The sequence below is a fragment of the Oncorhynchus kisutch genome, linkage group LG30 (genome assembly GCF_002021735.2).
Source record: "Oncorhynchus kisutch isolate 150728-3 linkage group LG30, Okis_V2, whole genome shotgun sequence".
NCBI classification, from domain to species: domain Eukaryota; kingdom Metazoa; phylum Chordata; class Actinopteri; order Salmoniformes; family Salmonidae; genus Oncorhynchus; species Oncorhynchus kisutch.
In genome coordinates, this window is record NC_034203.2 from 35,249,797 (window position 1) to 35,321,885 (window position 72,089).

General features: G+C 44.1%; 3 protein-coding genes across 7 annotated transcripts; 2 read left to right on the forward strand and 1 right to left on the reverse strand.

The window, feature by feature from the left end:
* The first annotated feature begins 5,366 nt into the window (after nt 1-5,366).
* Nucleotides 5,367-17,771, forward strand: sema4e (semaphorin 4e). 3 transcript variants are annotated; one of them, XM_020467076.2, is made up of 15 exons: nt 5,367-5,834; nt 7,732-8,112; nt 8,388-8,533; nt 12,699-12,758; nt 12,884-12,982; nt 13,084-13,183; nt 13,543-13,653; nt 13,852-14,003; nt 14,133-14,308; nt 15,043-15,199; nt 15,411-15,633; nt 15,719-15,834; nt 15,943-16,106; nt 16,227-16,279; nt 16,353-17,771. In XM_020467076.2, the coding sequence occupies exons 2-15, from the start codon at nt 8,004-8,006 to the stop codon at nt 17,021-17,023; spliced, it is 2,337 nt and encodes a 778-aa protein (XP_020322665.1). In that variant the 5' UTR covers nt 5,367-5,834; nt 7,732-8,003; the 3' UTR covers nt 17,024-17,771. The 3 variants fall into 3 exon arrangements, with proteins under 3 accessions (XP_020322665.1, XP_031665591.1, XP_020322666.1); XM_031809731.1 differs by having other exon boundaries at nt 5,383-5,834; nt 7,050-8,112; XM_020467077.2 differs by having other exon boundaries at nt 5,383-5,834; nt 7,652-8,112.
* A 422-nt stretch (nt 17,772-18,193) lies between these two features.
* On the reverse strand, nt 18,194-28,461 carry LOC109874556 (cactin-like). Its single transcript, XM_020466526.2, has 10 exons — nt 28,048-28,461; nt 26,580-27,246; nt 26,344-26,439; nt 26,080-26,225; nt 25,744-25,906; nt 21,903-22,017; nt 21,437-21,629; nt 21,177-21,296; nt 20,635-20,966; nt 18,194-20,539 (listed from the first exon to the last, which is right to left on the reverse strand). Exons 1-10 carry the CDS (start codon nt 28,335-28,337, stop codon nt 20,049-20,051), a joined length of 2,613 nt encoding a protein of 870 aa, XP_020322115.1. The 5' UTR covers nt 28,338-28,461; the 3' UTR covers nt 18,194-20,048.
* Nucleotides 28,462-28,633: 172 nt separating this feature from the next.
* On the forward strand, nt 28,634-36,184 carry LOC109874557 (ubiquitin-conjugating enzyme E2 R1-like). Of its 3 annotated transcripts, none has more exons than XM_031809734.1 (5): nt 28,634-29,746; nt 30,111-30,197; nt 30,387-30,499; nt 31,636-31,764; nt 33,377-36,184. In XM_031809734.1, exons 1-5 carry the CDS (start codon nt 29,561-29,563, stop codon nt 33,588-33,590), a joined length of 729 nt encoding a protein of 242 aa, XP_031665594.1. In that variant the 5' UTR covers nt 28,634-29,560; the 3' UTR covers nt 33,591-36,184. The 3 variants fall into 3 exon arrangements, with proteins under 3 accessions (XP_031665594.1, XP_020322117.1, XP_031665593.1); XM_020466528.2 differs by having other exon boundaries at nt 30,387-30,484; XM_031809733.1 differs by lacking the exons at nt 28,634-29,746; nt 30,111-30,197; nt 30,387-30,499; nt 31,636-31,764 and adding an exon at nt 31,791-33,026.
* The last annotated feature ends 35,905 nt before the right edge of the window (nt 36,185-72,089 follow it).

Genomic DNA, 72,089 nt, shown 5'->3' on the forward strand with positions numbered 1-72,089 from the left:
ACATTACACATACAGAAGTTTCAAAACAATAAAGACATTACAAATGTCATATTATATATATATACAGTGTTTTAACAATGTACAAATGGTATAACTAATAATGGCTGATTCGTGAGGCTACAGAGTGCTAGATAAAGGGGAAGTAATCAAGGTAGTGATGAAGTCCTGGTGAGCGTAATGATGGGTCACCAGGACAGGTGGTTAGTAAACCGGCAACGTCAAGCGCCGGAGCGGGAGAAGGCGTGACACACCTTAAGGCTACACAAGGGTGAACTCTATTTTCCTAATAAGTAATTGCTTATTGTGATAGTCACATTATGTGAGTTAGGATCTCTATTAGGACATATCTCTATTTCACTGCCATGGGTTTCCTTGCTGGCCTTACGACCCACCACATACAAATGGGTATGAGGAAAATATTTATATACATAATGTTTAAAAAAGCCATGTCTGTCCCATTAGGGTGATTTCTACCCTTCTCCGGGCTGCGTTCAGTACATTTTCACATTCTGGAACGTTCAATTAAATGGGAAGATTGTGCATGCATCAACAAACAAACAAAAAGTCCATCCTTTTGTAAGCTAAAGATTTATATACAACACCTATATAAACCCTTCAGTGGAAGTGTGTGTTTTAAAAAACAAACAAACATTTGACCAATTAGGGACATTTAGTTAGTCCCCATGAGGTCAAATGCTATTTCTAGGGGTTTTAGGGTTAAGGTTAGAATTAGGTTAAGGGTTCGTTTTAGGGTTAAAGTAAGGTTTTTGGGTTCGGGAAAATAGGATTTTGAATGGGACCGAATTGTGTCCCCCAACAAGGTTAGCTGTACAAGACTGTGTGTGTGAATACTTTAGTGTATGGTGATGATGAACATAAAAGTCCTGGACAGAAGATTGCACAATGTTCTTTTCAGACTGCCTGTGGTGAGTCAGAACGCTCAGACGAGCTCCAGCTAGCAGTTTTCGTCACGTAATAAATGTTACAAATGTTGTACCCTCATCTTGCTTCATTTGTTCTTATGTGTGGTTATGAAAATAATTGACTTTATTTATTTATTTGCAGTGGTGTGTGTATTCATAGATGCCAAGAGAAGCCTGGCTTCCACAAACATTTGACCAATAACAATTATATTGTTTATTTACAATTTCTTTTTCGTCTCTGTGTGTAAAAAAAGGCTGGCCTTCAATCAGGGTGCATGGGTGCATTCCAGAGCTCAGCCCACACACCTCCAATCAGAGCATGTTCATCTGCCACCTCGAGAAGATGCAAGTTGTGTAGTGACGGGCTCTCACATGCTGTTTTCTATCTTGAAGTGTTGTGTGTCCATCATACAGTAACTACAACACCTATATAAACCCTTCAATGGAAGCAGCTGTGTGTGTGTGTTTGGTAATGGTTACAATTAAGTGTGCCTCTACATGATGTTCTGACCGGACAGCAGAACCAAAACCAATCAGCATTAAGTACTAGCGGGTGAGGGAATTCACAACTGACTGCTCAGATGAGCTCCAGCTAGCAGTTTTTTTTTTACTGTGTTTTCATAATTTTCCTTAAATTCCCTGAATCTATCTCACCGGAGAAATCATCCAAGCGAGGGAAACAGTGCCCCTCTGTCTCAGTATGTGTAGCCCATGTATCTGATGCTGTCTGGACAGAAAGAGTATGACATGTTGCCGCTGTAGCATTTCATTGATTGATGCCAGCAAGCATTTGGCCACCCTTGAAAATAAAAAAATGTATAAAATAATTAGCCAATCCGCGTTGAGCTGAGCTCAACTGTACCTAGTCCTAGCGCAGCAAGACAGGGGTGCATTCATTTTGCTTGAACTCTTCCTACTTTGCAGAATGTCTTGTACTGAACAACATGTTTTCCAAGACATTCTTGTACATTCTTGAATTGACTTTGAGGTACGTTTTCTCCTGTTTGGTGGGTGTAGTGAGGTGTGACTTGCAGTGGCCATACTGACAGCTTTCCACAACACAACCCCTCACAGTTTATAACTGGTTGTTCAGTACAGCAACATTTACGTTCAATTGAATGTTCCAGAATGTAAAAACGTATGTTTGTTTTTTTCCATTGTACACACACACACAAAGCAGTACCATAGACATTTAGCAACATTGATTGGACTAAATTGTTTTTGGTATCTTTAAGTTTCTTTTCGGTGTAATAAACTAAGCATTAAGCCTTGTCAACTTGATGTTCAAATAAGTTGAAATTGTTCTGAAATAGTGGAGACAGTGCTCCTGTTGTCTTTGTACTGACTTGCGGTAACTCTGGGGTTCTAAGTCAGTAGTTGTTTAGTAAACTGTCAGAAACACTGACTTGCGTGATAGCTATAACTGTTTGCTACATGCAATATTTGCTTTGTGGACTTCACCTGACAGATGCTGCTCTCCAGTTTTGTGATGAAACAAACATTATGTGTAGTTGAATTTATTCTGCCACTGTGTGACTGTTGTGTTTTTGTTGTCACACCTTATTGTATATCACGGTGGCTTATCAACGAATGGGTCATAGAGCAAACAATGCAATTATTACAACAGGTTGTAATATGGCTTTTTTTACTGGCTTGGCTTCCCCAGTGACTTGACCCACACACTGCTACTGTTTATTTGTGGTAATAAAAATACTTCCTGTACGTTGCTCAGATGCATCATAATGTTCTTGCCCTCTCTCAGCTGTGGGTGTTCCAATGTATACCAGCAGCTAGAAGCAAAAGCAAACATGAATGGGAGAGTCATAATCTACTGGCTTCAAAACATATTGTCAGTCTGTTTTGTTTGTTGTGCCATAGTTGGGCTATAATATCACATTTCAAACAATAATGACTGCCATGTTACATTCCTTACCTGGGACTAACCAACTAAATTGACTAATCTTAAGTGTAACTTGAAGGGAAAATGTCACCTTTTATAGTGAAAAGAAGAGAATTAGGAAAATGGAGGAGGGAAATTGGTACCAGAATATGCACCATAATCAATGCACACTTCATCCAGTGGTGTGTACAATACAGACCACTGTGCATAGTGTTTCACCACTGCAATGGGATGAAATCCATTATAGGTACTGTATTAAGATCATGTTTGCGGTGATGGATTCCGTGATATTAGAGTAGGATGGTCATTCACTGTGTTAATAATTAATGGAACATTCTTCTGCGGAGGGAATGACTCCGTCTGGACTCTGGACTGCATCTTAAGCTGCCCTGGTTTTTGTAAGGGCCACAAGAACTTTATGGGAAAACAAGTTATGCACTCAAGCATGAGATAAGCAAACAGTTAGCAGGACAGATACGACTGTTAGTTGCTTCAAGATGTAGTTAGGCTAAATGTTTTGGATCAATGATGGAGCATTAAATTATTTCATATTTTCTTTCCAACGAGATAGGTCCCTAAAACCCGCTGTCCCCACTATTACAGTGCTGGAAAAAGTGTCCAATTGTCATACTTGAGTAAAAGTACAGATACCTTAATAGAAAGTTACTCAAGTAAAAGTGAAAGTCTAAGTCTTTGGTTCTAAATATACTTAAGTATCAAACGTAAATGGAATTGGTCAAATATACTTAAGTACCAAAAGTAAAAGTTTAAATCATTTCAAATTCCTTATATTAAGCAAAGCCGATGGCACCATTTTCTTGTTTTTTAAATGTACAAATAGCCAGGGGTACACTCCAACACTCAAACATCATTTACATGTGTGTTTAGTGAGTCTGCCAGATCAGAGGCAGTAGGGATGACCATGTGTTCACTTGATAAGTGCTTGAATTGGACCATGTCCCTCTCCTGCTAAGCACTCAACGTGCAAGGAGTACTTTTGGGTGTCAGGAAAAATATATGGAGTAAAAAGTACATTCTTTTCTTTAGGAATGTAGTGAAGTAAAAGTTGTTAAAATATAAATAGTAAAGTACAGCTACCACAAAAAAAACGAATTAAGTAGTACTTTAAAGTATTGTTACTTAAGTACTTTACCCAACTGCTGTACTGTCCACAGTTGACTTGAGCACCACACTAACCTACACGAAAAATAAGTATTGTTGTAGGAACTGTCTTCATTAGCATTTGTAGTATTGTGTTGTCAAAGGGAGCGTGATATTTCAGTCATTTTTATGTCAGACCTGTCGGGACTCGCCTGTTTTTCACGAGAGAGCGCGCTCATCTTTTCTACCTCACTCACAGCCTGGTCTCATAGACTAGACATAACATAGTAAATGTAAATCCGAGACGCTAAAATGTGTATGATATGTTACGTTTGTTATGGTTCCAAAAGACAGATGGTTACTTAAAACCTCTTAAGGATGGATCTGCCTCTTTTTTTTCCACCTGAAATGACATACTCAAATCTAACTGCCTGTAGCTCAGGCCCTGAAGCAAGGCTATACATATTCTTGGTGCCATTTGAAAGGAAACACTTTGAAGTTTGTACGTGAAAGGAATGTAGGAGAATATATCACAATAGATCTGGTAAAAGATAATACAAAGAAAAAAACAACCGTTCTTTTGTAATTTTTTTTGCACCATCATCTTTGAAATGCAAGAGAAAGGCCATAATGTATTATTTCAGGCCAGGTGCAATATAGATTTTGGCCACTAGGTGGCAGCAGTATATGTGCAAAGTTTTAGACTAATCCAATGAGCCATTGCATTTCTGTTCAAAATGTTGTATCAAGACTGCCCCAAAAATGCCTAAGTTTAAAAAAAACAAATATGTTCAAAATTGTGCACTCTCCTCAAACAATAGCATGTACTATTAGATTGCAGTTAGATTAACAAGAATTTAAGCTTTCTGCCAATATCAGATATGTCTATGTCCTGGGACATTTTCTTGTTACTTACAGCCTTATGCTAATCGCATTAGCCTATGTTAGCTCAACCGTCCTGTGGAAGCGACACCGATCCCGAAGTTAAGGCAAAAACGTAAGTAGGTTGGTTAGGGTTGATGGGTGGGCCCAAAGGTTGAGAGTTCAAATCTCATCATGGACAACCTTAGCATTTTAGCTAATTAGCAACTTTAACTACTTACTACTTTCTTGCTACTTTGCAACTACTTAACATGTTAGCTAACCCTTCCCCTAACTTTAACCCTTAACCTAACTCCTGAACTTTACCCTAACCCTAACCCCTAGCCAACATATCACATGTTTTGCACAGTGGAGGCTGGTGAGAGGAGCTATAGGAGGACGAGCTCATTGTAATGTTTCAAATGTAATAAATGGAACGGTATCTCAAATATCATACATATGGAATCCACCTTTGACTCCATTCAATGTCTTCTATTCCAGCCATTACAATGAGCCCATCCTCCTATAGCTCCTCCCACCAGTTTTAAAGCACGTTTTACAAATTTGCTACATATTGTACATTTTGCAAATAGTAACATATAAACGAAATTGTAATTCATAGCATAATATACAAAATGGGTGATGGACATCCACAAATTAATACATACCATATGAAATGTAACATATTATACTAAAAGGAATTGCTCGGAATATATGTACAGAATAATACGAAATGCTCAGAGACCAGGTTGCTCAATCAGAGGGAATAATCTGGCATGCTGACGGAGCCATAGCAGCAGCGGTATCTATTCAGGTCCTTCACCGCGGGATCTGAGCGCCTTAACTTTTCCCAACAATATATCCGACAACAACAGTCCCTTTCAACGGATCCGACAGAGACAGAAGGGGGAACAAGGACAGCCGTTTAGCCACTGCCTCTTTGTGGAAAGCGCTTGGCTGTGGGTTTGTACTGTGTTTGAACCAAAGAGCAACCAGACCTGGGCAGTTTCTTGTACACACTCGAGAAAGAACACCTTTCACCTTTAAAGGTAGGTTTAGTCTCTGATTAATATCTTTTTTAAGGTATATTTTTGTTACATTTGTTATAAATGTATAGTGGGCATAATGAATTTGAGCCTTGATACGTGTGAACAAATTATAAACTCTCACAAATGCTAAACTACTGCGTGCATTTATTTCTGCCCATATGCACCAGACAGGTGACTGATAGGGGACAGAAGTAGAGTAGCTGTTTCCTGTTTTGAGTTACGCAATAGTTTATTACTTTAACTTGTTTGCCAACAGCTGAGGTATTAGGTATGACATTTTATAATAATTAGTTTTTTAAATGTGTTTTAAATGCAACTTTTATTTAACTAGGCAAGCCAGTAAGAACAAATTATTATTTACAATCACGGCCAAACCCGGACGACGCTCGGGCCATTTGTGCTCGGCCCTATGGGACTCCCAATCACGGCCGGATGTGACACAGTCCACAACGTTACACCATTCACTGCTGAAGTTTGTCAATATGTCAGGGTATAAACTATTTGGACAAAGAAATGCATTAAACTACACAGGAAGGTTTTTTTCTGCAGTTGCACCACTCACAGACATGCAAACAGACATGTCTCTTATTAGAGATGTGTCTAAATATGAATGCCATTGGTGTAGCCGCAGCATGTGCAGATGTGTTAACCAATGGAGCCTCTTGCCTCAGGGGTAGATATGTGAAACATCTGTGACATGCATTATGTGACATGCTGTGAGTAATCTGCTACACAACCAGCACTCTGACTAATGACACTCCTGGACACACCCACCGTAGTGGGGAAATCCGATCCTCAAAAGGGTTGACTTGCAACATTTACAGAACAAGATTGTACAACTGCCAATGTTCTTGTGATGGTAGACCTGGGTTAGTTGTATTTGTGTGTGTGGACATGTTTAACTACACGTGTGGGGACCAGAAGTCCCCACAACAGTAGCACACAAACCAACATTTGACCAACGGTGGACATTTTTCCACCCTCTACAAGGAAAAAGGCTATTTCTAAGGGATTTAGGGTTAGAATTAGAGTTGAGGGTTAAAGATTATGTTCGGGTTAGGTTTAGAGGTTAGGGAAAATAGGATTTTGAATGGAATCAATTGTGTTAGTAAAACAAGACTGTGTGAATTGTTTTTCACAATTTGTACCGCTATTTCCCCTGTCCACACAGGATTTGGTATTCTGTGAGGATCTCTTTTTGTGTGGTTTTGTTAGGTCCAGACGAGTTGAAGTCGACACTCCTGCACCCTACTGAAAGCCTTTCATGCCCTCACATTACCATCACTATGGCTGTGACAGAGTTACTGCTGCGCAGACCGTAGCTCACATCACGCTCTTTAACCATACCTTTCTCTAGCTCTTCTCTTTCTTTCTCTCCCTCAAAATATGTCCCCCCTCTCCAGTGTTTCTCTCGCTTTCTCTCTTGCTCTCTCTCTCTCAGATGGGCCAAAGCAGTTAGCGGGCCAGTGCCTGTGCCTTTTCCCCATGCTTATCCATCTTACCATAGACCCCCCCCCCCCCCCCCCCCCCTCTCTCTCAGATGGGCCAAAGCAGCTAGCGGGCCAGTGCCTGTGCCTTTTCCCCATGCTATCCATCTTACCATAGACCCCCCCCCCCCTCTCTCTCAGATGGGCCAAAGCAGCTAGCGGGCCAGTGCCTGTGCCTTTTCCCCATGCTATCCATCTTACCATAGACCCCCCCCCCCCCCCCTCTCTCTCAGATGGGCCAAAGCAGCTAGCGGGCCAGTGCCTGTGCCTTTTCCCCATGCTATCCATCTTACCATAGACCCCCCCCCCCCCCCTCTCTCTCTCTCTCAGGTCCGTGCCATCCATCTTACCATAGACCCCCCTCCTCTCTCTCTCTCTTTCTCTCTCCTCCCTCTCTCTCTCTCTCTCAGGTCCGTGCCATCCATCTTACCATGGACTCCCTGCTGACAGAGGCCTGTAGAGAGATCAGAAGCCTGTGCTGGAGACTGGCTCAATCACACAGCCATCTATCCTCTGAGCACAAAGTAGGCCTAACACGTAGCCTGGGTCTATGAGTGCCTCCTGCCTTCTCTCTACCGGACTGGATTTAACACAAACTGGACTGGATTTAACACAGACTGGACTGGATTTCCTTTTAAGAGCCATTTGAGGAACTAAATTACATTTTGACAAGGAATAAGCCATGTATCCTCTAGTGGTCGTAAGTTTCTTTTGGCTTCTCCCTCTCGCTCTGACGCTGGACGCCCATTCGCCACTGGACTGCGTTCCGCGTAAAACTGTACCCTATCATAGTAAGTACTGCTCTTGCATTTAAGTGCGTCCATCAATATTTATTCACTGCTTCTGTCTATACTGTTTGTGAATATATGTACATATTATATTACTGGTACAGCCACAACCAGGTGTCATTTGGATTAGGGGAAGGTTTATGTAACTGTCATATGTGTCAAAAAATAGTTTACATAAATATCATCCGGTGTAACTGCAGGTGTCTTTGTGAGTAACTATTGGTGTCATTCTGTATGACTTCCTGTATCATTCAATGTCACTCATTCTGCTGTACTAGGAGAGAATGGTCGTATGTTCGGTGAAGAGGGTGTGTGGAACTACTCCACCATGCTGCTGAGAGAGGACCTGGGTCTTTTGCTGCTGGGAGCCAGGGAGAACATCTACGCCCTGGACATCAACAACATCTCCAACAAGAAGTCCTCTGTAAGAACACTGAAGTATTACAGTTTAACAGATTGCTTTGGCACTTACACTGACAGCTATGAAATTATGTCCTGGAAGACTCATGTCTCATGTTCAACATGCCTTTGCAGCAGCGACTCTTCCTGGTGTTGGGTTCTAAATGAAGAGTAAAAACTCTTGGACGATTAGAAAATCTCAAACCAAGTTTATTCACCCAATGGGTCACACAGCTGCATAAGACCAAGACATTCACACGAGCATTGGTATTTAACCCTTCCTCCTATGCTGAGTCTCCTGATAAACATCTGAACAGCCAATGCATCTCTGTTGCTAGACAGAACAGATATCTGTTCTTCCTCACTTCATCTGACCTGACCTCGACCCAAATTCCTCACTCCTCCCCAACTCACGGCTGTCCTTTTGACTTGTACCAGATTGTGGCCCTTCTCCTTTCCATAGGAGCCCCAGTGTCTAACAATAACATATTCTGACAGTTTAAACACTTTTAAAAACATTACAATACAGTCACAGATTTCACAACACGCTGTGTGCCCTCAGGCCCCTACTCCGCCACTACCATATATCTACAGTACAAAATCTGTGTGTGTGTGTGTGTATAAATGTGTCTGTGCCTATGTGTGTGTGTGTGTGTGTATAAATGTGTCTGTGCCTATGTGTGTGTGTGTGTGTGTATAAATGTGTCTGTGCCTATGTGTGTGTGTGTGTGTGTGTATAAATGTGTCTGTGCCTATGTGTGTGTGTGTGTGTGTATAAATGTGTCTGTGCCTATGTGTGTGTGTGTGTATAAATGTGTCTGTGCCTATGTGTGTGTGTGTGTGTGTGTGTGTATAAATGTGTCTGTGTGTGTGTGTGTATAAATGTGTCTGTGCCTATGTGTGTGTGTGTGTGTGTATAAATGTGTCTGTGCCTATGTGTGTGTGTGTGTATAAATGTGTCTGTGCCTATGTGTGTGTGTGTGTGTATAAATGTGTCTGTGCCTATGTGTGTGTGTGTGTGTATAAATGTGTCTGTGCCTATGTGTGTGTGTATAAATGTGTCTGTGCCTATGTGTGGTGTGTGTGTGTGTGTGTGTGTGTGTGTGTATAAATGTGTCTGTGCCTATGTGTGTGTGTGTGTGTATAAATGTGTCTGTGCCTATGTGTGTGTGTGTGTATAAATGTGTCTGTGCCTATGTGTGTGTGTGTGTATAAATGTGTCTGTGCCTATGTGTGTGTGTGTGTATAAATGTGTCTGTGCCTATGTGTGTGTGTGTGTGTGTGTATAAATGTGTCTGTGCCTATGTGTGTGTGTGTGTATAAATGTGTGTGTGTATAAATGTATCTGTGCCTATGTGTGTGTGTGTGTGTATAAATGTGTCTGTGCCTATGTGTGTGTGTGTGTGTGTATAAATGTGTCTGTGCCTATGTGTGTGTGTGTGTATAAATGTATCTGTGCCTATGTGTGTGTGTGTGTGTGTGTGTATAAATGTGTCTGTGCCTATGTGTGTGTGTGTGTTTATAAATGTGTCTGTGCCTATGTGTGTGTGTGTGTGTGTATAAATGTGTCTGTGCCTATGTGTGTGTGTGTGTATAAATGTGTCTGTGCCTATGTGTGTGTGTGTGTATAAATGTGTCTGTGCCTATGTGTGTGTGTGTGTGTGTGTGTATAAATGTGTCTGTGCCTATGTGTGTGTGTGTGTATAAATGTGTGTGTGTATAAATGTATCTGTGCCTATGTGTGTGTGTGTGTATAAATGTGTCTGTGCCTATGTGTGTGTGTGTGTGTGTATAAATGTGTCTGTGCCTATGTGTGTGTGTGTGTATAAATGTATCTGTGCCTATGTGTGTGTGTGTGTATAAATTTGTCTGTGCCTATGTGTGTGTGTGTGTGTATAAATGTGTCTGTGCCTATGTGTGTGTGTGTGTGTGTGTATAAATGTGTCTGTGCCTATGTGTGTGTGTGTGTGTGTATAAATGTGTCTGTGCCTATGTGTGTGTGTGTGTATAAATGTGTCTGTGCCTATGTGTGTGTGTGTGTGTGTTGTGTGTATAAATGTGTCTGTGTGTGTGTGTGTATAAATGTGTCTGTGCCTATGTGTGTGTGTGTGTGTGTATAAATGTGTCTGTGCCTATGTGTGTGTGTGTATAAATGTGTCTGTGCCTATGTGTGTGTGTGTGTATAAATGTGTCTGTGCCTATGTGTGTGTGTGTGTGTATAAATGTGTCTGTGCCTATGTGTGTGTGTATAAATGTGTCTGTGCCTATGTGTGTGTGTGTGTGTGTGTGTGTGTGTGTGTGTATAAATGTGTCTGTGCCTATGTGTGTGTGTGTGTATAAATGTGTCTGTGCCTATGTGTGTGTGTGTGTGTATAAATGTGTCTGTGCCTATGTGTGTGTGTGTGTGTGTGTGTATAAATGTGTCTGTGCCTATGTGTGTGTGTGTTTATAAATGTGTCTGTGCCTATGTGTGTGTGTGTGTGTGTATAAATGTGTCTGTGCCTATGTGTGTGTGTGTGTATAAATGTGTCTGTGCCTATGTGTGTGTGTGTGTATAAATGTGTCTGTGCCTATGTGTGTGTGTGTGTGTGTGTGTATAAATGTGTCTGTGCCTATGTGTGTGTGTGTGTATAAATGTGTGTGTGTATAAATGTATCTGTGCCTATGTGTGTGTGTGTGTATAAATGTGTCTGTGCCTATGTGTGTGTGTGTGTGTGTGTGTATAAATGTGTCTGTGCCTATGTGTGTGTGTGTGTATAAATGTATCTGTGCCTGTGTGTGTGTGTGTATAAATTTGTCTGTGCCTATGTGTGTGTGTGTGTGTATAAATGTGTCTGTGCCTATGTGTGTGTGTGTGTGTATAAATGTGTCTGTGCCTATGTGTGTGTGTGTGTATAAATGTGTCTGTGCCTGTGTGTGTGTGTGTGTATAAATGTATCTGTGCCTATGTGTGTGTGTGTGTGTGTATAAATGTGTCTGTGCCTATGTGTGTGTGTGTGTGTATAAATGTGTCTGTGCCTATGTGTGTGTGTGTGTGTGTGTGTGTATAAATGTATCTGTGCCTATGTGTGTGTGTGTGTTTGTGTGTGTATAAATGTGTCTGTGCCTATGTGTGTGTGTGTGTGTATAAATGTGTCTGTGCCTATGTGTGTGTGTGTGTGTGTGTGTATAAATGTATCTGTGCCTATGTGTGTGTGTGTGTGTGTGTGTGTGTGTGTGTGTGTGTATAAATGTATCTGTGCCTATGTGTGTGTGTGTGTGTATAAATGTGTCTGTGCCTGTGTGTGTGTGTGTATAAATGTGTCTGTGCCTATGTGTGTGTGTGTGTGTGTGTATAAATGTGTCTGTGCCTATGTGTGTGTGTGTATAAATGTGTCTGTGCCTATGTGTGTGTGTGTGTGTGTATAAATGTGTCTGTGCCTATGTGTGTGTGTGTGTGTGTGTATAAATGTGTCTGTGCCTATGTGTGTGTGTGTGTGTGTGTATAAATGTGTGTGTGTGTGTGTGTGTGTGTGTGTGTGTGTGTGTGTGTGTGTGTGTGTGTGTGTGTGTATAAATGTATGTGTGTGTGTGTGTGTGTGTGTGTGTGTGTGTGTATAAATGTATCTGTGTGTGTGTGTGTGTGTGTGTGTGTGTGTGTGTGTGTGTGTGTGTGTATAAATGTATCTGTGTGTGTGTGTGTGTGTGTGTGTGTGTGTGTGTGTGTGTGTGTGTGTATAAATGTATCTGTGCCTGTGTGTGTGTGTGTGTGTGTGTGTGTGTGTGTGTGTGTGTGTGTGTGTGTGTATAAATGTATCTGTGTGTGTGTGTGTGTGTGTGTGTGTGTGTGTGTGTGTGTGTGTGTGTGTGTGGCTTCACAGTCCCACTGTTCCATAAGGTGTATTTTTATCTGTTTTTTAAATCTGATTCTACTGCTGCGTCAGTTACTTGATGTGGAATAGAGTTCCATGTAGTCATGGCTCTATGTAGTACTGTGGAATAGAGTTCCATGTAGTCATGGCTCTATGTAGTACTGTGAGCCTCTCATAGTCTGTTCTGGACTTGGGGACTGTGAAGAGACTTCTTGTGGGGCATGCATGGGTGGCCGAGCTATGCACCAGTAGTTCAAACAGACTGCTCGGTGCATTCAACATGTCAATACCTCTCGTAAAGTGTTAATCTTCCAACTTTATCTTCCATGTCATTTTCAGGTAAGTTGGAAAGTGACAGAGAAGCAGCAGAAGGAGTGCAGCTCCAAGGGGAAAAATCAGGTCGGTCCAGACCAGTCAGTGAACTGATGCTTTCTCTGCACATTTCATGGTGCTTTCCCGTTTCATTTCTATATACATATGTGCATTCAATGCAGATAGCTAAATAAGTAGATACTGTGTTGCAGATAGAGTGTCAGAATTACATCAGGGTCCTGCATACGATGGAAGATGGTAGGATGTATGTGTGTGGGACCAAGGCCTTCAACCCAGAGTGTGACTACATGGTGAGTCAATGGAAACACAACAGTCCTTATGATCAACTCCGGTCATAACCTGTAATAGTAGATATAATTCACAAGTGTACCGCTCATCTCTGTCCTTTCAGTCGTACAAAGACGGAGAGTTGACTCTGGAAAACAAGGCAGAGGATGGCAAAGGGAAGTGTCCCTTCGATCCATTCCAGAGATTCTCTTCCATCATGATCGGTGAGTAACTACTCCGGAATTCTGTCAGGAATCCGGGAATATCAATCTCCTTAAAGCCCGAAAACGCTAGGTTAAGTGTTGCAGGTCTGATATTCCTGATCTGATGGCTTGTTTGAGTTGAACCCTCTAGACCCACAATGCGCTCAGGTGAGGACCTGTGCTCAGGTCATGTCTAGATGGGATACAGCTTTTGTCAATTTGACGTTAAAAGTGTTCTCACTTTGTTAGCTAACCCAAACCCTTTTCCTAAACTTAACCTTCTCCTCAAACCTGCTATGTGAATTCTTCTTACATGCTGCATAAGTTCTCCCAACCTGCTACAAAAAGTATGTTTTTGACAAAAGCTATATCTCTTCTAGACAAAACCCTCTATTCAGCCACATCAATGAACTTCCTGGGTTCTGAGCCTGTGGTGATGCGCAGCTCTCCCTCCTCCATACGCACTGAGTTCAAGAGCTCCTGGCTACACGGTAAGACAGTCTTCTTTCAACTCCCTTTTCTTTGTTTTTCAACAAGAGGTTAAGTCTTTATAGCCTGGTCCCCGATCTGTCTGTGCCGTCTTGCCAACTCTTATAATGGAAACATAAGGAGTTGGCAAGACAGCACAAACAGATCCTAGAACAGGCTGAAGTCTTTAGGTTGATGTCTACTACATTTGTCTTTGTCAGAGCCCAACTTCATCTCTATGGCCCAGATGCCAGAGAGTAGGAACAGCTTAACGGGTGATGATGACAAGGTCTACCTGTTCTTCACTGAGACCGCTGTGGAGTACGACTTCTACAGCAAACTGGTGGTGTCCCGCGTAGCACGTGTCTGCAAGGTGTGTGTCCCACGGTGGCATTGAGAATTACTTCTCTCCTTAAGGGGTCTTTGGGTGCTTGTATTCTATGAAGATATACCCTCATTGTCTAATGGCAGCTTCATGTAAATCTCTGTCTCTGTGTTTCAGGGGGACCTTGGGGGCCAGAGGACACTACAGAAGAAGTGGACGTCGTTTCTAAAGGCCCGTGTGGACTGTCCTGTTCTGGAATCCCAGCTACCCTACATCATACAGGACACCTACCGCTGGTGTGAGGAGGGAGACTGGAGAAGCTGTGTGTTCTATGCTGTATTCACATCACAGTCGTAAGTTGAACTCTGAAGTGTGTGTGTGTGTGTGTGTTTTGCTTATGTGAGCACCACGACAGATGGACCTGACTGTGTGTGAGTTTGTGTGTGTGGACCTCTCTGCAGTGTGTGTCTCTAATGCTCTGTGTGGTTGTATTCCAGGGACAGGGTGGACCTCTCTGCAGTGTGTGTCTCTAATGCTCTGTGTGGTTGTATTCCAGGGACAGGGTGGACCTCTCTGCAGTGTGTGTCTCTAATGCTCTGTGTGGTTGTATTCCAGGGACAGGGTGGACCTCTCTGCAGTGTGTGTCTCTAATGCTCTGTGTGGTTGTATTCCAGGGACAGGGTGGACCTCTCTGCAGTGTGTGTCTCTAATGCTCTGTGTGGTTGTATTCCAGGGACAGGGTGGACCTCTCTGCAGTGTGTGTCTCTAATGCTCTGTGTGGTTGTATTCCAGGGACAGGGTGGACCTCTCTGCAGTGTGTATCTCTAATGCTCTGTGTGGTTGTATTCCAGGGACAGGGTGGACCTCTCTGCAGTGTGTATCTCTAATGCTCTGTGTGGTTGTATTCCAGGGACAGGGTGGACCTCTCTGCAGTGTGTGTCTCTAATGCTCTGTGTGGTTGTATTCCAGGGACAGGGTGGACCTCTCTGCAGTGTGTATCTCTAATGCTCTGTGTGGTTGTATTCCAGGGACAGGGTGGACCTCTCTGCAGTGTGTATCTCTAATGCTCTGTGTGGTTGTATTCCAGGGACAGGGTGGACCTCTCTGCAGTGTGTGCATACAGGGTGTTGGACATCGGCAGGGTGTTCTCCGAGGGGAAGTACAAGACCCCGGTAACCGTGGAAACGTCCTTTGTGAAGTGGGTGATGTACAGTGGTGCTGTGCCCTCCCCCAGACCTGGAGCTGTGAGTTAGACTGAATCTTTTCATTTTGTCTTCTCTCTCTCTCTCTCTTCCTGTAACATTTCTTTCATTATGATTTTTATTCACAGTCTATCCCTTCAGATTATCTATAGATTTTCAACAGACCAACCTAACCTTGAAAGTTTCCTGATTAAAGTTGTACGTTCTTCCAGGATTGAATAAACCCTCCCTCCTCTCCCACTCCCCTTTCCAGTGTATAGATGACGAGGCTCGTAACCAGGGAATCAGTCAAAGTCTGGACCTGCCAGACCGGACCCTGCAGTTCATTAGAGACCGGCCCCTCATGGACCAGGCTGTTCTGCCCATCGGAGAGCGCCCCTTGCTGGTCATGAGAGGCACTGCCTTCACACGTATCATAGTACACAGAACACAGGCCCTGGACGGGAAGAAATACCATGTCATGTTCATAGGCACAGGTGTGTGTTTAATAACTCTGAACCGCTGTGTATGGCTTAGTTGCCCACATACAGTATCAGCACTGATGTGTGTTTCGTGTCTCAGAGGGTGGCAGCGTGTTGAAAGCGCTCAACTACGATAAGGAGATGTTCATCATCGAGGAAGTGCAGCTCTTCCAGCCCCGTGAGCCAATCAAAGTCCTCCGTTTCTCCAACACAACGGTAACGTAAAGCTCTATTTCTTGTCTGTCGGCAGCTGAAATCTGCTGTACAGTATGTATGGCAGTGTAACGTGTGTGTGTGTGTGTGTGTGTGTGTGTGTGTGTGTAGGGTCAGCTGTACGCAGGCTCTGAGTACGGTGCTGTTCAGATGCCGTTTAGTAGCTGTGGTCGCTCTCGCACCTGTGTGGACTGTGTCCTGGCCAGAGACCCTTACTGTGTCTGGGACAGAACTACAGCCCAGTGTATCTCCCTGTCTACAGCTAACACAGACAGGTATGGTGCTGCATAAACCAATTGTACTTTTTCCTTTGATTACTTTTAACCCATGTAGAAGAACAGAGATCTGATGTACTGTTGGTTAACTCCCTGAACACCTTCCCGTTTCTGTCTCAGTGAACTGATCCAAAGTTTATGGGTTGGAGACTTCTCTCTCTGCCCCGCCTCAGGTGAGTGTATCTGTGTCTATCTTTTCTGTGTGTGTCTGTCTGTGTGTTTTCTAACCAATACATTCTCTTCCAGACCCTGTGAAGATTGTTAATCAGACCATGTGGCTGGGTGGCAACGTGAAGCTCCAGTGCCCCCCCACTTCCAACCTGGCAGAGACCCACTGGGTGAAAGACTCTCTTCCCCTGCCCTCCTCGCCCCGCAACCAGATCCTCCGAGACAGCCTCCTTATCCTCAACGCCTCTGCCTCTGACACTGGCCGCTACTGCTGTCTGTCCTTGGAGCGTTCCCACAGCGGGAAGTACACCACCACCGTGGCTGAGTACCAGCTTAGAGTAGGTCTAGAAGGGCTCTCACTCAGACCTGAAGCCCGGACCGAGGGCCCTTCCTTGGCAGCGCTGCAGGTGTCAGTGGCCTTCCTAGCGATTCTGCTGGCTGTCCTGCTGGGGTGGAACCTGTACAAGGGACACCTGCCCCTGCCTGGGCCCTGTGGGAGAGTAATAGGAGCAGGGAGAGGGCAGAACCAAGGTGCCCCAGAGGAGGGGGCTGCTCACATTGCCGTGGCCCACCTAGAGGTCTCAGAGCCTGGGGAGGCGGAGAGCAAGGCCCTGGTGTCTGGAGAAGGAAACTGCACCAGTAATAACAACCACTCTACTGGGGAGGTGGCATTAGGAGGGGGTGAGGAGGGGGAAGCCGGAGTTACTTTCCCCTCATTGCAGTTCATTGATGATGAATCAGAGATATGATCTTACTGCCAATGGTATTTCAGTTTGCTTCATTTTTTGACTGTATGCAGTCAGAATTCAACGGGACTGAACAGTACGCAGCAGATAAACTGTGACTAGATCGGACCAACACACCTGTAATGTTTTGTACAAAGTGGTTGGAGGAGAACTGTATTGTTTGTGAAACTATGGTTGCGTTCTGCTGACGTGACATCATTGACTGTGTCATCGACTGACAGATTGCTATAACATATGTGGTTAGCTGATATGTTAAATACCTATCCGAGCGTTGTAAGATCTGGCAGGCGTCAGCAACGCGGGAGCAGAGGAACACACCCTATGATTCTGTTACCAGCCAATCAGACCCAGCTTTTCCTGCTCTAGTGCTGGATTGGTCAAGTTGAACTGTGGTGGAGGGGACTGGTTATCAAACTTTGCTTAGATTTACGAGCACCTAAAGCATTAGAAACTTGTGACCCACTCAAATGAACAACCATCTCTGCCGGTATCCAACACCCACCTCTAACAAGCATTGAGAGAGAACTACAAGGATAGGTAGGAATTATCCTAATTAAATTAATAGGATTGATATGACAATGTTTTACTATCTTATTTTTCTCAGTGAATCATCCACTTTATTCCAGAATGTTTTGTTAGGTGGTCCCTCTCTCTCGTGCCATTTCTAACCTGTCTAAGTACGTGCCTTCTCAGGATCCTGTTAACTGTATCGTGTCAGTGTTGTCTTTATTAAAACTCTTTCTACTTTCATTGTTTTTGGTGTCACCAATGTGTGTGTATATAGAATAGCCAATAGGCTTGACAGGTTTCCACCTGGGGCAGGAGTGGACTTGCTAACATTGGGGGTTAATTAGTCTTAAATGAAACAGCTGTGGATAGGTCAGCGTTACAGTTAGGGATGGATTCAATCTGTATCGCTGAAGTTCAGCGCTATAGTGGCCAAATCTTCAATTGTGAAAACATATGCAGAGTTTATGGTGAATGAGATTACAGATGGAATCCTGCCCTTAGCCAATGGTAAAGGAGATGCTTTACTCAGTGATGTTGACATCCTGACTGAGGCATACTTAATGCCACTGAGGAAAATGTAAGTTAAGATGTTTCTTTAATTTAATATGATTTATTAGACAGTTTTACCTCTAACAGCTCTGATTGCATCAAATGGAAGCCAGCGAGGAAAATAATCTTTAATATGTCATTTCAGAGACAGGTACAGTTGAAGTTCATATACACTTAGGTTGGAGTCATTAAAACTCAACAAATGTCTTGTTAACAAACTACAGTTTTGGGCAGTTAGGACATTACAAGTCATTTTTCCAATTGTTTAGACAGATTATTTCACTTATTCCACTGTATCACAATTCCAGTGGGTCAGAAGTTTACATACACTAAGTTGACTGCCTTTAAACAGGTAGGAAAATTCCAGAAAACGATGTCATGGCCTTAGAAGCTTCTGATAGGCTAATTGACATCATTTGAGTCAATTGGAGGTGTACCTGTGGATGTATTTCAAGGCCTACCTTCAAACTCAGTGCCTCTTTGCTTGACATCATGGGAAAATCAAAAGAAACCACACAAAAAAATAATTATAATAATTATAGACCTCCAAGTCTGATTCATCCTTAGGAGCAATTTCCAAACACCTGAAGGTACCACGTTCATCTGTACAAACAATAGTACGCAAGTATAAACACCATGGGACCATGCAGCCGTCATACCACTCAGGAAGGAGACGCGTTCAGTATCCTAGAGATGAACCTGTGTGTGTGTGTGTGTGTGTGTGTGTTCGCCCATGTACTCACATATCCTCTTCCTCAGGCTCCTCTTTGATAATGGGGAAGAGAGGCACACTTGCCCGTTAGGGGAAACAGGTACAAAAGTATCTATATCCTCATAACCTGAAAGGCCGCTCAGCAAGGAAGAAGCCACTGCTCCAAAACCGCCATAAAAAAGCCAGACTACGGTTTGCAACTGCACATGGGAACAAAGATCATACTTTTTGGAGAAATGTCCTCTGGTCTGATGAAACAAAAATAGAACTGTATGGCCATGATGACCATCGTTATGTTTGGAGAGAAAAGGGGGAGGCTTGCAAGTCGAAGAACACCATCCCAACCGTGAAGCACGGGGGTGGTAGCGCCATGTTGTGGGGGTGCTTTGCTGCAGGAGGGACTGGTGCACTTCCCATAATAGATGGCCGCATGAGGGATGAAAATAATGTGGATATATTGAAGCAACATCTCAAGACATCAGTCAGGAAGTTAAAGCTTGGTCGCAAATGGGTCTTCCAAATGGACAATGACCCCAAGCATACTTCCAAAGTTGAGGCAAAATGGCTTAAGGACAACAAAGTCAAGGTATTGTAGTGGCCATCACAAAGCCCTGACCTCAATCCCATAGAAAATGTGCGGGCAGAACTGAAAAAGCGTGTGTAAGCAAGGAGGCCTACAAACCTGACTCAGTTACACCAGCTCTGTCTGGAGGAATGGGCCAAAATTCACCCAACTTATTATAGGAAGCTTGTGGAGGGCTACCTAAAACGCTTGACCCAAGTTAAATAATTTAAAGTCAATGCTACCAAATACTAATTGGAGTGTGTGTAACCTTCTGACCCACTGGGAATGTGACGAAAGAAATAAAAGTTGAAATAAATAATTCTCTACTATTATTCTGACATTTCACATTCTTAAAATAAAGTGGTGATCCTAACTGACCGAAGACAGGGAATTTTTACTAGGATGATTAAATGTCAGGAATTGTGAAAAACTGAGTTTAAATGCATTTGGCTAAGGTGTATGTAAACTTCAACTGTACATTGAAAAGCAGTAGCTGATCAAACAAATGGAAACCATTCTTTGTGACAACGGAATGGTCTGGGTTGCCGTAGTGATAACAAAGAGAAAGGTTAACACTAAGACAACCAATAAAAACACAATAGATACAAAGTACATTAACATTGCATATCTATGGTTAAAACCTGGCAGTCTGAGGTTCCCAGTCTGGGTTGGTGTTGGACAGTTAGCCAGTTCTATCTCCTGTAGCGGTACCTCTTGAAGTGGAACCACAGCTGGAAAATCCCATTGGCGAACTGACAGCGGAACCCATGACGGTGCGAGTACTCCCACTCGCGGTTCACAATCTTAAAGGCAATGTCCTCGTATGGCGGGCCCGCGTGGAACCGCAGAACCCCAAAGTCCTTGTTGTCAGGACTGGGTTCTAGGAAGTACTGCGGCGTGGAACGTTTGTTGATCAGGTCCGGGTAGAAGATGTTGAACTTGTAGCCCTGGACGATCTTAGGCGGAGGGTTGTCGAAGTCGTAATGCGTCTGGTTATATTTGTTCCACTCAAAGCCTGTGTGGACCCTGTTGAAGAAGCGTGGTTTCCGGGGACGGTATTTGTCGGCCCACAGGTACATCTTGCCCGTTAGGGGAAGCTCCACGCTAAACTGAGCCTCGTCCCCGCCCATGCCCTGTTTGGCACGACGCACAAACTCATCCTCCGCATTCTCATTGGCATCACCTGGAGAACAAGAGGAGAGAGAGAGATGAATATGACGATAGGTAGAGATGTCCGAGTGTTTCTGTGTATGGGTGTGTTGATGCAAAGCCACTTACCTGTGACAGCGAGCTGTCTGCGTGAGAGGTGTAGTTTTTGTGTGTCTTCGTCAGGTGTGATGGTGTGTGTGTCCAGCGGTAGCTCTGAGGGCAGCAGCAGGGTGGGACTGTAGCGACCAGAGTCATACTCTGCCTGGCTCTGCTGGATCAAATCCTCCTCGGTCAGAACGGCCTCTACCACCTCACCCTTCTCCTCTCCCTCCTTCTCACCATCTCCCTCTGTGGATGGGCCTGCCACTTGGTCATCCTTCTCTGTTGCGCTCTTCTGATTGGCGGAAGGGGAGGAAGAGGCGGTGCCAGGCTCCTTTGAGGGAGGGTCTTCTTTCTCGGTCCTGTGGAGAAGAAACAGAGGAGGCAAAGGTCAAACCTTGTGTACATGAGCATGTAAAGAAAGAGGTTGAAGGTGAAACCTCTGTGTGTGTGTGTGTGTGTGTGTGTGTGTGTGTGTGTGTGTGTGTGTGTGTGTGTGTGTGGTGTGTGTGTGTGTGTGTGCGGTGTGTTCGGTGTGTGTGTGTGTGTGTGGTGTCCGTCCATGTACTCACACATCCTCTTCCTCAGGCTCCTCTTTGATAATGGGGAAGAGAGGCACACTCTCCACTCCCTGCTCCTGTTTCAACTTGAACAGCTTCTGACGCAACACATCCTGGTGCCTCTCTCTCAACCTATAACACAGATAGGGATGGTTAACACACACACACACCGCACACACACACACACACACACCGAACACACACACACACACACACACAAATGCCAGAGACCGGTAGGGTAAGTGTGCATACCCACACACACCGGTCCTCACCGTGCTCGGCCCATGTAGACCCTGACTTGCTGCATCAGACTCTCCCAGTATCCTATGTCCAGGTTGGATCCCCCAGCTCGGATCTTAGTCTCCATGTTGAGGTTCAGCGCCTGGAGCTGGCTGTAGGTCTTTCCCTTAAACACTATCTGAACATCGGTGCTCACTGACGTGTTAATGCCATCACGACGGTCACCTGGGGACGAGGTAGACAGTCAACTACCCAGAAAACATCAGACGCGGGCTGCGCAAGACATGGCCCCATATTCCCCATAGAGTACACTACTTTTGACCAGGGGACCATTTTGGACACATCCTAGGAGAGGGACAAGGGGAGAAGTGCCTAGGTGTAGGCACAGAGGATAGAGGTTGATGGTGGAATGCCAAATCAGAATATGGGCCAATGAGAGAGCGCGCTACTGAGATGTTACTGTAGTTTGGCCTATCGGAGGTGGTGGTGCTGCTGTACCTGGGCCTTTTCCAGATGCCTCCAGTTTCCGGAGCTTGCTGATCTCGTCCTCTGTGATGGTGGTCATGTCCCTCCAGTAGTCCACATTCTTGCCCTGCTCCAGCTCCATGTACACCTACAGGGAAAATGCACACACACACACGTCACACACAGACATGTCACGCAGTCTCTCTCTTCCGCTACAAACCACAATTGATAGAAACAGTTCTAAGAACATTGAACAAAGCGTCACACAAACACACCAGGGTTTCAGTTAGGAAAATGTGGTGCCGGACAACCTGACAGGCAAAACATGTACCGGTATTTACCAGACATCCTAATGCATTGTCTGTGTGACGCATCAGACCGTCCACCCAATTCATCTTAACAGAATATAAATGAGCCAGTAAAGTTGTAAAAAAAATATATATAACAATGTTCTTATACCAAAATGACAGGTTTTATTGAAAAGCAAAACATTTTCCATTGCATCTTTACCCCTTCTAGAAATCAGAAATTAATATATATTTTTAAAGATGAAAAAGACATTTAGCCTAGAACAAGTCATCTACACAGTAATAATTTGCGAGCGACCTGTCCTATAGGCTGTTTCTATGAACTGTTTTATTAATAAAGAAAATAACTGCTGTTTTCAAATACAATCTAGGCCTCTCTAATTTAACTGTTCATTTGAAAGAGGCCTAATAAATAACAACTGGGGAGAGGTGTTGGAGGAACACCAGGGTCTGCCCCACTCCCACTGCCATTCAGCACCACAGCAGGGGAAAGAGGCTTAATAAATAACAACTGGGGAGAGGTGTTGGAGGAACACCAGGGTCTGCCCCACTCCCACTGCCATTCAGCACCACAGCAGGGGAAAGAGGCCTAATAAATAACAACTGGGGAGAGGTGTTGGAGGAACACCAGGGTCTGCCCCACTCCCACTGCCATTCAGCACCACAGCAGGGGAAAGAGGCCTAATAAATAACAACTGGGGAGAGGTGTTAGAGGAACACCAGGGTTTGCCCCACTCCCACTGCCATTCAGCACCACAGCAGGGGAAAGAGGCCTAATAAATAACAACTGGGGAGAGGTGTTGGAGGAACACCAGGGCCGGTCTGCCATTCAGCACCACAGCAGGGGAAAGAGGCCTAATAAATAACAACTGGGGAGAGGTGTTGGAGGAACACCAGGGCCGGTCTGCCATTCAGCACCACAGCAGGGGAAAGAGGCCTAATAAATAACAACTGGGGAGAGGTGTTGGAGGAACACCAGGGCCGGTCTGCCATTCAGCACCACAGCAGGGGAAAGAGGCCTAATAAATAACAACTGGGGAGAGGTGTTGGAGGAACACCAGGGCCGGTCTGCCATTCAGCACCACAGCAGGGGAAAGAGGCTTAATAAATAACAACTGGGGGGAGGTGTTGGAGGAACACCAGGGCCGGTCTGCCATTCAGCACCACAGCAGGGGAAAGAGGCCTAATAAATAACAACTGGGGAGAGGTGTTGGAGGAACACCAGGGCCGGTCTGCCATTCAGCACCACAGCAGGGGAAAGAGGCTTAATAAATAACAACTGGGGAGAGGTGTTGGAGGAACACCAGGGTCTGCCCCACTCCCACTGCCATTCAGCACCACAGCAGGGAAAAGAGGCCTAATAAATAACAACTGGGGAGAGGTGTTGGAGGAACACCAGGGCCGGTCTGCCATTCAGCACCACAGCAGGGGAAAGAGGCTTAATAAATAACAACTGGGGAGAGGTGTTGGAGGAACACCAGGGTCTGCCCCACTCCCACTGCCATTCAGCACCACAGCAGGGGAAAGAGGCCTAATAAATAACAACTGGGGAGAGGTGTTGGAGGAACACCAGGGTCTGCCCCACTCCCACTGCCATTCAGCACCACAGCAGGGGAAAGAGGTCTAATAAATAACAACTGGGGAGAGGTGTTGGAGGAACACCAGGGCCGGTCTGCCATTCAGCACCACAGCAGGGGAAAGAGGCTTAATAAATAACAACTGGGGAGAGGTGTTGGAGGAACACCAGGGTCTGCCCCACTCCCACTGCCATTCAGCACCACAGCAGGGGAAAGAGGCCTAATAAATAACAACTGGGGAGAGGTGTTGGAGGAACACCAGGGTCTGCCCCACTCCCACTGCCATTCAGCACCACAGCAGGGGAAAGAGGCCTAATAAATAACAACTGGCGAGAGGTGTTGGAGGAACACCAGGGCCGGTCTGCCCCACTCCCACTGCCATTCAGCACCACAGCAGGGGAAAGAGGCCTAATAAATAACAACTGGGGAGAGGTGTTAGAGGAACACCAGGGTCTGCCCCACTCCCACTGCCATTCAGCACCACAGCAGGGGAAAGAGGCCTAATAAATAACAACTGGGGAGAGGTGTTAGAGGAACACCAGGGCCGGTCTGCCATTCAGCACCACAGCAGGGGAAAGAGGCCTAATAAATAACAACTGGGGAGAGGTGTTGGAGGAACACCAGGGCCGGTCTGCCATTCAGCACCACAGCAGGGGAAAGAGGCTTAATAAATAACAACTGGGGAGAGGTGTTGGAGGAACACCAGGGTCTGCCCCACTCCCACTGCCATTCAGCACCACAGCAGGGGAAAGAGGCCTAATAAATAACAACTGGCGAGAGGTGTTGGAGGAACACCAGGGTCTGCCCCTCTCCCACTGCCATTCAGCACCACAGCAGGGGAAAGAGGCCTAATAAATAACAACTGGGGAGAGGTGTTGGAGGAACACCAGGGCCGGTCTGCCATTCAGCACCACAGCAGGGGAAAGAGGCTTAATAAATAACAACTGGGGAGAGGTGTTGGAGGAACACCAGGGTCTGCCCCACTCCCACTGCCATTCAGCACCACAGCAGGGGAAAGAGGCCTAATAAATAACAACTGGCGAGAGGTGTTGGAGGAACACCAGGGTCTGCCCCACTCCCACTGCCATTCAGCACCACAGCAGGGGAAAGAGGCCTAATAAATAACAACTGGGGAGAGGTGTTGGAGGAACACCAGGGCCGGTCTGCCATTCAGCACCACAGCAGGGGAAAGAGGCTTAATAAATAACAACTGGGGAGAGGTGTTGGAGGAACACCAGGGCCGGTCTGCCATTCAGCACCACAGCAGGGGAAAGAGGCCTAATAAATAACAACTGGGGAGAGGTGTTGGAGGAACACCAGGGCCGGTCTGCCATTCAGCACCACAGCAGGGGAAAGAGGCCTAATAAATAACAACTGGGGAGAGGTGTTAGAGGAACACCAGGGCCGGTCTGCCATTCAGCACCACAGCAGGGGAAAGAGGCCTAATAAATAAAACAATTATCAACCTGATGTTGGATAAGTAAATAAATTCATTAAGGCTGGTTCATTGATAGAAATCTTATTTTACAACGCTCCAGTGAAACCATGCATTTATGAAAGTGCTTGTTTCCAGAGATCAAATGATATCTCTTTAGAGTTCTACTGGATGATAATAAATTATGTTTATTATAATTTGACCTATCTTGGGGTCGTGACTCACGTCATGTGATATACGTGGCTTATTGATAACTACTCTGTTTCCTACTATAGACAGTTGGCTGCCTAGTGAACTGATGTGAATAGTTGGCACACACCCTACACTAACGTCCCAGCAGCTTGAGGATTTATTATGAAGTTTATTTGTTTGCCTTAGAAGTTGGAGAATATCCACCGGTATTTCCATCAATGAATAAATAAAAGCATTTTTTCACAATGGATGTTTTTTGTGTGTTTTTTTACAATTTGGCCAGTAACAATTTTATTTATACGCTTTTCTTATTTTACCAAATGTCGGAATTTACTGTCTAACGGAAACCCTGACACACACACCTTGATGTCTTCAAGCAGGTCGTCCATGTCAGTGACGGTGAGTCCATTGAGGAAGGTGTAAGGTTCGTGCATCTCCACAGCCAGGTCGTCATCCTCAGCACTGATGTACTTAGCCAACAGGTCTATGGGCTTAGCACGGCCGTCACGGATACGGATCTTAGACCTAAACACACAAACATCTATGAGTTAGAGGTCTGCACACAAATCCACATCAGCAAACACCAGAGCAGTGAGATGTTGTTTATGTACCAGGCTGTTTTCAAGTGAGTATATGGAACCATGTGAGGTTGAGGGTTAGGGTTACAGGGGGACGGTAATGAAGGTGTCACCACTCACCGTAGCTTGGCCTGGTGCAGGTGGAAGTTATCCTCTTGTTCTGCCCAGGTTTTGAAATGCTCTGCCTCCTTCTCTCTCTGCAGCATCTCTAGCTCTGTCTCTCTCATGGCCTTCTCTCTCTCCCTCTCCAGTCGCAGCTGCTTCACCTAAACACAGACAGACACACTTATACACAGTTCCTGCTCTTGCATTGCATTCTCCATAAGCACATACATTCCTGAACCTATTAAACACACATCAGCTCGTTTTTGCATAGAAGCATACCTTCTGCAGTTCTCTTCGATTCTCCTCCTGGATGCGTTTGTTTCTGTCTTTCAGGTCCTTCTCACCCAGATGGCCAATGCCCTTCCTGTCTAGAGCCTGACCACACCACCACCACCACAGAAACACAGATTATTCAGAGTCTGGTCAGATGTAACCATTGTACTTCTAAAAGGAGGGTGTTGATAGTCCCACATACATCCATTTCTCAAGTGCCCACTCTCCTCTCCCTCTCTTACCTTCTGCCATTTGAAGGTGCCCAGCAGGTTGTTGTCTCCAAAGGGGTTGTCTGCATTGGTATAGCCCATGTACTCCTCACTCCAGCCCATCTTCTCCCTCTTCTTCCTCTCCTTGGCCTCCTTCTTGGCCAGTCGTCTGGCCCTCTTCTCCTCTGGGGTCTCCAGGGCCTTCAGCATCTCTCTCTGGTTCTTCTTCTCATCTCGAGCCGAGGGCCCGGCCTCTCCAGACCCCGGGCTGCCTCCACAGGCCCCGCCCTCCGACCCAGAGCTCTTAGACGAGTCAGAGGAGCCAGAGCGACGTCTTTTCCTATCTTTGTCCCTACCGCTGCTTCCCTCTCTCCTCCCGCGGTTTTCACTCCTCCGGCTGCTTCTCTCTCTGTCTTGACTACTCTCCTCACCTCGGCTTGGGTCCCTCTCTCTGCTTTTCATCCTCTCCCTGATCTGTCGTTCCCTCTCTCTGCTAGGGCTTCTGCTCCCTCTGTCTGCACTCCTCTGCCATCTCCTCTCCCGGTCAATGCTCCCCCCATCCTTCACTCTCTTCTGGTCTGCACTGGACCCTAAATCGTACTGGGACTGGCTGCAGCCCCTCCTCTTCTCTCCTTTGTCTTCTCTTCTGCCTTTCTTTTTCTCTCTTTCCTTCCTCTCCTTTGGATCATCTGAGTCAGAGCTGATGGATAGAAAAATGTAGTTGCAGACATGTGATTTCTTGATTAATATTGTACTTGTTTGACATTTTGCTGCACTGTTATGCGCTAGTAAAACATGCAAAGTTGGAAGCACAATATTGTCTACAATGTCATTGTGTGCTGTAGCATTAAGATTTCCCTTCACTAGAAACAAGGGGCCTACCCCGAACCATGAAAAACAGCCCCAGACCATTATTCCTCCTCCACCAAACTTTATAGTTGGCACTATGCATCTGCCAAACCCAGATTCATTCGTCAGACTGCTAGATGGTGAAGCATGATTCATTACTCAGGAGAACGCGTTTCCACTGCTCCAGAGTCCAATGTCAGCAAGCTTCACACCACTCCAGCCGAAGCTTGTCATTTGCGCATGGTCTTAGGCTTGTGTGCGGCTGCTCGGCCATGGAAACCCATTTCATGAAGCTCCCAACGAAGAGTTCTTGTGCTGACGTTGCTTCCAGAGGCAGTTTGGAACTCGGTAGTGAGTGTTGTAACCGAGGACAGGTGATTGTTATGCGCTTCAGCACTCGGCTGTCCCGTTCTGTGAGCTTGTGTGGACTACGACTTCGCGGCTGAGCCGTTGTTGCTCCTAGACAGTTCCAGTTCACAATAACAGCACTTACAGTTGACCAGGGCAGCTCTAGCAGGGCAGAAATGTGACAAATTGACTTGTTGGAAAGGTGGCATCCTATGACGGTGCCATTTTGAAAGTTACTGAGCTCTTCAGTAAGGCCATTCTACTGCGCATTTTTACTTAATATAACTTAACCTGTCATGTTTACCTGGATCGGTCTTTTGACTTGCCCTTCAGTTTACGTCTCTGGTCGCTGTCTGAGTCGCTTCTCGACCCGGGATGGCCTCTGCTAGGCGGCCATTGTCGCCCCGCAGGTCCACCACTGCTGTCCGAGCTTCCGCTCTCAGAACGCGCAATTCTCCGGGGATTTTGGTTCCGACCCACGGACCGACTCCGGCATCTTTTCTCTTCGGGTGATCGTGATCTACTTATTTTGGACCTGTTTCGGTTCCGACTACGAGAGCCAGAACGGGACCGATGATACTTTTTCGGACCCATGGCAAATGTGTTTCCAAAACGTTGTGGTCCGTTCTACGTCGCGTAAATCGGAGCTGTATAATGATTTTTGTTCGCAGCACACAACTGTAATGTATTTGAGGTGAAGAATCGTTAGGACGTTTACAAACCTAAATATTATCTTCAAAAACACGAAGGGATCCCATCGCATACTAACTTTTACATTGATTTTGTTCGCATTTGTTAATTTAATTCTCATGCATATTTAAAGCCAACCGTTGGGACTTGCATTGAGCCCCGGCGCAGTTTGTAAACGTCATATTATAATCTGATTGATAATTTGAGAGAATGGTGGCATAGAACGTCAATGTGCCTTTCCCAAGTATTTTATCATGATTAATGAAATCTGACCACTACACCCCATCTATAGGTATATCGTCTAGGCATGTTTTAGTTTCCACATAAATTGGCATCGAAAAGGCAAAACAAGGTCCGTGATGTTGTACGTGTGATGAGGAGAGTTGGCTGTATTCCAGAAATGTATTGTGTAGTTCTTAAAACCCACCCGAACAAAAACAAGTAATAAAAAACATGCTACTCTCAATTCATTGAAATAGTTTTACAATAAACATGGTGATTACAATGGATACTTTTTGCACCGCTGACATGAGAATTTTATGCTAATGCATACATCGGAACTACATTTCCCAGAGGGTACTACAATCTTATTGACTGTTTTGAGAGGAGAGGAGGCTGTTTTCAACTCTATTCATTTATAGCCAGCAGGAACACATCGTTGGGGATTTTTTATTTATTTATGTTTGTATCGTCTTTAGCTGGTCCATAACGATTTGTTGTATAACTATCAGTTTCAAAGTAACATTTAAAAAATATATATTCATTGTCACTGGACCAATAGCTAACAGCTTGTGCTAACTAGCTTGCTTCACGGCTTAGCTAGGTCGGCGAGCCTAGTTAGTTACTAAAATACCAAAACATTGTTTTTAGTATGAGTTTTTTTTAATGAGTTATTTGATACTGATAACTAGCTAGATAACAGATATTGCGCGATTTCAAAACAAATCAATCTACTTGAATCTAAAGAGAGGTTAACTAACTAGCCATTGTGCGCATCGAGGAAATCGCAACAAAGAAAAGGTTTTTAGTTTTGCTGGATCAGCTGGCTCGCTAGGTTGCTAGCTGTGTTGTAAACGACGACGTTCCCCGCCAAACGTTAGCCAACTAGTTAATATTGCTATCTTGCCATGGCGCAACATGGTCCTGTTCACGTAGCAAGCTCACAAAAAGCATTAATGCTAGAAATGAAGAGCCTTCAAGAGGAGCCAGTCGAAGGCTTCAAAATAACATTGGTCGATGAAGCAGATCTCTACAATTGGGAAGTGGCAATTTTTGGACCTCCTAACACTCACTATGAAGGGGGCTATTTCAAGGTAAGGCCGAGGTATAGCTAACTAAATTCACTTGTTTTGCTAACTGTCTTAGATACACTAATCCTAGCTTGTTTTGTTAGCTAGTTAGCCAACATGCGCTATGGTCAACTACATGGTTGGATTCCGTTAGTAGTAGGCCCGTAAACTTAACATCGCATCTGTTTTCTATTGCTGTACTTCCAGCCTACAGTGACACTGTCAAACCTATTTCTGGGTCAGGCTGTTGTTGTTCTCGGATATGTTCTACTCAACACCGGGTTGCAACATCAGGTTTACCATTGAATCGGGATAGGTCCCACAGACGCATGTTAGGACATATTGCTGACATGTTGATATATGACTTTCTCTCCCGTGTGTCCCACAGGCTCGTATCAAGTTCCCCGTTGACTACCCCTACTCGCCACCTGCCTTCCGTTTCCTCACCAAGATGTGGCACCCCAACATCTATGAGGTAAGGGATCACTGACCCAATTCTAGAAAAATAGTTGAATTTAAGGTAATTCATTTTCAAACAAATGTCATGGTCCTAATCTGAATTTTTATTGCTCTCTATAGGTAGCTTAATCCTAGTCACACCTGTCATTTGTGGGCATAAGTACAGTGTTTGTATATGTTAATTTGAGCTTCTCCCTTGTGTTAGAATGGGGACGTATGTATATCCATTCTGCACCCTCCAGTTGATGACCCTCAGAGTGGGGAGCTGCCCTCTGAGAGGTGGAACCCTACCCAGAACGTCAGGTACACGCCCTCTCAGTATGTTCTCTCTCTCTCGTCTCCCCGTCTCCCTCTCCCCGTCTCTCTCTCTCGTCTCCCCGTCTCTCTCTCTCGTCTCCCCGTCTCTCTCTCTCGTCTCCCCGGCTCTCTCTCTCGTCTCCCCGGCTCTCTCTCTCGTCTCCCCGGCTCTCTCTCTCGTCTCCCCGGCTCTCTCTCTCGTCTCCCCATCTCTCTCTCTCGTCTCCCCGTCTCTCTCTCTCGTCTCCCCGTCTCTCTCTCTCGTCTCCCCGTCTCTCTCTCTCGTCTCCCCGTCTCTCTCTCTCGTCTCCCCGTCTCTCTCTCTCGTCTCCCCGTCTCTCTCTCTCGTCTCCCCGGCTCTCTCTCTCGTCTCCCCGGCTCTCTCTCTCTCGTCTCTCTCCTCCCCTTCTCGCTCTCTCTCTCCCCCCTTTGCTCACGCTCATCTCCCCCTTCTTGCTCTCTCTCCTGTTGTGCTGTGTCACGCATACCCAGATACCATGACATATTGAACCTCTCCATGACTTCCTGGAAGTGAATAGGAATAATACTAGCCAAACCCCAAGTCAACCTGTAGGACCTATGCAGATCAGAGAGATGTAATATGTTATAAGCAGTGTGGTGAAACGGCCACCTAGCCTATCAGAGGACAAGCACTCCTGTTACACTGGTTTACCCAGTTACACGTTTACTATAAGTCAAGTTGACAAACATTTATTTACGTGAGTTCTTAAATTAGAAGTAGTAAATCAAATCCATATTTCATTTGACACATGCGCCGGTGTAGACCTTCCCGTGAAATGCTTACTTACTAGCCATTAACCAACAATGCAGTTTTAAGAAAATATTAACTTTACAAATTATTTTTGACTTTAGTTTATTTAGTAACACAAAATGACAATGATGAGGCTATATACAGGGGGTACCGGTACTGAGTCAATGTGCGTGGGTACAGGTTAGTCGAGGTAATTTGTAGGTCTTATTTTATCAGCACTGTTTTAGGTTTATATCGACAGGTTGACACATTTCAGAAGTCTTACTTTGCAGAAATATCCTAGCCTGCATCCCACAATGCAGGATCTATGAGCCAACCAGCTAACTCTGATAGACAAAGCCTTGTGCTACTTTCTGAAACCCAACCCGGTTTGTGTATTCTGTAGGACCATCCTTCTGAGTGTGATCTCTCTGCTGAACGAGCCCAACACCTCCTCCCCTGCCAACGTGGACGCCTCCGTCATGTACCGCAAGTGGAGGGACAGCAAGGACAGAGAGTACAGCGAGATAATCAGGTCGGTAAACATGCACAAGGACAGAGTACGCCGAGATAATCAAGTCGGTAAACATATGTACAAGGACAGAGTACGCCGAGATAATCAAGTCGGTAAACATATGTACAAGGACAGAGTACGCCGAGATAATCAAGTCGGTACACATATGTACAAGGACAGAGTACGCCGAGATAATCAGGTCGGTAAACATATGCACAAGGACAGAGTACGCCGAGATAATCAGGTCGGTAAACATATGCACAAGGACAGAGTACGCCGAGATAATCAGGTCGGTAGACATATGCACAAGGACAGAGTACGCCGAGATAATCAGGTCGGTAGACATATGCACAAGGACAGAGTACGCCGAGATAATCAGGTCGGTAGACATATGCACAAGGACAGAGTACGCCGAGATAATCAGGTCGGTAGACATATGCACAAGGACAGAGTACGCCGAGATAATCAGGTCGGTAGACATATGCACAAGGACAGAGTACGCCGAGATAATCAAGTCGGTAAACATATGTACAAGGACAGAGTACGCCGAGATAATCAGGTCGGTAAACATATGCACAAGGACAGAGTACGCCGAGATAATCAGGTCGGTAAACATATGCACAAGGACAGAGTACGCCGAGATAATCAGGTCGGTAAACATGCACAAGGACAGAGAGTACAGCGAGATAATCAGGTCGGTAAACATATGCACAAGGACAGAGAGTACAGCGAGATAATCAGGTCGGTAAACATATGTACAAGGACAGAGTACGCCGAGATAATCAGGTCGGTAGACATATGCACAAGGACAGAATACGCCGAGATAATCAGGTCGGTAGACATATGCACAAGGACAGAGTACGCAGAGATAATCAGGTCGGTAAACATATGCACAAGGACAGAGTACGCCGAGATAATCAGGTCGGTAGACATATGCACAAGGACAGAGTACGCAGAGATAATCAGGTCGGTAGACATATGCACAAGGACAGAGTACGCCGAGATAATCAGGTCGGTAAACATATGCACAAGGACAGAGTACGCCTAGATAATCAGGTCGGTAAACATATGCACAAGGACAGAGTACGCCTAGATAATCAGGTCGGTAGACATATGCACAAGGACAGAGTACGCCTAGATAATCAGGTCGGTAGACATATGCACAAGGACAGAGTACGCCTAGATAATCAGGTCGGTAAACATATGCACAAGGACAGAGAGTACAGCGAGATAATCAGGTCGGTAAACATATGCACAAGGACAGAGTACGCCGAGATAATCAGGTCGGTAAACATATGCACAAGGACAGAGTACGCCTAGATAATCAGGTCGGTAAACATATGCACAAGGACAGAGAGTACAGCGAGATAATCAGGTCGGTAAACATATGCACAAGGACAGAGTACGCCGAGATAATCAGGTCGGTAAACATATGCACAAGGACAGAGTACGCCGAGATAATCAGGTCGGTAAACATATGCACAAGGACAGAGTACGCCGAGATAATCAGGTCGGTAAACATATGCACAAGGACAGAGTACGCCGAGATAATCAGGTCGGTAAACATATGCACAAGGACAGAGAGTACAGCACACACACTTATTCAGCCCCTCCATCTCTGTGTGTGTCTCAGGAAGCAGGTATTGGCCACTAAGGCTGAAGCGGAGCGCGACGGGGTGAAGGTCCCCACAACACTGGCCGAATACTGTGTCCGCACACGCGCCCCACCCCCCGACGAGGGCTCCGACCTCTTCTACGACGATTACTATGACGACGAGGATCTGGAGGACGAAGACGAGGACGACTGCTGCTATGATGAAGACGACTCTGGGACGGAGGAGTCGTGACACGTCCTACCTGGGAACCTGGATGGCTGACGCGTGCGTTCCCTGAACTCTCCTCCCGTAGGAGAGACTTTTCAGGAAGGACTACTTCACATTTTAAACCTCTCACTTTTTCTATCCTCAGAATCCAAGCACACTGTCATCTGTGCAAAGTCTGCACCTGTTATTTGCAGGAAGTATCGACTAAAATGAAACTAAACTCGACATGCTACCTTATGACCCTGTTTGACCATCTGGGAAAACCAGGTGTAACCACTTGGTAAATCAGGCACATGAGTTGGCCACCTCCTAGTTCACTCACCTAGAGTCAGAAAGTGTTTTGCCTGAACAGGCGACTGAAGGCTTCACCTGTCATGGTGTCTATGTGAGCGACACGCCACTGAACTTACAGCAGAACTTATGCATCTCCAAGATGAGGTTCTGTCTGGCTTCACTCCTCCCTTACATTTTTGTGCGAGGGGAAAACTGACTGTCAACATATTGTTTCTGCATGTCAGACATCTTGTACACAGTCATACATGCCGGAATACTGGTTTGATTGAATTTAGAAAATTCTGTCTGGTGGACCCCAGGATGCACTTGAGCTGCGGGCCAAACCCGCAGCTCAACATTTTGCTGGCCTAGCCGTACATGTCTGAGGTGTTTTTCTGTTTGAGAGTGGAGTGAGTGATTCTAAAGCACTCAATGTAACATTGTCGTGGCAACTGATTCTCCTGCATCTGGACAGAATTCTCTGAGACCCATACCTTTCTCCTCAAGGTTCTCCTCTGCAAAGGATGATGGAGCCAGAGACAAGTCTTTGGTGTAGCCCAGCAACTGTAGGGGGGGGGGGGTGCTTTATGGGATTAGCGTAATGATTTGCTGTTTCCTGTTTTTATTCTCCTTTCATTGAGAATTATGCCAGTAGTCTTTGTTAGAGAATGATTTAAAATGTCCTTGGGTCATAGAGTCGATCTTTGTGGTTTTCTGTAGGAAGATTATTTATCTCTGTTGAAAATATGTTGTGGCAGTATCAGTCAGCAAGCCTCTGGGATTGGGGAAAGAAAATGGCTGCCACTTTTGTTTTTACTTTTGTGTGTGCAAGTGGAGGGTGCTATCATGAATCTCCAAGTAGAGATGTGTTTGCGTGTGTTAATCAGCAATATTGGATGTTGCATTTATTCTAATTTGGCTTAATTTAACTTTAACTCTCAGGATATTTACGAATGAGAAAAAATTGAGAATTTTTAAGATAAAGTGGTCTCTTTCCTGGTGGGCTTCAGAGATATACTATATATACAAAAGTATGTGGACACTCCTTCAAATGAGTGGATTTGACTATTTCAGCCACGCCTGTTGCTGACAAGTGTATAAAATCGAGCACACAGCCATGCAGTTTTCATAGACAAACACTGGCAGTAGAAGGGCCTTACTGAAGAGCTCAGTAACTTTCAACATGGCACCGTCATAGGATGCCACCTTTCCAACAAGTCAATTTGTCACATTTCTGCCCTGCTAGAGCTGCCCTGGTCAACTGTAAGTGCTGTTATTGTGAACTGGAACTGTCTAGGAGCAACAACGGCTCAGCCGCGAAGTCGTAGTCCACACAAGCTCACAGAACGGGACAGCCGAGTGCTGAAGCGCATAACAATCACCTGTCCTCGGTTACAACACTCACTACCGAGTTCCAAACTGCCTCTGGAAGCAACGTCAGCACAAGAACTCTTCGTTGGGAGCTTCATGAAATGGGTTTTCGTGGCCGAGCAGCCACACACAAGCCTAAGATTATGCGCAAAAGCCAAGCTTCGGCTGGAGTGGTGTGAAGCTCGCCTCCATTGGACTCTGGAGCAGTGAAAACGTGTTCTCTGGAGTGATGAATCGCGCTTCGCCATCTGGCAATCCGACGGACGATTCTGGTTTGCAGATGCCAGGAGAACGCTACCTGCCCGAATGCATAGTGCCAACTGTAAAGTTTGGTGGATGAGGAATAGTCGTCTCGGGCTAAGTTTCATGGTTCGGGCTAGGACCCTTAGTTCCAGTGAAGGGAAATCTTAGCGCTACATCATACAATGACATTCTAGACGATTCTGTGCTTCCAACTTTGTGGCAATCGTTTGGGGAACGCCCTTTCCTGTTTCAGCATGACAATGTCCCTGTGCACAAAGCAAGGTCCAAACAAAAATGGTTTGTCGAGGTCGGTGTGGAAGAACTTGACTGGCCTGCACAGAGCTCTGACCTCAACCCCATCAAACACCTTTGGGATGAATTGGAACGTTGACTGCGAGCCAGACCTAATCGGCCAAAATCAGTGTCTGACCTCAGTCATGGTCTTGTGGCTGAATGGAAGCAAGTACCCCACAGCAATGATCGAACATCCAGTGGAACACCTTCCCGGAAGAGTGGAGGCTGTTTTAGCAACTCCATATTAATGCCCATAATTTTGGAATGAGATGTTCAACGAGCAGGTGTCCACATACTTTTGGTCATGTAGTTTACAGTGACATGTACCGTTACTGATCTGCACCTGTGTCTATATGGACCATCACTTTTTCATTTTTTGTTGTTTTTGGCCAATTTAAAACTGGAAAAATAAAGCTCTTTATTGGAAACAAGTTTTATTTTGTCCTCCTGTCTCCTGTTGACCAAATTACACAAGATTTTAATTCTGCGTTAACTGAGACTAATTATAGGGTAACAATAGTGTTTACTTTCTATTGTGCATCAACCACAGATTGAAGTTCAGCTACTACTTTTTGAATAGGCCTACTGTTTAATTTGAATGCATTTTAGACATTCACAATTAACGTCTTGTGCCTTTATTCAAAATAAATATGCAACGTAAGGAAAAGGTTTACTGTAAAGTAGGAATAGGATGGATTGACAACAGCCAAGGCAAAGGGAGACCATAGTCCATGTTGAATTTTGAGTGGAATTTCCCTTTAATATAGTCTTCATAGATTGCATTACTTTGTTGTTAGGGCTTTTGTTGTTGTTGTTGTTGTTGTTGTTAGGGCTTTTGACATGTTCGGCCGTTCTCCAACCACTGAACCACACTTAAATAGAGGAGTCTAACCTGCCCTGTTCTCCCTTCTTTTGTCCTATTTTCCCGCCTTCTCCTCCCATCTTCTCTGCCTTCCCCCCCATCCTTTCCCTCTCTTCACCACTCTCGCTCCTTCTCCCAGTCGTTTGACAGTAAAGGAGAGTTGAAGGGGAAAGTAGAGGCTCTGGCCCAGCTGATCAGAGTCCCAGTACCTGGTGGGCCACTCTGGGGCGGGCATCAACCTCTTCAGGCATACCTGACTTCAGGAAAGACCATAACTAATTAAACTCAACTCCAGCTGCAACTAGTGTGTTGGACTGGAGCTCTGACGTAAGCACCCAATTGTGCTGTGTAATTACATACTCTTCAACGGGTACTGAAATCTAGTTTTTGATAAATATAATTTTATGTGACATCGGAGCTCCAGTCCACCCATACTAGTGAGTTTAGTTGGTTAGTAAGATCGTGACCCTGTACCGCTCAACTACAGTGCACCTCAACAGGCTAAAGAACACCCCCTCCTATCCTTGGAGTTTGCCTTTACAAGTATATTATTATACCAGTAAAGGGCCCCAGTCTGATCAAATATCCTACTTGGAATTGGATCAGTGATTTTTACTTTATGTTTTCGAAATGGAAGATGGAAGGATGCATTTTCAAACAATTTTAAGTAAGGAAATAAATGTGTCAACACCCTCTTATTCGACTGCAGTACCGCTGTTTCAGCAGAGGGCAGTATAGCTCTGTTACCAGAGCACTGACTACTATATGCTGGAGCTCTGTGATGACTTCCACACTAATGGTCCAACGTTTTCTTTCATATTACAGTTCATTACACTCTCATTCTTATGCGCTCTTAGTCTGCTTGTATTCACTCGTTCTCCCAGTCTCGTGTGAGGAATGTGTTGTAAACCATAATATTTCATTTGTAGAGCACATTTCCCACATTCAACATGAGGGACAAGATGAATCTCAGCAGCAGCTCTCAACTCTAGAGCATGTCACATTCATATTTCAACAAACTGCTTGCCTGCCTCTCTCATACTGGTCTGCAAGTCTGTCTGTGAGATATGGCCTGGAATTTAATTAATGGTCCATCACTGAAAAAGCTAGGTGAAAAAGGGACACGTTCCCCCACTAAAGTCAATTTGCAGACTTACATTGCTTTTCATGTTCCACAGCCCTTTTCTCCAAAAGATAAGTGTGTACTACCTGGCTGATGTACTCCTCTGCCCTAGTGCCTGTCTCTCCAAATGGGTGATTAGCTTTGATTTGGTCTTGGGTGAGCAGAGGATGAGTCACTGTGAGAGACTGGGCTGTGTAAGTTGAGAGAATGGGAGAGGAGAATGCTAGGACTTCAGCAGTATTCTCAGTAATTCTCGCTCAGCCTTTTGCATAGAAATGAGGCTCTTTCCTTTTGAAGCCCAGATGCCGCTCCTAACTACAAAGATGTCGAGTTGGCTTGACAGTCTGTCTTGTGTCTTGTCCTTCTATAACCTTGGACAGACTGTGTGCCTACAATACCCACTGTAATGTGCATAGTAAATCAATAGGGCTAACTACAACTGTTAGCTAGCGACCCACAAAGAATTAACATCTACCTTGCATAACATTAGTTTTTGGTCATTTTTGCCTGTTAAATGGTGTGGTAGTAAGATCATTACGATTCACTGATAATTATTAAGTAAAATGTTTGCTTTGTGTCTATATCTTGTTTTGTCTCTGTCATTGTCCTGGCTGGAAGAAGTTTCAGTGAATGGGGAGATGCAGCGTAAGGGAAAACAGTGGGGGGAGGAAATACAGTGGAGGGAGTGGGAGGTAATACAGTAGGGGGAGGAAATACAGTGGAGGGAGTGGGAGGAAATACAGTGGAGGGAGTGGGAGGTAATACAGTAGGGGGAGTGGGAGGTAATACAGTGGAGGGAGTGGGAGGTAATACAGTAGGGGGAGGTAATACAGTGGAGGGAGTGGGAGGTAATACAGTGGAGGGAGTGGGAGGTAATACAGTAGGGGGAGTGGGAGGTAATACAGTGGCGGGAGTGGGAGGTAATACAGTAGGGGGAGGTAATACAGTGGAGGGAGTGGGAGGTAATACAGTAGGGGGAGTGGCAGGTAATACAGTGGCGGGAGTGGGAGGTAATACAGATTCGCTATCGGCTCTCCGGCTACAACAGTACGGATGCTTCTCAGTCCAGGACTTTTATCTTCATCACCACCACCACACACTATAGTATTCACAAACAAACACAGAAATCTTCAGTTTACACAGAATGGACTTGTGGTTCTTTTGGGGAAAGGAGACATGTATACATATTAACTATAGTAAAGCAGCAATACAACAGGATCTGTACATAGCCTTGTAGAATGACAGTACATACACACATCTCGCCATAGAGAGAGAGAGGGAGAGTCACGATTATAACAGCCCTCTCTCCAGCCTATTGTAGATTTATCTGATCTGTCTCTGGTGACAAAGAGTCATAAATCAGACTTGCTTGAGCTTCAGGACCGTCTTTGGAACTACTATCAGGTTCTAAAAACTTGCCATGGCATAGCACTAACGCCAACTATGAATGTGCAGTTGGATACACTACAGGATATACATTAGCCATTTCTAAACTAACATATTCAGCAGAAATAATCACACATTAATGGTATACACAATATGCACCAGCAGTAGGCCATCCAAAATATACAAAGGAATTAGAAGCAGGATAACATTAGTACTACAATACAGTTACAAAATGTAGGAAAGGACCTAGTTAAGCATCGCTAAGCACCATAGAACCCCCCACAGGCATGGCCTTTTCATTATTTTTTTTACACTAGCCCAATGTAACACTACAATCATTCTCTGAACAGGACCTGTATTTATCAAGCGACTCAGAGTAGAAGTGCAGATCTAGGATCATTTTTGCCTTTTAGATCATGGATAATAGGATTCTAATGACAGGAGGGACCTGATTCTAGGTGATCTCTCCTACACTGAGAGACTGCATTTACACAGGCATCCCAATTATTATCTTTTGCCGCTAATTGGCCATTTGACCAATCACCTCACATCTTTCCAATATTTGAGTAAAATCTCAGTATTTGGCTGCCTGTGTAAACACAGCCTTCATGAATAGTGGCCTTGGTCTCTATTGTCAAAAGTATTTACAAAGTTAATGCTCAAGCAGGAGTCTTCAGGTTTCAGAGCAAAATTTTTTACTTATATAAAAATATAAGCACAATATGCAACAATTTCAATGATTTTACTTAGTTACAGTTCATATAAGGAAATTGGTCAATTGAAATAAATTAGGCCCTAATCTATGGATGTCACATGACTGGGAATACAGATATGCATCTGTTGGTCACAGATGCCTTAAAAAAGTAAAATGTAGGGGCGTGGATCAGAGAACCAGTCAGTATCTGGTGTGACCACCTTTTGCCTCATGCACAGTGACACGTCTCCTTCGCCTAGAGTTGATTGTGGCCTGTGAAATGTTGTCCCACTCCTCTTCAATGGCTGTGCGAAGTTGCTCGATATTGGTGGGAACTGGAACATGCTGTCGTACACATCGATCCAGAGAATCCCAAAAATGCTTAATTGGTGACTGGTGAGTATGCAGGCCATAGAAGAACTGGGGCATTTTCAACTTCCAGGAAGTGTACAGATCCTTGAGACATGGAGCCGTGTTTTATCATGCTGAAACGTCATGGCAGCAGATTAATGGCACGACAATGGGCCTCAGGATCTCGTCACGGCATCTCTGTGCATTCAAGTTGCCATTGATAAAATGCAATTGTATTCGTTGTCCGTAGCTTATGCCTTATGCCATAACATAACCCCACCGCCACCATGGCGCACTCTGGTCAAAATGTTGACATCAGCAAACCGCTGGCCCACACGACGCCATTTGCCCGGTACTGTTGAAACCGGGATTAATCTGTGAAGAGCCCACTTCTCCAGAGTGCCAGTGGCCATTGAAGGTGAACATTTGCCTCCTGCAGTCGGTTACGACGCCGAACTGCGGTCAGCTTGAGAGAAAACATGTCAATTCCCACGTTGTATGGATCCGTTCCAAATTGGAACATTAACAATCTATTGTATGAATAATCTATTTTGTTCCTGGAAGATGTTACTGAGCAGTGGGGACCATTCAATACACGAGCAGAAGAATATCATATTCCAATCCATATGGTAATGAGTTGAGAAGGAAATGCTAAACTAAAGTACTCTTCTCCTTCTACACCCTCATTTACATTCATATGAATTGTCTTTCAGTAACATACTCATGAAATAATCTCTCTCTCTCTCAGGGATCTTGTGTCTGAGTTGCATGGGAACATGTTTGTGGAGGAGTGTGGGAAGTGTAACAGGTGCGTCAGTTCAAACCACTTTGTGTGAATGATATCACACATGACGCACTCAACCAGTAGCACAGAAATGTTAATGAAAGTGTACCGAAACACACTTCAGCCTATCTTCATCAAATCAAAACAAGCTTTATTTAAACAGCACATTTCAGACATGGAATGCAACACAATGTGCTTCACAATGTACTTCACGCAAATATTTACTACACAACATAAGAGGATAAAAAAATAAAAAGTACCTGAAGGAAAAAGCAAAGCTAAAAAGGTGTGTTTTTAAGAGCTCTTTTAAATATGTCCACAGTTAATTGAACAAAAATGAATAATTTGTGTGCTCTCTCATGGTAAATTCATTCATAACCCTCTGTCTTTTAATTTATGCTAATTCTCCCAACACGGTTGGCCAAACTCATCTGTCAATCTGATAAAAATAAAGAACTTCTGTCTTTCCATATGTTAACAACCTGAGGCAACTCGGGCAACGACTGCTGACTTGAAAGAGGGGTCGCCATTCCAGCAGCATACTAATAAAGTATTAGGGATGACTTATCTAGCCTTCAGAAACCATCTGTTAATAGGGATGACTTATCTAGCCTTCAGAAACCATCTGTTAATAGGGATGACTTATCTAGCCTTCAGAAACCATCTGTTAATAGGGATGACTTATCTAGCCTTCAGAAACCATCTGTTAATAGGGATGACTTATCTAGCCTTCAGAAACCATCTGTTAATAGGGATGACTTATCTAGCCTTCAGAAACCATCTGTTAATAGGGATGACTTATCTAGCCTACAGAACCCATCTGTTAATAGGGATGACTTATCTAGCCTACAGAAACCATCTGTTAATAGGGATGACTTATCTAGCCTTCAGAAACCATCTGTTAATAGGGATGACTTATCTAGCCTTCAGAAACCATCTGTTAATAGGGATGACTTATCTAGCCTTCAGAAACCATCTGTTAATAGGGATGACTTATCTAGCCTTCAGAAACCATCTGTTAATAGGGATGACTTATCTAGCCTTCAGAAACCATCTGTTAATAGGGATGACTTATCTAGCCTACAGAAACCATCTGATAATAGGGATGACTTATCTAGCCTTCAGAAACCATCTGTTAATAGGGATGACTTATCTAGCCTTCAGAAACCATCTGTTAATAGGGATGACTTATCTAGCCTTCAGAAACCATCTGTTAATAGGGATGACTTATCTAGCCTTCAGAAACCATCTGTTAATAGGGATGACTTATCTAGCCTACAGAAACCATCTGTTAATAGGGATGACTTATCTAGCCTTCAGAAACCATCTGTTAATAGGGATGACTTATCTAGCCTTCAGAAACCATCTGTTAATAGGGATGACTTATCTAGCCTTCAGAAACCATCTGTTAATAGGGATGACTTATCTAGCCTTCAGAAACCATCTGTTAATAGGGATGACTTATGTAGCCTTCAGAAACCATCTGTTAATAGGGATGACTTATCTATCCTTCAGAAACCATCTGTTAATAGGGATGACTTATCTAGCCTTCAGAAACCATCTGTTAATAGGGATGACTTATCTAGCCTTCAGAAACCATCTGTTAATAGGGATGACTTATCTAGCCTTCAGAAACCATCTGTTAATAGGGATGACTTATCTAGCCTTCAGAAACCATCTGTTAATAGGGATGACTTATCTAGCCTTCAGAAACCATCTGTTAATAGGGATGACTTATCTAGCCTTCAGAACCCATCTGTTAATAGGGATGACTTATCTAGCCTTCAGAAACCATCTGTTAATAGGGATGACTTATCTAGCCTTCAGAAACCATCTGTTAATAGGGATGACTTATCTAGCCTTCAGAAACCATCTGTTAATAGGGATGACTTATCTAGCCTACAGAAACCATCTGTTAATAGGGATGACTTATCTAGCCTTCAGAAACCATCTGTTAATAGGGATGACTTATCTAGCCTTCAGAAACCATCTGTTAATAGGGATGACTTATCTAGCCTTCAGAAACCATCTGTTAATAGGGATGACTTATCTAGCCTTCAGAAACCATCTGTTAATAGGGATGACTTATGTAGCCTTCAGAAACCATCTGTTAATAGTGATGACTTATCTAGCCTTCAGAAACCATCTGTTAATAGGGATGACTTATCTAGCCTTCAGAACCCATCTGTTAATAGGGATGACTTATCTAGCCTTCAGAAACAATCTGTTAATAGGGATGACTTATCTAGCCTTCAGAAACCATCTGTTAATAGGGATGACTTATCTAGCCTTCAGAAACCATCTGTTAATAGGGATGACTTATCTAGCCTTCAGAAACCATCTGTTAATAGGGATGACTTATCTAGCCTTCAGAAACCATCTGTTAATAGGGATGACTTATCTAGCCTTCAGAAACCATCTGTTAATAGGGATGACTTATCTAGCCTTCAGAAACCATCTGTTAATAGGGATGACTTATCTAGCCTTCAGAAACCATCTGTTAATAGGGATGACTTATCTAGCCTTCAGAAACCATCTGTTAATAGGGATGACATATCTATCCTTCAGAAACCATCTGTTTATAGGGATGACTTATCTAGCTTTCAGAAACCATCTGTTAATAAGGATGACTTATCTATCCTTCAGAAACCATCTGTTAATAGGGATGACTTATCTAGCCTACAGAAACCATCTGTTAATAGGGATGACTTATCTAGCTTTCAGAAACCATCTGTTAATAGGGATGACTTATCTAGCCTTCAGAAACCATCTGTTAATAGGGATGACTTATCTAGCCTTCAGAAACCATCTGTTAATAGGGATGACTTATCTAGCCTTCAGAAACCATCTGTTAATAAGGATGACTTATCTATCCTTCAGAAACCATCTGTTAATAGGGATGACTTATCTAGCCTACAGAAACCATCTGTTAATAGGGATGACTTATCTAGCCTACAGAAACCATCTGATAATAGGGATGACTTATCTAGCCTTCAGAAACCATCTGTTAATAGGGATGACTTATCTAGCCTACAGAAACCATCTGTTAATAAGAATGACTTATCTATCCTTCAGAAACCATCTGTTAATAGGGATGACTTATCTAGCCTACAGAAACCATCTGTTAATAGGGATGACTTATCTAGCCTTCAGAAACCATCTGTTAATAGGGATGACTTATCTAGCCTTCAGAAACCATCTGTTAATAGGGATGACTTATCTAGCCTTCAGAAACCATCTGTTAATAGGGATGACTTATCTAGCCTACAGAAACCATCTGTTAATAGGGATGACTTATCTAGCCTACAGAAACCATCTGTTAATAGGGATGACTTATCTAGCCTTCAGAAACCATCTGTTAATAGGGATGACTTATCTAGCCTTCAGAAACCATCTGTTAATAGGGATGACTTATCTAGCCTACAGAAACCATCTGTTAATAGGGATGACTTATCTAGCCTTCAGAAACCATCTGTTAATAGGGATGACTTATCTAGCCTTCAGAAACCATCTGTTAATAGGGATGACTTATCTAGCCTACAGAAACCATCTGTTAATAGGGATGACTTATCTATCCTTCAGAAACCATCTGTTAATAGGGATGACTTATCTAGCCTTCAGAAACCATCTGTTAATAGGGATGACTTATCTAGCCTACAGAAACCATCTGTTAATAGGGATGACTTATCTAGCCTACAGAAACCATCTGTTAATAGGGATGACTTATCTAGCCTTCAGAACCCATCTGTTAATAGGGATGACTTATCTAGCCTTCAGAAACCATCTGTTAATAGGGATGACTTATCTAGCCTTCAGAAACCATCTGTTAATAGGGATGACTTATCTAGCCTTCAGAAACCATCTGTTAATAGGGATGACTTATCTAGCCTTCAGAACCCATCTGTTAATAGGGATGACTTATCTAGCCTTCAGAACCCATCTGTTAATAGGGATGACTTATCTAGCCTTCAGAAACCATCTGTTAATAGGGATGACTTATCTAGCCTTCAGAAACCATCTGTTAATAGGGATGACTTATCTAGCCTTCAGAACCCATCTGTTAATAGGGATGACTTATCTAGCCTTCAGAAACCATCTGTTAATAGGGATGACTTATCTAGCCTTCAGAAACCATCTGTTAATAGGGATGACTTATCTAGCCTTCAGAACCCATCTGTTAATAGGGATGACTTATCTAGCCTTCAGAACCCATCTGTTAATAGGGATGACTTATCTAGCCTTCAGAAACCATCTGTTAATAGGGATGACTTATCTAGCCTACAGAAACCATCTGTTAATAGGGATGACTTATCTAGCCTTCAGAAACCATCTGTTAATAGGGATGACTTATCTAGCCTTCAGAACCCATCTGTTAATAGGGATGACTTATCTAGCCTTCAGAAACCATCTGTTAATAGGGATGACTTATCTATCCTTCAGAAACCATCTGTTTATAGGGATGACTTATCTAGCCTTCAGAACCCATCTGTTAATAGGGATGACTTATCTAGCGGGCATAACAACATCAGCGGAGCACCATCAAACATTTACAGCAACCATCTCACACACCCTTTAAACTCTCTGAAATGTTTGTTCAGAGATCTGTTTTAATAAGTCACCTGTTAGGTGACTCTACCCATCGAGTTTGAATATTGAATTATGTGGCACTGCCTCACTGAATGTCCTTGATCAGTAGCTTGAAGTGAAAGGCATCACAGGTTCTGATGGGTTCAGGCCGTATCTGCGGGAAAAAAAGTGATTGGTGTGATGTGGCTGAAACCAACTGTAAAATACTGAGAGGTCTGCTCAAGAGGACTCGTGACCTGCAGGTAACACACACACACACACACACACACACACACACACACACACACACACACACACACACACACACACACACACACACACACACACACACACACACACACACACACACACACAACACACACACACACACACACACACACACACACACACACACACACACACACACACACACACACACACACACACACACACACACACACACACACACACACACACACACACACACACACACACACACACACACACACACACACACACACACACACACACACACACACACACACACACACACACACACACACACACACACACACACACACACACACACACACACACACACACACACACACACACACACACACACACACACACACACACACACACACACACACACACACACACACACACACACACACACACACACACACACACACACACACACACACACACACACACACACACACACACACACACACACACACACACACACACACACACACACACACACACACACACACACACACACACACACACACACACACACACACACACACACACACACACACACACACACACACACACACACACACACACACACACACACACACACACACACACACACACACACACACACACACACACACACACACACACACACACACACAGAAATACTATCATGCATATGGGCTGGTTGGTTGCAGGTAATGATTATGGGTAATGACGTTTTGTGTTTCTCTGTCTGTGAAGGCGGGCAGACCTGGCGCTGTCTCTGGCTACATTTCTGGCGATTTTATGTTTTAAATTCAACCTTTATTTAACCTGGCAAGTCAGTTAAGAACAAATTATTATTTACAATGACGGCCTACCCTGGCCAAACCCTGGCCAAACCCTATCCCGGGCGATACTGGGCAAATTGTGCCCTGCCCTATGGTACTCCCAATCATGGCCGGTTGTGATACAGGTCAAGCCCAGAGGGGACCTACCCCTCTTCACCAAACGCAAGGGGGGCAAGGTGGTCATCGTCAACCTGCAGCCCACCAAACAAGTGAGTCACAGACACATGCGCTTGCTCACACACACACACACACACACACACACACACACACACACACACACACACACTCCTTCACAAAACCTCCAACTTACAAAACCCGAGTCACACACTCATATGCTGAATACTTAATCATACGTGATTAACACAAACACACAAAACATGAGCTGTAAACATGAACACAATAGCTTCCATTTTCTGCGAATGTGGTTGAAAGAGAATGAGATGTAAATTGTTTCCACAGTTCGACCAAATTAACCCCCGGATGTTTCTAATCAAATCAAATTGTATTTGTCACATGAGCCGAATACAACCGGTATAGACCTTACAGTGAAACGCTTACTTACAAGCCCGTAATCAACCATGCTTTAAGGAGGTAAATAGAAAACAAAAGTATCAAATAATTCAACAGCAGCAGTAAAACAATAGTGAGGCTATATGCAGGGGGTACCAGGGAACAGAGTGAATGTGGAGGCTATATACAGGGGGTACCAGGGAACAGAGTGAATGTGGAGGCTATATACAGGGGGTACCAGGGAACAGAGTGAATGTGGAGGCTATATACAGGGGGTACCAGGGAACAGAGTGAATGTGGAGGCTATATACAGGGGGTACCAGGGAACAGAGTGAATGTGGAGGCTATATACAGGGGGTACCAGGGAACAGAGTGAATGTGGAGGCTATATACAGGGGGTACCAGGGAACAGAGTGAATGTGGAGGCTATATACAGGGGGTACCAGGGTACAGAGTCAATGTGGAGGCTATATACAGGGGGTACCGGGGAACAGAGTCAATGTGGAGGTTATATACAGGGGGTACCAGGGTACAGAGTCAATGTGGAGGTTATATACAGGGGGTACCAGGGAACAGAGTGAATGTGGAGGCTATATACAGGGGGTACCAGGGAACAGAGTGAATGTGGAGGCTATATACAGGGGGTACCAGGGTACAGAGTCAATGTGGAGGCTATATACAGGGGGTACCGGGGAAACAGAGTCAATGTGGAGGTTATATACAGGGGGTACCAGGGTACAGAGTCAATGTGGAGGCTATATACAGGGGGTACCGGGGAACAGAGTTAATGTGGAGGTTATATACAGGGGGTACCAGGGAACAGAGTGAATGTGGAGGCTATATACAGGGGGTACCAGGGAACAGAGTGAATGTGGAGGCTATATACAGGGGGTACCAGGACAGAGTCAATGTGGAGGCTATGTACAGGGGGTTCCAGGGTACAGAGTGAATGTGGAGGCTATATACAGGGGGTACCAGGGTACAGAGTCAATGTGGAGGCTATAGACAGGGGGTACCAGGGAACAGAGTCAATGTGGAGGCTATATACAAGGGGTACCAGGGAACAGAGTGAATGTGGAGGCTATATGCAGGGGGTACCGGGACAGAGTGAATGTGGAGGCTATATACAGGGGGTACCAGGGAACAGAGTTAATGTGGAGGCTATATACAGGGGGTACCAGGGAACAGAGTTAATGTGGAGGCTATATACAGGGGGTACCAGGGAACAGAGTCAATGTGGAGGCTATATACAGGGGGTACCAGGGAACAGAGTTAATGTGGAGGCTATATACAGGGGGTACCAGGGAACAGAGTTAATGTGGAGGCTATATACAGGGGGTACCAGGGAACAGAGTCAATGTGGAGGCTATATACAGGGGGTACCAGGACAGAGTCAATGTGGAGGCTATATACAGGGGGTACCGGGACAGAGTGAATGTGGCGGCTATATACAGGGGGTACCAGGGAACAGAGTCAATGTGGAGGCTATATACAGGGGGTACCAGGACAGAGTCAATGTGGAGGCTATATACAGGGGGTACCAGGACAGAGTCAATGTGGAGGCTATATACAGGGGGTACCGGTGAACAGAGTCAATGTGGAGGTTATATACAGGGGGTACCAGGGAACAGAGTGAATGTGGAGGCTATATACTGGGGGTACCAGGGAACAGAGTTAATGTGGAGGCTATATACAGGGGTACCAGGACAGAGTCAATGTGGAGGCTATATACAGGGGGTACCAGGGTACAGAGTGAATGTGGAGGCTATATACAGGGGGTACCAGGGTACAGAGTCAATGTGGAGGCTATATACAGGGGGTACCGGGACAGAGTCAATGTGGAGGCTATATACAGGGGGTACCAGGGAACAGAGTGAATGTGGAGGCTATATACAGGGGGTACCATGGAACAGAGTGAATGTGGAGGCTATATACAGGGGGTACCAGGGAACAGAGTGAATGTGGAGGCGATATACAGGGGGTACCAGGGAACAGAGTTAATGTGGAGGCTATATACAGGGGGTACCAGGGAACAGAGTTAATGTGGAGGCTATATACAGGGGGTACCAGGGGACAGAGTCAATGTGGAGGCTATATACAGGGGGTACCAGGGAACAGAGTTAATGTGGAGGCTATATACAGGGGGTACCAGGGAACAGAGTTAATGTGGAGGCTATATACAGGGGGTACCAGGGAACAGAGTCAATGTGGAGGCTATATACAGGGGGTACCAGGACAGAGTCAATGTGGAGGCTATATACAGGGGGTACCGGGACAGAGTGAATGTGGCGGCTATATACAGGGGGTACCAGGGAACAGAGTCAATGTGGAGGCTATATACAGGGGGTACCAGGACAGAGTCAATGTGGAGGCTATATACAGGGGGTACCAGGACAGAGTCAATGTGGAGGCTATATACAGGGGGTACCGGTGAACAGAGTCAATGTGGAGGTTATATACAGGGGGTACCAGGGAACAGAGTGAATGTGGAGGCTATATACTGGGGGTACCAGGGAACAGAGTTAATGTGGAGGCTATATACAGGGGTACCAGGACAGAGTCAATGTGGAGGCTATATACAGGGGGTACCAGGGTACAGAGTGAATGTGGAGGCTATATACAGGGGGTACCAGGGTACAGAGTCAATGTGGAGGCTATATACAGGGGGTACCGGGACAGAGTCAATGTGGAGGCTATATACAGGGGGTACCAGGGAACAGAGTGAATGTGGAGGCTATATACAGGGGGTACCAGGGAACAGAGTGAATGTGGAGGCTATATACAGGGGGTACCAGGGAACAGAGTGAATGTGGAGGCGATATACAGGGGGTACCAGGGAACAGAGTGAATGTGGAGGCTATATACAGGGGGTACCAGGACAGAGTCAATGCGGAGGCTATATACAGGGGGTACCAGGGAACAGAGTTAATGTGGAGGCTATATACAGGGGGTACCAGGGAACAGAGTGAATGTGGAGGCTATATGCAGGGGGTACCAGGGAACAGAGTCAATGTGGAGGCTATATACAGGGGGTACCGGGGAACAGAGTCAATGTGGAGGCTATATACAGAGGGTACCAGGGAACAGAGTCAATGTGGAGGCTATATACAGGGGGTACCAGGACAGAGTGAATGTGGAGGCTATATACAGGGGGTACCGGGACAGTGTCAATGTGGAGGCTATATACAGGGGCTACCAGGGAACAGAGTTAATGTGGAGGCTATATACAGGGGGTACCAGGACAGAGTCAATGTGGAGGCTATATACAGGGGGTACCAGGACAGAGTCAATGTGGAGGCTATATACAGGGGGTACCGGGACAGAGTCAATGTGGAGGCTATAAACAGGGGGTACCAGGGAACAGAGTTAATGTTGAGGCTATATACAGGGGGTACCGGGACAGAGTCAATGTGGAGGCTATATACAGGGGGTACCAGGGAACAGAGTGAATGTGGAGGCTATATGCAGGGGGTACCAGGGAACAGAGTCAATGTGGAGGCTATATACAGAGGGTACCAGGGAACAGAGTCAATGTGGAGGCTATATACAGGGGGTACCAGGACAGAGTCAATGTGGAGGCTATATACAGGGGGTACCGGGACAGAGTCAATGTGGAGGCTATATACAGGGGGTACCAGGGAACAGAGTTAATGTGGAGGCTATATACAGGGGGTACCAGGACAGAGTCAATGTGGAGGCTATATACAGGGGGTACCAGGACAGAGTCAATGTGGAGGCTATATACAGGGGGTACCGGGACAGAGTCAATGTGGAGGCTATATACAGGGGGTACCAGGGAACAGAGTGAATGTGGAGGCTATATACAGGGGGTACCGGGGAACAGAGTCAATGTGGAGGCTATATACAGGGGGTACCAGGGAACAGAGTCAATGTGGAGGCTATATACAGGGGGTACCAGGACAGAGTCAATGTGGAGGCTATATACAGGGGGTACTGGGACAGAGTCAATGTGGAGGCTATATACAGGGGGTACCAGGGAACAGAGTTAATGTGGAGGCTATATACAGGGGGTACCAGGGAACAGAGTTAATGTGGAGGCTATATACAGGGGGTACCAGGACAGAGTCAATGTGGAGACTATATACAGGGGGTACCAGGGAACAGAGTTAATGTGGAGGCTATATACAGGGGGTACCAGGGAACAGAGTTAATGTGGAGGCTATATACAGGGGGTACCAGGGAACAGAGTGAATGTGAAGGCTATATACAGGGGGTACCAGGGAACAGAGTGAATGTGGAGGCTATATACAGGGGGTACCGGGACAGAGTTAATGTGGAGGCTATATACAGGGGGTACCAGGGAACAGAGTTAATGTGCGGGGGCACTGGTTAGTCGAGGTAATTGAGGTAATATGTACATGTGGGTGGAGTTAAAGTGACTATGCATAGATTATAAACACAGAGTAGCAGCAGCGTAAAAGAGGGGTCTGGGTAGCCCTTTGATTAGCTGTTCAGGAGTCTTATGGCTTGGGGGTAGAAGCTGTTAAGAAGCGTTTTGGACCTAGATTTAGCGCTCCGTAACGCTTGCCATGCGGTAGCAGAGAGAACCGTCTATGACTGGGGTGGCAGGAGACAATTTTTAGGGCCTTCCTCTGACACCGCCTGGTATAGAGGTCCTGGATGGCAGGAAGCTTGGCCCCACTGATGTACTGGGCCATACCCACTACTCTCTGTATTGCGTTGCGGTCGGAGGCCGAGCAGTGGCCGTACCAGGCAGTGATGCAACCGGTCAGGATGCTCTCGATGGTGCAGCTGTAGAACCTTTTGAGGATCTGAGGACACATGCCAAATCTTTTCAGTCTCCTGAGGGGGAATCGGCTTTGTCGTGCCCTCTTCATGGCTGTCTTGGTGGGTTTGGACCATGATAGTTTAGAGCCTATTATCTTCAGAAGTCTCCTATTGTCACGTAGAACTGTGTAATTCTAGGGTCTGGTGTTCTAGAGAAGGGCTGTAGGGACCGTGATAGAATTAGAAACCAGCTGCATGAATAATTCAGCCACAGTGGTCAGTGACTCACTGAGAGATGGATAGACCTGCACATAATTAATGACTTTACATATTCTCACAGCTAATCCCATGGCAGGACCTTTAGAAAGTTTGAAGGCGATTCATCCATAAGGAATACAAAGGCCTAAGTAAGTAGTAAATTTAGAATGTTTACATACTCTTTAGAATGTTTACATACTCTTTAGAATGTTTACATACTGAACGTCTGTAGAGGCAGTATCGTCTTGATGTCGATATCAAGACGATAGGGTTAAAAGGGAGGGGAGGAAAAAACTGGCAGAACCAAAGAAGAAGGAGGATGAGAATGACCTCCAGGCCTGTAATAAACCCTGGTCCATTCTCAACACAGAACCAGGATCCACACAGAGGGGGAGGAGACCAGAGTGAGAGGGCCAGCTCCCCATCCCTCTACCTCTAACAGTGCAGACAGCCCCCTATAGCAAAGATACAACCATTAGTATCTTACTAGTGTCCCGCAACCCCTCAGTTGTTATACATACTGATCCAGAACAGTGGTTGCAGTAGCCAGCTGCCTGGGACCAATGCAAAGACCTCTGTTTAGGTGAGAATGTTTACCTCTGACAGAACATACTGACAGATGGACGATTAAGTACCAGGAAGAGACTAGAACCAGCACAACCGTGGCTCTCTAGTGGACATTTCTCAGAAATACAGATCTAGGAAAGGGAAAGAAGCACCTTTAATATAATAGGAATCTGACCAGGAAAGACAAGTTCACGAGCCAGAGCAAGGCAACCCAACACCACACATCAACAATACTGAAAACGTTTACATGCATGACTGTAAGTCTCTATAGACAAAAGTGTCTACTAAATGACAAATATAATATTATTGAGAGTAATGACACTTCATTGGGGTGACGGTCATAACACTGCAGACATTCTAGAATTTTTCTTTGCCTTGCAAATGGGTAACTCCTTTCTTTGCCAGTAAGTAAATCAAAACGTTCTGTCATCATTGCATACTCTCTGCTCCCTGTCAAGCCCACTGTCCTAGTTTACTTTCTCTTGAACTTCGTATTTATTTTTAAGGATGATGTTTGTTGTAACCTGTACATTTTTTAAATGAACACTAAATCTAACAGTGCCCATGGTTGTTGCAAATTTCTTTATCTCTGCCAGTTTTTGGGGGGCATAAGTGTCTGTGCTTGGTCCATTATGTTCAAGTGTTCTACAAGACCAGTACCCTTGTGGTAAATGCATGTTCAGATTGACATTTTAGTCATTTAGCAGACACTCTTATCCAGAGCCACTTACAGGAGCAATTAGGGTCAAGTGCCTTGCTCAAGGGCACAACGACTGGTTTTTCACCTAGTCATCTAGGAGATTTGAACCAGCAACCTTTCGGTTACTGGCCCAATGCTCTTAACCACTAGGCTACCTGCCACCCCAAATTTAGGAGTAGTGTCTAGAGCAGGCCTGGGCAAATGCCCCGGGCCATATGCGGCCCGCGACCTGATTCAGCACGGCCCGCGGAATCATGCTCAGGTCACATTAAGAATTTGCCATAGTAAAGTTTTAAAGTGATTCAAATTAAAAGCCCAATGAATACTCGCCTTTGATTTAACTCCCACCGCTTGTGGAACATTTATTTTTAAGGCACATATAAATAAATCACAGTTACAATTGTAGCTAGCTAGAAATTGCACAAATATTTGTTTTTCAAAGTTATCAAAGAAAAGGAAAGTAGACAATGAATGTAGGGTGTTCCAGCAAGAGTGGACATCGAAATATGTATTTATTGAGGTATCAGAGAGTGATGTGTGCTTAACGTGCAAAGAGAGCATCACTGTCTTGAAAGACTACAACTTGTCCCGACACTTCCAGACGAAGCATGCAGAGAAATATAGGAATATGTCTGCTGAGCAGAGGGCAAGTGCGTCAAAAGAGTTGCTTTCTCAGTTGCAAAAGCAGCAATGACTTTTCACAAAACTGCATTCAGCAAACGACGGAATTGTGAGAGCTAGTTATGTACTGTCCCATAAAATTGCTCAACATAGCAAGCCATTCGCTGAGGGCAAATTCATTGAAGAATGTTTAATTGACTCTGCAGCAATACTTTGCCCCGACAAGAAACAGCTGTTTGAAAATGTTTCCCTGTCAAGACGAACAGTGACACGACGTGTTGAGGACATTGCAGAGAATATGGAACAACAGTTGAAAGACAAGGTAAAGGATTTCACCTATTTCTCCTTGGCCCTGGAACAGTGATGAACGTGACACGGCACAGTTGTTGATATTCTTACGAGGCGTAACCCCAGACTTTTAAATTACAGAGGAGCTTCAGTGCAGTCAATGAAGAGCACAACCACAGGGAAAGATTTATTGGAGGAGGTTAATAAGTGTGTGGCAAAGCTGGGACTGAGTTTTGAAAAGTTATCCAGTGGGACCACTGATGGGTGACCAAACTTGACAGGAAAAAACATTGGCCTTTTGAAAAGGATAGAAGATCAAGTAGCTGAGCTGAACCCAGATCAGAAAAGTATTTTCCTGCATTGCATTATTCATCAGGAGGTGCTCTGTCAATGTGTTTCTGAAAATGAGCCATGTTGTGGAGACAGTCACTAAAGTGGTAAACTTCATAAGAGCAAAAATCTTTAAAGCACAGGCAGTTTGTCTCACTGCTGGAAGAGACAGAGTTGGGTCATGCAGATCTCCCCCACCACACAGATGGCTGAGTTTGGGGAAGGTGCTTAAAAGTGTGTGGGACCTGAAGTCAGAGATTGCAGAGTTTTTTTAAATGGAAGGAAAATATGTGGATTTCCCTCAACTGCAAGATAAAGAATGGTTGTCTGATTTTGCCTTCACCGTGGACATCATGGCCCTCGTGAATTAACTGAATTCCAAACTACAAGGGAAGGGCCTTTTAGCACATCAGATGTACAGCCTTGTCAAAGCCTTCAAGGGAAATTATTCCTCCTGACCTGCCAAGTAGAAGCCAACAATCTCCTCCACCTTCCAACACTACTAGTCTGTTCCCTATCAGATGACCAGAGGGAGAAGTATACATCACTACTAGTCTGTTCCCTATCAGATGACCAGAGGGAGAAGTATACATCACTACTAGTCTGTTCTCTATCAGATGACCAGAGGGAGAAGTATACATCACTACTAGTCTGTTCCCTATCAGATGACCCGAGGGAGAAGTATACATCACTACTAGTCTGTTCCCTATCAGATGACCCGAGGGAGAAGTATACATCACTACTAGTCTGTTCCCTATCAGATGACCCGAGGGAGAAGTATACATCACTACTAGTCTGTTCCCTATCAGATGACCAGATGGAGAAGTATACATCACTACTAGTCTGTTCCCTATCAGATGACCAGAGGGAGAAGTATACATCACTACTAGTCTGTTCCCTATCAGATGACCAGAGGGAGAAGTATACATCACTACTAGTCTGTTCCCTATCAGATGACCAGAGGGAGAAGTATACATCACTACTAGTCTGTTCCCTATCAGATGACCAGAGGGAGAAGTATACATCACTACTAGTCTGTTCCCTATCAGATGACCAGAGGGAGAAGTATACATCACTACTAGTCTGTTCCCTATCAGATGACCAGAGGGAGAAGTATACATCACTACTAGTCTGTTCCCTATCAGATGACCAGAGGGAGAAGTATACATCACTACTAGTCTGTTCCCTATCAGATGACCAGAGGGAGAAGTATACATCACTACTAGTCTGTTCCCTATCAGATGACCAGAGGGAGAAGTATACATCACTACTAGTCTGTTCCCTATCAGATGACCAGAGGGAGAAGTATACATCACTACTAGTCTGTTCCCTATCAGATGACCAGAGGGAGAAGTATACATCACTACTAGTCTGTTCCCTATCAGATGACCAGAGGGAGAAGTATACATCACTACTAGTCTGTTCCCTATCAGATGACCAGAGGGAGAAGTATACATCACTACTAGTCTGTTCCCTATCAGATGACCAGAGGGAGAAGTATACATCACTACTAGTCTGTTCCCTATCAGATGACCCGAGGGAGAAGTATACATCACTACTAGTCTGTTCCCTATCAGATGACCAGAGGGAGAAGTATACATCACTACTAGTCTGTTCCCTATCAGATGACCAGAGGGAGAAGTATACATCACTACTAGTCCGTTCCCTATCAGATGACCAGAGGGAGAAGTATACATCACTACTAGTCTGTTCCCTATCAGATGACCAGAGGGAGAAGTATACATCACTACTAGTCTGTTCCCTATCAGATGACCAGAGGGAGAAGTATACATCACTACTAGTCTGTTCCCTATCAGATGACCAGATGGAGAAGTATACATCACTACTAGTCTGTTCCCTATCAGATGACCAGAGGGAGAAGTATACATCACGACTAGTCTGTTCCCTATCAGATGACCAGAGGGAGAAGTATACATCACTACTAGTCTGTTCCCTATCAGATGACCAGAGGGAGAAGTATACATCACTACTAGTCTGTTCCCTATCAGATGACCAGAGGGAGAAGTATACATCACTACTAGTCTGTTCTCTATCAGATGACCAGAGGGAGAAGTATACATCACTACTAGTCTGTTCCCTATCAGATGACCAGAGGGAGAAGTATACATCACTACTAGTCTGTTCCCTATCAGATGACCAGAGGGAGAAGTATACATCACTACTAGTCTGTTCCCTATCAGATGACCAGAGGGAGAAGTATACATCACTACTAGTCTGTTCCCTATCAGATGACCCGAGGGAGAAGTATACATCACTACTAGTCTGTTCCCTATCAGATGACCAGAGGGAGAAGTATACATCACGACTAGTCTGTTCCCTATCAGATGACCAGAGGGAGAAGTATACATCACTACTAGTCTGTTCCCTATCAGATGACCAGAGGGAGAAGTATACATCACTACTAGTCTGTTCCCTATCAGATGACCAGAGGGAGAAGTATACATCACTACTAGTCTGTTCCCTATCAGATGACCAGAGGGAGAAGTATACATCACTACTAGTCTGTTCCCTATCAGATGACCAGAGGGAGAAGTATTCATCACTACTAGTCTGTTCCCTATCAGATGACCAGATGGAGAAGTATACATCACTACTAGTCTGTTCCCTATCAGATGACCAGAGGGAGAAGTATACATCACTACTAGTCTGTTCCCTATCAGATGACCAGAGGGAGAAGTATACATCACTACTAGTCTGTTCCCTATCAGATGACCAGAGGGAGAAGTATACATCACTACTAGTCTGTTCCCTATCAGATGACCAGAGGGAGAAGTATACATCACTACTAGTCTGTTCCCTATCAGATGACCAGAGGGAGAAGTATACATCACTACTAGTCTGTTCCCTATCAGATGACCAGAGGGAGAAGTATACATCACTACTAGTCTGTTCCCTATCAGATGACCAGAGGGAGAAGTATACATCACTACTAGTCTGTTCCCTATCAGATGACCAGAGGGAGAAGTATACATCACTACTAGTCTGTTCCCTATCAGATGACCAGAGGGAGAAGTATACATCACTACTAGTCTGTTCCCTATCAGATGACCAGAGGGAGAAGTATACATCACTACTAGTCTGTTCCCTATCAGATGACCCGAGGGAGAAGTATACATCACTACTAGTCTGTTCCCTATCAGATGACCAGATGGAGAAGTATACATCACTACTAGTCTGTTCCCTATCAGATGACCAGAGGGAGAAGTATACATCACTACTAGTCTGTTCCCTATCAGATGACCAGAGGGAGAAGTATACATCACTACTAGTCTGTTCCCTATCAGATGACCAGAGGGAGAAGTATACATCACTACTAGTCTGTTCTCTATCAGATGACCAGAGGGAGAAGTATACATCACTACTAGTCTGTTCCCTATCAGATGACCCGAGGGAGAAGTATACATCACTACTAGTCTGTTCCCTATCAGATGACCCGAGGGAGAAGTATACATCACTACTAGTCTGTTCCCTATCAGATGACCCGAGGGAGAAGTATACATCACTACTAGTCTGTTCCCTATCAGATGACCAGATGGAGAAGTATACATCACTACTAGTCTGTTCCCTATCAGATGACCAGAGGGAGAAGTATACATCACTACTAGTCTGTTCCCTATCAGATGACCAGAGGGAGAAGTATACATCACTACTAGTCTGTTCCCTATCAGATGACCAGAGGGAGAAGTATACATCACTACTAGTCTGTTCCCTATCAGATGACCAGAGGGAGAAGTATACATCACTACTAGTCTGTTCCCTATCAGATGACCAGAGGGAGAAGTATACATCACTACTAGTCTGTTCCCTATCAGATGACCAGAGGGAGAAGTATACATCACTACTAGTCTGTTCCCTATCAGATGACCAGAGGGAGAAGTATACATCACTACTAGTCTGTTCCCTATCAGATGACCAGAGGGAGAAGTATACATCACTACTAGTCTGTTCCCTATCAGATGACCAGAGGGAGAAGTATACATCACTACTAGTCTGTTCCCTATCAGATGACCAGAGGGAGAAGTATACATCACTACTAGTCTGTTCCCTATCAGATGACCAGAGGGAGAAGTATACATCACTACTAGTCTGTTCCCTATCAGATGACCAGAGGGAGAAGTATACATCACTACTAGTCTGTTCCCTATCAGATGACCAGAGGGAGAAGTATACATCACTACTAGTCTGTTCCCTATCAGATGACCAGAGGGAGAAGTATACATCACTACTAGTCTGTTCCCTATCAGATGACCAGAGGGAGAAGTATACATCACTACTAGTCTGTTCCCTATCAGATGACCAGAGGGAGAAGTATACATCACTACTAGTCTGTTCCCTATCAGATGACCAGAGGGAGAAGTATACATCACTACTAGTCTGTTCCCTATCAGATGACCAGAGGGAGAAGTATACATCACTACTAGTCTGTTCCCTATCAGATGACCAGAGGGAGAAGTATACATCACTACTAGTCTGTTCCCTATCAGATGACCAGAGGGAGAAGTATACATCACTACTAGTCTGTTCCCTATCAGATGACCAGAGGGAGAAGTATACATCACTACTAGTCTGTTCCCTATCAGATGACCAGAGGGAGAAGTATACATCACTACTAGTCTGTTCCCTATCAGATGACCAGAGGGAGAAGTATACATCACTACTAGTCTGTTCCCTATCAGATGACCAGAGGGAGAAGTATACATCACTACTAGTCTGTTCCCTATCAGATGACCAGAGGGAGAAGTATACATCACTACTAGTCTGTTCCCTATCAGATGACCAGAGGGAGAAGTATACATCACTACTAGTCTGTTCCCTATCAGATGACCAGAGGAGAAGTATACATCACTACTAGTCTGTTCCCTATCAGATGACCAGAGGGAGAAGTATACATCACTACTAGTCTGTTCCCTATCAGATGACCAGAGGGAGAAGTATACATCACTACTAGTCTGTTCCCTATCAGATGACCAGAGGGAGAAGTATACATCACTACTAGTCTGTTCCCTATCAGATGACCAGAGGGAGAAGTATACATCACTACTAGTCTGTTCCCTATCAGATGACCAGAGGGAGAAGTATACATCACTACTAGTCTGTTCCCTATCAGATGACCAGAGGGAGAAGTATACATCACTACTAGTCTGTTCCCTATCAGATGACCAGAGGGAGAAGTATACATCACTACTAGTCTGTTCCCTATCAGATGACCAGAGGGAGAAGTATACATCACTACTAGTCTGTTCCCTATCAGATGACCAGAGGGAGAAGTATACATCACTACTAGTCTGTTACATCACTATAGTTGCCTCCCCCTATCAGATGACCCGAGGGAGAAGTATACATCACTACTAGTCTGTTCCCTATCAGATGACCAGAGGGAGAAGTATACATCACTACTAGTCTGTTCCCTATCAGATGACCAGAGGGAGAAGTATACATCACTACTAGTCTGTTCCCTATCAGATGACCAGAGGGAGAAGTATACATCACTACTAGTCTGTTCCCTATCAGATGACCAGAGGGAGAAGTATACATCACTACTAGTCTGTTCCCTATCAGATGACCAGAGGGAGAAGTATACATCACTACTAGTCTGTTCCCTATCAGATGACCAGAGGGAGAAGTATACATCACTACTAGTCTGTTCCCTATCAGATGACCAGAGGGAGAAGTATACATCACTACTAGTCTGTTCCCTATCAGATGACCAGAGGGAGAAGTATACATCACTACTAGTCTGTTCCCTATCAGATGACCAGAGGGAGAAGTATACATCACTACTAGTCTGTTCCCTATCAGATGACCAGAGGGAGAAGTATACATCACTACTAGTCTGTTCCCTATCAGATGACCAGAGGGAGAAGTATACATCACTACTAGTCTGTTCCCTATCAGATGACCAGAGGGAGAAGTATACATCACTACTAGTCTGTTCCCTATCAGATGACCAGAGGGAGAAGTATACATCACTACTAGTCTGTTCCCTATCAGATGACCAGAGGGAGAAGTATACATCACTACTAGTCTGTTCCCTATCAGATGACCAGAGGGAGAAGTATACATCACTACTAGTCTGTTCCCTATCAGATGACCAGAGGGAGAAGTATACATCACTACTAGTCTGTTCCCTATCAGATGACCAGAGGGAGAAGTATACATCACTACTAGTCTGTTCCCTATCAGATGACCAGAGGGAGAAGTATACATCACTACTAGTCTGTTCCCTATCAGATGACCAGAGGGAGAAGTATACATCACTACTAGTCTGTTCCCTATCAGATGACCAGAGGGAGAAGTATACATCACTACTAGTCTGTTCCCTATCAGATGACCAGAGGGAGAAGTATACATCACTACTAGTCTGTTCCCTATCAGATGACCAGAGGGAGAAGTATACATCACTACTAGTCTGTTCCCTATCAGATGACCAGAGGGAGAAGTATACATCACTACTAGTCTGTTCCCTATCAGATGACCAGAGGGAGAAGTATACATCACTACTAGTCTGTTCCCTATCAGATGACCAGAGGGAGAAGTATACATCACTACTAGTCTGTTCCCTATCAGATGACCAGAGGGAGAAGTATACATCACTACTAGTCTGTTCCCTATCAGATGACCAGAGGGAGAAGTATACATCACTACTAGTCTGTTCCCTATCAGATGACCAGAGGGAGAAGTATACATCACTACTAGTCTGTTCCCTATCAGATGACCAGAGGGAGAAGTATACATCACTACTAGTCTGTTCCCTATCAGATGACCAGAGGGAGAAGTATACATCACTACTAGTCTGTTCCCTATCAGATGACCAGAGGGAGAAGTATACATCACTACTAGTCTGTTCCCTATCAGATGACCAGAGGGAGAAGTATACATCACTACTAGTCTGTTCCCTATCAGATGACCAGAGGGAGAAGTATACATCACTACTAGTCTGTTCCCTATCAGATGACCAGATGGAGAAGTATACATCACTACTAGTCTGTTCCCTATCAGATGACCAGAGGGAGAAGTATACATCACTACTAGTCTGTTCCCTATCAGATGACCAGAGGGAGAAGTATACATCACTACTAGTCTGTTCCCTATCAGATGACCAGAGGGAGAAGTATACATCACTACTAGTCTGTTCCCTATCAGATGACCAGAGGGAGAAGTATACATCACTACTAGTCTGTTCCCTATCAGATGACCAGAGGGAGAAGTATACATCACTACTAGTCTGTTCCCTATCAGATGACCAGATGGAGAAGTATACATCACTACTAGTCTGTTCCCTATCAGATGACCAGAGGGAGAAGTATACATCACTACTAGTCTGTTCCCTATCAGATGACCAGAGGGAGAAGTATACATCACTACTAGTCTGTTCCCTATCAGATGACCAGAGGGAGAAGTATACATCACTACTAGTCTGTTCCCTATCAGATGACCAGAGGAGAAGTATACATCACTACTAGTCTGTTCCCTATCAGATGACCAGAGGGAGAAGTATACATCACTACTAGTCTGTTCCCTATCAGATGACCAGAGGGAGAAGTATACATCACTACTAGTCTGTTCCCTATCAGATGACCAGAGGGAGAAGTATACATCACTACTAGTCTGTTCCCTATCAGATGACCAGAGGGAGAAGTATACATCACTACTAGTCTGTTCCCTATCAGATGACCAGAGGGAGAAGTATACATCACTACTAGTCTGTTCCCTATCAGATGACCAGAGGGAGAAGTATACATCACTACTAGTCTTCCTACAGATGACCAGAGAGTATACTCACTAGTCTGTTCCCTATCAGATGACCAGAGGGAGAAGTATACATCACTACTAGTCTGTTCCCTATCAGATGACCAGAGGGAGAAGTATACATCACTACTAGTCTGTTCCCTATCAGATGACCAGAGGGAGAAGTATACATCACTACTAGTCTGTTCCCTATCAGATGACCAGAGGGAGAAGTATACATCACTACTTAGTCTGTTCCCTATCAGATGACCAGAGGGAGAAGTATACATCACTACTAGTCTGTTCCCTATCAGATGACCAGAGGGAGAAGTATACATCACTACTAGTCTGTTCCCTATCAGATGACCAGAGGGAGAAGTATACATCACTACTAGTCTGTTCCCTATCAGATGACCAGAGGGAGAAGTATACATCACTACTAGTCTGTTCCCTATCAGATGACCAGAGGGAGAAGTATACATCACTACTAGTCTGTTCCCTATCAGATGACCAGAGGGAGAAGTATACATCACTACTAGTCTGTTCCCTATCAGATGACCAGAGGGAGAAGTATACATCACTACTAGTCTGTTCCCTATCAGATGACCAGAGGGAGAAGTATACATCACTACTAGTCTGTTCCCTATCAGATGACCAGAGGGAGAAGTATACATCACTACTAGTCTGTTCCCTATCAGATGACCAGAGGGAGAAGTATACATCACTACTAGTCTGTTCCCTATCAGATGACCAGAGGGAGAAGTATACATCACTACTAGTCTGTTCCCTATCAGATGACCAGAGGGAGAAGTATACATCACTACTAGTCTGTTCCCTATCAGATGACCAGCGGGAGAAGTATACATCACTACTAGTCTGTTCCCTATCAGATGACCAGCGGGAGAAGTATACATCACTACTAGTCTGTTCCCTATCAGATGACCAGAGGGAGAAGTATACATCACTACTAGTCTGTTCCCTATCAGATGACCAGCGGGAGAAGTATACATCACTACTAGTCTGTTCCCTATCAGATGACCAGCGGGAGAAGTATACATCACTACTAGTCTGTTCCCTATCAGATGACCAGCGGGAGAAGTATACATCACTACTAGTCTGTTCCCTATCAGATGACCAGCGGGAGAAGTATACATCACTGCTGCTTTGAATGGTGGGTTTTCTTGTCGTTTTGAGGATTTCAACGTTTTGGAAAATGACATGCTGTTGGTTTCCTCTCCGTTCACCTTCAATGTAGATAGCGCTCTCACTGACCTGCAACTTATCGATCTTCAGTCTGATGCAGTGATTGGAGAACTATTCAAAACAATGTCACTGAAGAGGTTCCGTGCATCTCTCAATGATCAAAACTTTCCAAAGATTAGGAGTCGTGCTCAGAAGATGTTTTGTACTGTTTTGGTCAACCTATGTATGTGAACAGACATTTTCAGTGATGAAATATTACAAGTCAAGGCGCAGATCATCTCTTACTGACTCTCAGCAATCGTGTGCATAGCGACGTCAGTAACTATATCTGACTTCACTGCTCTAGTCAATGCCCATCAGACTTCACTCCTCACACTGATTGAGTAGTTTAAATGTAATGTTGAGCTCTCTCTCTTTCTTGTGTTTTTGTGCATAACTACCCGTTAACCAGAGTTCTGTCCATGGTGCTGAATGCACAGTGTACCTTTCCCTCCGTGCATGTTTAATAATGAAATTACCTACCAAAAGGAGAATATGGATGTGGTTTATTTCTGTGCATGTTAAAAAGTGAAATAAGTAGCATATCTGGACATGATTTACAGTAGAAATATCTGTCAACACAGTCATACACACGATGTATAATCCTGTAATAAGATTCTGGCCCATGATGGCAAAAATATATTCTAATGTGGCCCTCCATGGAAAATAATTGACCGGGCCTGGTCTAGGGGGTAGGGGTTGGGGACTAGATATACCATATTGGGTAGGGAGTCGAGGCTCCCCCAGGGAGCTCCAAAGCAATCATCTATTAAGAATACTATGATTTCACTGTGTTCACACACACACACACACACCAATTTTCACTGTACTTGTACACATGATAATAACTTGAAACTTTAAGGGATGAAAGACTAATTATAAGCAGCTCTCTGTCCATCTCTCAAGACAATTGTATAAGCAGGTACATTGATGGGAAGCGTGTGCTCTGACTCCTCAACTCATTTAGTGGGTGGAGGAGAGATGAGATGCCTCTCCACACTTGTGTCCTTTCCAGAGCTCCTCTTGCAGTTCTTGCTGTTGTTTAGATGACTAATGGTCTATAGCGGTTTCCCAGACTGCTTCCCAGAGATACTCTAACCAGTTTAAAGAGACATCTGCGAAGGAACAGTTTCTGTGTAACTGTAGGAGAGAGGGGGTGAGCAGCTGAAGGCACCATGCAGTTGATCCAACTATCCTGCTGTGCAGAGACGAGTGCTAGACTCGCTGCGCAACTAAAGCCTGGGCCTCAGTGTGTTGATTATTCTCTTGTGTTTAGTACTCATGCAGGTGTATTCATGCACAGAGAATGGTAGAGATGGAGGACAGGGGAGTGGGAGAGAGGTAGAGAGACTTACATGTTAAATAGATTTCCTCTACAGGTGTACTTAAATTACAATTACATCTTTTTTTCTGTATAATTTTGTAAGGAAGGGAACAAAGGACCTATAATTGAGCTACAGTTGTAGGATCTTTATTTGAGCCAGTTTTTCACAGCAGGAAGATAATCTGGCCGCGACAGGAAATGTGAATTATGTGGATTATAATTAACGGACAGTTTTTGTAGGGGTTGATACATTTTCAGTTAGGGCAAATCAAGTCTGACATTTTAAAGTGTAAATTGCAAACTTTAGAAGCCTTTTTAATCCTCAAATACACTACAAGTTTGCATTTCCTGAAAAATAGTGATCAAATGAAGATCCTACACCTTGGAAGTGATTGACATCTCACTATAGGTCATTGTAATCTGAATCAGAACAGTTTTTTATTAGACTACTTTGGAAGTTTCTGTCTTTGAGTGATGATAATCAATGATAGTTAGCAGAACTGGTAGCTTGTGAAAGCAGGTCGACCCCACTTACCGTTCACTAGGGTACATTGTAAAGATCACCAGTAAACCATTTTTGTCATAACTTTCTCAGGCCTCTTCATTCCTATGTGGAACATAAGGCTTCTATGAGAGCTGAGGTGATTAGAGTATGTGCGGTACTCAAGTTAAAGTACCGTTAGTCAAAAGACATTCTACTACAATAACTGCTGCCATGTCTTTTGGCCGTAAGATTTCCGGATACTGTTTTCATTCAAACTCAAATGGATATACAATTGTAACTGCATGGGACGTTGTTTCTGTTGTTCTTACATGACAATTCATTAATGAGACACAAACATTCATTTCAATGAATTTTGTTTTTGTCCATGCATTGAAATGGTAGCATCTCGTCCAAAACAATGTTTAATAACAATGGAATATCAATCACTACTGTCATGAAGTTGGCCTGGGGGGTAAGTTTATGACAGTCATAAATACCTCTTCCCCCCTTTTTCCTCTCTCTACCCTACTGAGGTTACATTTGCAAAACCCTTGGTTAACATAGAGATTCTGGGAACATCAGAAGGTGGGGGGAAATGAACTATATTCTGGTAATCCGAACAATTGAACATATGCGGGGGTACTTAATGAATATGATGTCAGTTCTTTTGTCATCTGAGACATTCTCATCAATGATAAGATGACAAACTCTACAGTGGAAAGTCTACACATCAGAGTTATCGGATTCACATGGAATTGTTGTTCAATTTAAATGTTTGAATATGAAATTATTCGTGATGGGATGAAATGTGATTTTAGCTTCTAAAATGTGAGATTTGGGTTTTCATAAGATAGGGCTCTGCTCAATCAGTGGTCCGCCCCTGTGAAGGAACATGGGCTATAAAACTTTTCAAACACGCCCTCCTTTAACCTTCCTATTAAAGCCCTTGATGACAACATAACCTCCTGTTCCGAGGACGTGAGGACGACGGTCCGATGTCAGAATGGTTCAGATAATAACTACAGAACAAAGCCAACATCAGCGTGAGCTTTGGTTGCGAATGGTATGAACTTTGAACTCTTATTCACTACAGAAGTGATACCTCCTTGCCATTGAGTTAGCAACAGCCGCTGCAAACGAGGGTTAGGAAGGAACAGACAGAGTATCCTGTCTATCACACAACGACGTTCTACAACATATCTAATTGACAACCAGAGACATTCTTCAAAGGACTTGGTTGGGCAAAACGGCCTTCCATCTACCACCAACCTACTGAAGCGCAGCTCAGAGTAAATATTTATTGCATTTTCCTTTTCCAAATGGGCGGTAATTTAGAATGCATAAGATACTGTATTTACGATAGCACAGCTTCGCCCTTTGTTCCTCAGTCTTCCCGCTCCTTCACTCAAACCCAGCCCCTTTTCTTTTGTGTAACAAGCTGTCATATCTGTTCTGCCCGCTAGGGACGTTTTCCTTTATGACGTAATTTGTAATCAAGTTATGATTTAATTATGTGTATGTGTAATTCTGTGTGATTAGTTAGGTATTTAGTAAATAAATAATTAAACCCAATTTTGTATTGCTGATTCAACTTGTTAGCCAGGGTTCGTGCAGATAACCAAGAATTTACAACTTTCAAATGAGACTGAATTAAGATGACGATTAATATTGACTGCTATTGATGTAAAATATTACTAGGTCTTTAAGAGTTTATTTGGAAGATAACAGGTCTATAAATATTATTTTGGGGTGCCCCGACTCTCTAGTTAATTACATTTACATGATTAGCTCAATCAGGTAATATTAATTACGGAGAAATTATTTTATAGAATAGCATGTCATATCACTTAATCCGGCATAGCCAAAGACACGACACTACTATGATTGAGTGATTGTTTTCTGTGCATCTCCACACCTCTGTTTCACTAAAAAGCTAAGGGATGGCGCTGAAAATAATAGACAGAGCTATGGATGCAAGGACAGACCATCCATAATATCAAATGTATAGTTATAACCATGTTTTGATGCTATACCGTGTTTGTTTACATTTATGTTGTTTACAAACATTGGAGTAAAACAAGCTGATATTTGGGGTTCTATTGGGGTAGGACAGTTGAACTAAGATCATGAGGCATTTATAAATGATATTCTTCAAGAATCAATGGGTCCACCGTATCAGTCAAACGTTTGGACACATGCCAAGAGTGTGTAAAGCTGTCATCAAGGCAAAGGGTGGCTACTTTGAAGAATCTCAGATCTAAAATGTATTTTGATTTGTTTAACCTTTTTTTTTACTACATGATTCCATACGTGTTATTTCATAGGGTTGATGTCTTCACCATTATTCTACAATGTAGAAAATAGTAAAAAATAAAGACAAACCCTTGACTGGTACTGTATATCATTCATTCATTGGTCAAGTAAAATTGATGTAGCGTCCATAGTTGCTATCTTAAAACAATAATAATCACCTGTTTATAATTCATGTGCACGGATCTGTAAGATTACCTCTCTCAGCATGGCATTGTTTTTTTAAATCTTTGTACAGTGTCATCAACATAATTGTTTTTCCTCTAAAGGAAATGCATTATCTGTCTATGGATGTGTGTCTAATGGGGTTTTCACAACAAAGAGAACAAATAGAAAATGCTGAATAAGCCTTAGCCACCACAGGTCCATATCCTGTCCCCTTTAATACGTCTGCTGGTGCTCATACAAATGTCATTCACATCCGACCCCATTAATGAACGTAAGCCCAGGCTCAAATCTGCCAGACTGACAATGGCCCACTGTGAGTGGAGGTACAATCAGTTGACTGTATAAGGCTGCTGCTGTGATCTAGAAAAGGAGAGAGGTTTACACAATTGAGTTGGCTTGTTATATGGCAAGAATATTGTTACACCAGATTCAGGGATAAAGCATGGGGTCTTAGCTCTGATTCCTGAGGGGTGCGGCGTCTGCTTTATCCTTGACTTACCATTCGTTGATCAATTTAGTGCCAGGGATGAATCCAAACCAACAGAATTTGTGGCCCTCAAGAACTGGAGTTGATAAGCCTTCAATATTTACCACAAGCAAAAACCATACTCCATATTTTCTCCCTCTCTGGAAGAAAGGATAGAGGTTCTGAAAGCCTCTTTAGTAGGATCACCATGTACATTATAGATGTTACTGTACTTTTATTCACCATATAAGGACACATGCACTTCTGCCTATTCTGTTCCAGGAAATATGGCGTTGTGTCATTGTGACTCGGTAGTGATTATACAGGGGCTATGCCATTATCTAGGGCAGTGTGGATATGGGACATATTTCCACACAGCGGTTATTGTTTTCAGGTGAGAACAGTGCAGAGACATAGAGTGGCTGTCTGTTAAATATCCAAGGTTGCTTTTAGGGAGACATTTTGGGGATTTCAGACACAAATCAATTTACGGTCTGACTGAGATGTGGTGAAAGCACTGACATGTAATCATCACACAAACACTACCGGTCAAATCATGTTTTAATTATCTGCTTTGAATTGCACTTTCTCATGCATGAAATACCAGCGAAGGTGTGACTCTCCCACTACCGCTCTGTTTCCATTGTGTGTTATTATGTATGATTCATAGTTGATAAACATTAGTCACAGGTGGCAGCACTACACAATGAGGCCCAAGTCAATACTGGCCCTCCCTGCTAGCGTCACGGTAACCTCAAGATGAGATGTGTTGTGGAATTAGAGTTTAGAGTAGTGTTTACGGACTGCACATCATCACAATACAAGAGTCCTCTGTGCATGCATCTTCAGAGGACATAATAGATATATCATACGTTTTCCGTTTATCCTTTGTCTTGGAAGTGTTGCCCCAAACCTGATTCAACTTATCTTGTTGACTCAGCTTATTTATAAATACCAAGTTATGTCAGGTGTGTTAGAGCTGGGCTGGAACAAAAGTTTGCCCTCTGTAGTTCTTCAGGGCAGTGATAACCAGTGGAGTGCCCTCTGCAGACATTAGGGAGAAGGAGCTGTCCATGGTCCTGACAAGTTAAGATCCTGTGGTGGTGGTGCTGAATGGACTGCTCCGCTCTCCATTACTTGTAAATAACATTCACATTGCATAAATATTTATATTGCATAACATTTACATTACATGAATAATTTACTTGTACATTTACATATACTGTACATAATACATTTAGCATTTTCATTGCATTCAAATGGCTTTTGAATGGCCTTTGAATGCCAACCATTTTACACCAACAACAGCCTCTTTAAGAACCAGTGTATCTTTAATTATATGTAAAACATGTATCTTTCGTCAAAGTTTATGATGAGTATTTCTGTTATCTGGCGTAGCTCTCTGTAATTACTCCGGATATTTTGGAGGCCTTTCTGAACATGGCGCCAATGTAAACCGAGATTTGTGGATATAAATATGCATATTACCGAACAAAACATAAATGTATTGTGTAACATGATGTCATATGAGTGTCATCTGATGAAGATTATCAAAGGTTAGTGATTAATTTTATTTCTAATACTGCTTTTGTGACTCTATCTTTGGCTGGGAAAAATGGCTGTGTGTTTTTTGGGATTTGGTGGTGATCTAACATAAATATATATTGTGTTTTCACTGTAAAACATTTTAAAAATCCGACACGATGGGAAGATTAACAAGATGTTTATCTTTCATTTGCTGTATTGGACTTGTTAATGTGTGAAAGTTAAATATTTCAACAAATATCTTTGAATTTCCCGCACTGCCTTTTCAGCGGAATGTTGGGGGGGGGGGGGGGGGGGAACCTGTGTCCTGGACAGGTTAAAAGCTTTTAGGGATAGGGGGCAACATTTTCACTTTGGATTAATTGTGTGCCCATAGAGAACTGTCTCCTACTCTGTCCCAGATGCTAATATATGTATATTATTATTACTATTGGATAGAAAACACTCTGACGTTTCTAAAACTGTTTGAATTATGTCTGTGAATATAACAGAACTCATAGGGCAGGCAAACTTCCAAACAGGAAGTGGGCATTCTGGGGCTGGTTGATTTTCAACTCATCGCCTATTCACATCCAAATAAGATATGGATCTCTTCGCACTTCCTACGCCTTCCACTAGATGTCAACAATCAGTAGAACGTGGAATGAAGCCTCTAGTGTGATTTGGGACCAGATGGCAGCTATTTGAGTCACTGGTCTGGCAGAATGCCAGTTCCTGGTTACACGCAGTAGTCATTATATCGCCTTGCGTTCCATTACTCTGTAGACAAAAACGAATGCTCCGGTTGGAACGTTATTGGATATATATGATAATAACATCCTGAAGATTGATTCTCTACTTAGTTTGACCAGTTTATTCGACCTGGAATATAACTTTTTGAAGTTTTCGTCCGAGTTAGCCTGGACCAGCGCCAGCTTTTGGACATGTGAACTAAACGTGCTAGCAAAAATAGCTAATTGGACACTAGTAATGGACATTATGGAACAAAACAACGATTTATTGCGGAACTAGGATTCCTTGCACTGCATTCTGATGAAAGATCATCAAAGGTAAGGGAATATTTATGATGTAATTTCATATTTCTGTTGACTCCAACATGGCGGAGAAATATATTTACGTCTGAGCGACGTCTCAGATTATTGCATGGTATGCTTTTTTTGTAACGTTTAAAAAAAATCTGACACAGCGGTTGCATTAATGACTTTTTGTTAGGCTACTATACAGTGGGGAGAACAAGTATTTGATACACTGCCTATTTTGCAGGTTTTCCTACTTACAAATAATGTAGAGGCCTGTAATTTTTTCATAGATACATTTCAACTGTTAGAGACTGAATCTAAAACGAAAATCCAGAAAATCACATTGTATGATTTTTAAGTAATTAATTTGCATTTTATTGCATGACATAAGTATTTGATACATCAGAAAAGCAGAACTTAATATTTGGTACAGAAACCTTTGTTTGCAATTATAGAGAGCATACGTTTCCTGTAGTTCTTGACCAGGTTTGCACACACTGCAGCAGGGATTTTGGCCCACTCCTCCATACAGACCTTCACCATATCCTTCAGGTTTCGGGGCTGTCGCTGGGCAATACGGACTTTCAGCTCCCTCCAAAGATTTTCTATTGGGTTCAGGTCTGGAGACTGGCTAGGCCACTCCAGGACCTTGAGATGCTTCTTACGGAGCCACTCCTTAGTTGCCCTGGCTGTGTGTTTCGGGTTGTTGTCATGCTGGAAGACTCAGCCATGACCCATCTTCAATGCTCTTACTGAGGGAAGGAGGTTGTTGGCCAAGATCTTGCGATACATGGCCCCATCCATCCTCCCCTCAATACGGTGAAGTCATCCTGTCCCCTTTGCAGAAAAGCATCCCCAAAGAATAAGGTTTCCACCTCCATGCTTCACGGTCGGGATGGTGTTCTTGGGGTTGTACTCATCCTTCTTCTTCCTCCAAACACGGCGAGTGGAGTTTAGACCAAAAAGCTCTATTTTTGTCTCATCAAACCACATGACCTTCTCCCATTCCTCCTCTGGATCATCCAGATGGTCATTGGCAAACTTCAGACGGGCCTGGACATGCGCTGGCTTGAGCAGGGGGACCTTGCGTGCGCTGCAGGATTCTAATCCATGTGTGTTACTAATGGTTTACCTTGAGACTGTGGTCCC

Bases quoted from the DNA above. Each gene is read 5' to 3' on its own strand.
- sema4e (XM_020467076.2), top strand. From the start codon at position 8,004: ATGTATCCTCTAGTGGTCGTAAGTTTCTTTTGGCTTCTCCCTCTCGCT. The intron at 15,634-15,718 runs GTGTGTGTTTAA...TTCGTGTCTCAG, and splicing joins TGTCATGTTCATAGGCACAG to AGGGTGGCAGCGTGTTGAAA. The intron at 16,107-16,226 runs GTATGGTGCTGC...TTTCTGTCTCAG, and splicing joins TCTACAGCTAACACAGACAG to TGAACTGATCCAAAGTTTAT.
- LOC109874556 (XM_020466526.2), bottom strand. From the start codon at position 28,337: ATGGGTCCGAAAAAGTATCATCGGTCCCGTTCTGGCTCTCGTAGTCGG. The intron at 26,440-26,579 runs GTAAGAGAGGGA...TGGTGTGGTCAG, and splicing joins GCACCTTCAAATGGCAGAAG to GCTCTAGACAGGAAGGGCAT. The intron at 25,907-26,079 runs GTGAGTGGTGAC...TTGTGTGTTTAG, and splicing joins CTGCACCAGGCCAAGCTACG to GTCTAAGATCCGTATCCGTG.
- LOC109874557 (XM_031809733.1), top strand. From the start codon at position 32,497: ATGTACAAGGACAGAGTACGCCGAGATAATCAGGTCGGTAGACATATG. The intron at 33,027-33,376 runs GTCGGTAAACAT...TGTGTGTCTCAG, and splicing joins GAGTACGCCGAGATAATCAG to GAAGCAGGTATTGGCCACTA.